This window comes from Petromyzon marinus, chromosome 68, assembly GCF_048934315.1.
Source record: "Petromyzon marinus isolate PM22_M1 ecotype Great Lakes invasive population chromosome 68, UKy_Petmar_22M1.pri1.0, whole genome shotgun sequence".
Taxonomy (NCBI): Eukaryota; Metazoa; Chordata; class Hyperoartia; order Petromyzontiformes; family Petromyzontidae; genus Petromyzon; species Petromyzon marinus.
Window position 1 is genome coordinate 3,372,050 of NC_133734.1, and position 72,089 is coordinate 3,444,138.

The following is a 72,089-nucleotide window of genomic DNA, read 5'->3' on the forward strand; positions in this document are numbered from 1 at the left end:
GTTACTACGTAGTTAGTGTAGTTAACCTGGTGGTGACCACCAGGTTAACTACACTAGTTATTACACTAGTTACTACACTAGTTACTACACTAGATACTACATTAGTTAGTGTAGTTAACCTGGTGGTGACCACCAGGTTAACTACACTAGTTACTACATTAGTTAGTGTAGTTAACCTGGTGGTGACCACCAGGCTAGCTACACTAGTTACTACACTAGTTACTACACTAGTTACTACACTAGTTACTACACTAGTTACTACGTAGTTAGTGTAGTTAACCTGGTGGTGACCACCAGGCTAACTACACTAGTTACTACACTAGTCAGTACACTAGTTACTACACTAGTTACTACACTAGTTAGTACACTAGTTACTACACTAGTTACTACACTAGTTAGTACACTAGTTACTACACTAGTTACTACACTAGTCACAACGTAACTGCTACCACGGACCAGGGCCAACTGCTTCGGCCCGGGTCCACGTGCTGGAGACTCGTTGATGGGAGAACGTTGACGAAGGTTTGTTCCAGGATGAACAACAACGATCCCGGCCCCTCTCGGGACCCGGCTTATAGTCTCTGTGGCGTCGGGGTTACTCGGCACTACTGCGAAGAGACCGCACAAAGTGTTCTGACCATCGATGCATGACAGCTTCCTTGTCTGTCACGAGGGTTGTGTCATCTGATGATCTTAAGGTGGGGCCCTTGTGTCTGGTGCGAGGGTTCACATACTGAGAGTTGAGCTTCGTAGAATGCTTTTGCATCCCCCACGTCCGCATACAGCTGCGTCCTTTCTGCGTGGTCTGTCCACCGGTTGTTTCTGAGGACCCTCAGCTCTGCCTTGCAAGGTTTTGTCGCGCAGCGCTGTTAGCAGCTTCTGTGACTTGGTCACTGGGACAGGCGAATAGTCTGCATGCACCTGAGGAAGGCTACTTGTGTCGTGGCCGAAACGTCGTGAGAATTTTATTTTATTACGTTTGAATTTTATTATTTTATTATTATTTCCCTTCTACGTGGGTGGGTGACTTTACCGAAAGAACCAAGAAGATGAATTCCCTGCAGTCACGAAAGCTATAAATCGAAAAAAAAAACATTGACAGGACCTGTTTATATTCTTAGTTTTTTCGGTAAAGTCACTTTACCGAAAAAACTAAGAATATGAATTACTGCAGTCACGAAAGCTTTAAATCAAAATTTAAGGACCTGTTTAGTCTGCGGGAGTGATTCAATCTCCGGATCATTCTCATCGAGCCGATCTTTGTGTCTCCCTGGTTGGGTGAAGCCAACCACCTCCACAAGCTGCGTCGTGAACGGCAAGTTTTTAGATTCTAACCACTGCTTTGTCGCTCAGGGTGCTGCCGGATGATGTCGTTGCCTCTCGTCAACGGCCAACTTTGAAGGCTTTGAAGGTTACTCCACAGTGGCTCGGCGAGCTTGTGGGAACCACCGCTGACGGTAGTTGTATCTGGAGGTTAACTGTCAGCAGGAGCAGAACACGCGTGCCGACAATGGACACTCAATTGATTTAGATGATGCTGAAGTTCCGTGCAAAACTAGCAACTACTGGCCAAGACTAATTAGAGAATCTATCGAAATTGAGAGAAATTAAAAAAAAAAACATTTTAACCGTTCGGATAGCTACAGACTTAGTGCTGCTTGGAAGCGAATCGTCAAGTAATACTTTGTTGAAATGCACGCCTATGCAGGCCATCATACTTCAATAGGGATTCATAATAAAGGTTTTTGGGTTAGATCGCGTTATTTATAAATGTGTCGTAACCCTCCACCACCCGACACGGCCAATCAGCAGACAAAAGTGTCACGTTGACAAAAGACAAAATAGTTCACTACTTTAGCCCACCGGTGTGTTGTTGAAGAGTGAATCCACAACATTTACAGGGATTACCGTTGGTTGGGGCTATTTTAGTACACACAATCGACAGGAAGTACAAGAAAAATGGGCTTACATAATTTGCATGCATAATGTACATTGATTCTCATACGAATAGGCCAAACTGGCAATGGATACCCATTGTAATTTATAGGCATTCATTAACACCGCCCCCTTCGCACGTGAGGGACTCACAAGTGACGTCATCACATCTATCCCTCTGTTTAAGGAAGGAAACAGGAGGACGTCTTCACGAGTGTGGCTGTCACCTGATGAAGCTGGTTGCAATTATTGGGGAAATGTCACGGTACTCAGATCGTAAATGTTGTGGATTTACTCTCCAACACACAGCCGGGGTGCTGTACTAGAATACTAGACTATACACTACACTATACACTACACTTTACACTACACTATACACTACACTTTACACTACACTATACACCTCACTATACACTATACACTACACTATACACTACACTATACAATACACTATGCACTACACTATACACTACTATACACTACACTTTACACTACACTATACACTACACTATACACTGCTATACACTACACTATACACTACACTATACACTACACTATACACTACACTATACACTACATTATACACTAGTATACACTACACACAACTATACACTATACACTACAATACACTACTATACACTACATTATACACTGCACTATACACTACTATACACTACACTATACACTACTATACACTACACTATACACTACACTATACACCACTATACTATACACTACTATACACTACTATACACTACACTACTATACACTACTATACACTACACACTACTATATACTACACTACTGTACACTACACTACTATACACTACACACTACTATACACTACACTATACACTACACTACACACTAGTGCTGTACTAATAACGATTTGTCACGTTCTATTTACGTGACAAACCTTACCAATTGGCTGTGTCGAGTGTTGGCGGGTTTAACGACACAACATTTGAACCTCGTGGCCGGGACCCCGGAGGGCTCCCGAATATACGGAAGACAAAATCGTAATTAATAATAATTAATAAAAAAAAATAAAAATTTTGGCGACTCCGTCGCACCGTGCACACCAACGCCGCGATCCACCTGGCCCCTGTCATTGCCATGGCCTCGTCGCAGCAGCAGCAGCAGTAGCAGCGAGGACGAATTGGCGCAGAAGAAACACAAAAAACTTTGATTCGCGCATCGCGTGGAGCTCGTCAAGAGGAACATTGTTTAAGTTTCATAGTTTCATAATTTATTTTGGGGCATAGGCCCTGTGAGCCGTTCGGCTCTTGAATCGCGTGCAAACGCAACAATGAAAAAAAACTAAAACACGAACCAGAAAAAACATCTTAAAGCGGCTTTGTGTGTGACGGTGCGTAAACAGAAAATCCATGGGAAAAAAAAAACCTCAAAATATTCCTGAAATAGCACCGTACACCACCAAAGCTGTGTGCAAAAATCCCAGTGGGATGCAAGTCATTAACAACAACAACAACAACCACAAGACAACTAAGATTAAGGCCATCAGTCTAACTCCGCACTACAATAAACAAAAACATGGCCAAACTAATAAACGTTTTAGAAATCACCAAAAAATAAATCCATAAATGCAACGTAACAGTGATCACAGGAACTGTGACTGAATTCTAGATTTGAAGCTTTCGTGACTGCAAGGATTCATACTCTTTGGTTCTATTCGATAAAGTCCCGTAGTGGGTAAAAAAATAAAATAACAAAAATCACGACGTTTCGGCCACAACACAAGCGGCCTTCATCAGGCGAAGGGACCAACGCTGTCCAGTGGACAGCGTTGGAGTGAAGCAAGCTAACGCTTAGCGTCGTGATTTTTGTTACTTTATTTTTTACCTACGTGACTTTACCGAATAGAACCAAAGAGGTATGTGACCGAATTTTTTAACAATAAACTACGTAAATGACAACATGTAACACCAAGCCCTAGAGCCACAGCTACCTGCATGAGTCACTCCACAAACAACAGGAGCATCAGTCGGAGTATCACAACTGTTTTTCAATGCACCTTTAAGATCGCCCTATCGTTCGCCCTTCATAGGGACGTGAAAATGACGTCGCAACGCAGTTTATGCGAGAGCCGGGGGGGGGGCTTATGTACCACCATAAGGTTCATTTATATCGTCATCATCATCATCCATTGTCAAGGGGTGCCTCTGCGGATGTGTATGCTTTAACTTAGCTATTTCAATGCTAAATTCTATGCTAATTCCATTGTCAAGGGGTGCCTCTGCGGATGTGTATGCTTTAACTTTTAACATAACTATTTCTGTGACCAGTCACAAGCTAATCATTCAGCCATTTCAATGCTAAATTATATGCTAATTCCTTTGTCAAGGCGCTTTGTTCCTCTCACACAGCTTAAAAGCCGTGATCTGAACGTGGCTCTTTCACTCCAGCGCTGTCCTACCAGACAGTCTCGTCCCTTCACCTGATGAAGGCCGCTTGTGTTGTGGCCGAAACGTCGTGAGAATATTATTGTGTTATTATTTTATCAATTTATTATTTTATTCTCATTCTACGTGACTTTACCGAAAGAACCAAAGAAGATGAATCATTGCAGTCACGAAAGCTTTAAATCGAAAGTTAAATTTTGATTTAAAGCTTTCGTGACTGCAAGTAATTCATATTCTTAGCTCTTTCGGTAAAGTCACCACGTTGAAGGGAAACAATAAAATATATATAAAACAATAATAAAATTCTCACGACGTTTCGACCATAACACAAACTGTCGTCATCAGGTGTGTCGGTCTGCATTAATTTATTTATTTTAAAACGGTGTATTTCTTTATTTTTATTTTTAAATTGATGCAAACCAACACACCTGATGACGACCGTTTGTCTTACGGTCGAAACGTCGTGAGAATTTTTATTGTTTTATAGATACTTTATTATTTCATTGTTTCCCTTCAACGTGGTGACTTTACCGAAAGAGCTAAGAATAAAAAAATCCAACGTAGCTAAAAACGAAACCCTTTAAGGTGAGGTCGGCACGCAGTCACGTGGCGTGCCGACATCACGGGCCGAGTCGCTGTTGTTGACACCGATATTAGGAAGTCAATGGGAGCTAAGATGCGCTTTTACATCATCATCATCATAAATCTCGATTTAAAGCTTTCGTGACTGCAAGGATTCATCTTCTTTGGTTCTTTCGGTAAAGTCACCACCACCACGTAGTATGAGAATAAAATAATAAATTGATAAAATAAAATAATAACACAATAATATTCTCACGACGTTTCGGCCACAACACAAGCGGCCTTCATCAGGTGAAGGGACGAGACTGTCCAGCGCTGTCCTCCAGACAGCCTCGTCCCTTCACCTGATGAAGGCCGCTTGTGTTGTGGCCGAAACGTCGTGAGAGTATTATTGTGTTATTTTATCGATTTATTATTTCATTCTCATTCTACGCGGTGACTTTACCGAAAGAACCAAAGATCATCATCATCATAATTATTATTATTTATAATCTCGACTTACAAACTCATTTCTTCATGGAACTGGTGCTTGTTGATGTTGTTTGTAGTTTGTAGATTGTTGTCATTCCCCTGCCACCTGCGATTAGCCGCAGTTCGCTAGGTACGGTGGTGCGAATGAGGTTCAATAAACACGTGTACATACGGGACAGACCCTGCGGGTGCCATGGGTTAACTGCTGTTGTGCCAGGCTAGGTGCAGGTCACGGGACAGACCCTGCAGGTGCCATGGGTTGACCTGCTGCTGTGCCAGGCTAGGTGCAGGAGGAGGTCACGGGACAGACCCTGCAGGTGCCATGGGTTGACCTGCTGCTGTGCCAGGCTAGGTGCAGGGGGAGGATGTCACGTGACAGACCCTGTGGGTACCATGGGTTGTGTTGCTGTGCCAGGCTAGGTGCAGGAGGAGGTCACGGGACAGACCCTGCAGGTGCCCATGGGTTGTACTTCTGCTGTGCCAGGCTAGGTGCAGGGGGAGGATGTCACGTGACAGACCCTGTGGGTACCATGGGTTGTATTGCTGTGCCAGGCTAGGTGCAGGAGGAAGTCACAGAACAGACCCTGCAGGTGCCATGGGTTGGCTGACTGAGATGAGCGGTAGATGCACCACCACCACAACCACCTGTGCCCCCCTACTGTGCCAACTCGCTGCGCTTTATCCGCCCGGTGCTCCGCTCGTTGTTGTGAGCGTCGCCCCTCCGCCCTCCGTTGTTGTTGCTGCAGTGGCGACTGCCTCCGACTGCCCAGTAGCCTCACTGTGCACCTAGCCTGGCACTGCCCAGTAGCAGCAGCGTCATTCACGAGACTCCAAAAAAGACAAAGATCCCCCGTGTAGCCTGTAACAGACTGCAGGGGCAAGTGGCTTTTAGCGAGCAGCGTCCTATGAATTCATAATAAAGGTGTTTGGGTTAGATCGCGTTATTTACAAATGTGTCGTAACCCTCCACCACCCGACACGGCCAAACAGTAAAAAAATGGGTCACGTTTACAAAGGACAAAATAGTTCACCACTTTAGCCCACCGGTGTGTTGTTGAAGAGCGAATCAACATCATTTAAAATTTGAGTACTTTGACGTTTCGCTGGTAATTACATCCAGCATCAATCGGGCAATTCGCCAGAATGGTAAAGCCCTCGCTATGAAGTCCACCGGTACTCTGGCACACACAGAGCGGGTGGGTGGCCAGCACCACGCCCGCCCGGCCGCCTTTGTCTTCCCAAAGTGGCGACGTTTACTACGCCAGACGCACACCATGGAACCAGGTAAACACTTACCCCCTCCCTTCCACCCTGGCGCGTTGAGGCTCCAAATGACTCGGGGTACAAACTGAAAGAGGAAGTGGAAGAACGCTCGCTCGCTATCTCTCTGTGTCTCTGTCTCTCTCTGTGTCTCTGTTTGTCTCTCTGTCTCTCTGTGTGTCTCTCTGTGTCTCTGTTTCTCTGTGTCTCTGTCTCTCTGTGTCTCTGTCTCTGTTTGTCTCTCTGTGTCTCTGTCTCTCTGTTTGTCTCTCTGTGTCTCTGTCTCTGTTTGTCTCTCTGTGTCTCTGTCTCTCTGTGTCTCTGTCTCTCTGTTTGTCTCTCTGTGTCTCTGTCTCTCGCTATATTCCGAGGCAGAGACAGAGGCAGGTGAAGGGTTAGAGGTGAGAGAGAGACAGCGGGATGGAGACACCTGGAGCTTAAACTCCAGCCGAGGAAGAGGAACTTCGCTCGTAGCTTTGTGCTCTCATTTGTGGTGAGTCCCCGTGTGGGAATCTGTGGTGAGTTTGTGTGTGTCTGTGTGGACCTCTGTGAGTCTATAGGTCTCTCTTGTGTGTGGGGATTTGTGATAATAATCTGTGGTGAGTTTGTGTGTGTCTGTGGTGAGGTTGTGTGTGTCTGTGTGGACCTCTGTGAGTCTATAGGTCTCTCTCGTGTGTGCGGGGATTTGTGATAATAATCTGTGGTGAGTTTGTGTGTGTCTGGTGAGTTTTCGTGTGTCTGTGTGGATCTCTGTGAGTCTATGGGTCTCTCTCTGGTGTGTGTGGGGATTTGTGATAATAATCTGTGGTGAGTTTGTGTGTGTCTGTGGTGAGTTTGTGTGTGTCTGTGTGGACCTCTGTGAGTCTATGGGTCTCTCTTGTGTGTGGGGATTTGTGATAATAATCTGTGGTGAGTTTGTGTGTGTCTGTGGTGAGTTTGTGTGTGTCTGTGTGGACCTCTGTGAGTCTATAGGTCTCTCTCGTGTGTGCGGGGATTTGTGATAATAATCTGTGGTGAGTTTGTGTGTGTCTGTGGTGAGTTTGTGTGTGTCTGTGGTGAGTTTTCGTGTGTCTGTGTGGATCTCTGTGAGTCTATGGGTCTCTGGTGTGTGTGGGGATTTGTGATAATAATCTGTGGTGAGTTTGTGTGTGTCTGTGGTGAGTTTGTGTGTGTCTGTGTGGACCTCTGTGAGTCTATAGGTCTCTCTCGTGTGTGCGGGGATTTGTGATAATAATCTGTGGTGAGTTTGTGTGTGTCTGTGGTGAGTTTGTGTGTGTCTGTGTGGACCTCTGTGAGTCTATGGGTCTCTCTCTGTGTGTGTGGGGATTTGTGATAATAATCTGTGGTGAGTTTGTGGGTGTCTGTGGTGAGTTTGTGTGTGTCTGTGTGGACCTCTGTGAGTCTATAGGTCTCTCTCGTGTGTGCGGGGATTTGTGATAATAATCTGTGGTGAGTTTGTGTGTGTCTGTGGTGAGTTTGTGTGTGTCTGTGTGGACCTCTGTGAGTCTATGGGTCTCTCTGTGTGTGTGTGGGGATTTGTGATAATAATCTGTGGTGAGTTTGTGGGTGTCTGTGGTGAGTTTGTGTGTGTCTGTGTGGACCTCTGTGAGTCTATGGGTCTCTCTCTGGTGTGTGGGTATTTGTAGTTAGTCTGTGTGGGAATCTGTGATGGGAATCTGGTGAGCTTGTGCGGGTCTGTGGGTGTCTTGAGTCTCTAAACGGGCGCGGCACAGGCTAAAGTAGAGATGGAGTGACGTGGTACAGGAGGATGTGGAGCTGAGTGGACTTGCCGATGACTGGTACCAGCGGTGTCAAGATCGGCCTCTGTGGAGGAGGCTCGTGAAGGACGCTACTGGGCAGTTTGAGGCAGTCGCCCTCCAGCAACAACGAAGGGCGGAGGAGCGACGCTCACAACAATGAGCGGTCTGCCGGGTGGCTAAAGCACAGCAAGTTGGCACAGTAGGGGGCACAGGTGGTGCATCAGCCAATCATCTCAGTCAGTCGACCCGTGGCACCTGGGTCTGCCCCGTGACCTCCTGCCAGCGGGCGTTCGACACTTCACGTGGCCTCAGGGTGCACATAGCCTGGCACAAGCGTCGTGGTGACGTCACCGCCACTTAGTGGCGAATGGCGGTTGTTGTTGTTGTTGTGTGTCTGGATCTTTGTGCGAGTCTGTGGGTCTCTGTGCAAGTCTGTGGGACTCACAGTCTATGTGTCTCTGTGTATGTCTGTCGGTATCTGTGTTTGTCTATTGGTATCTGTCTGAGTCTGTGGGTCTCTATGCGATTCTGTCGGTCTATATGTGTGTCTGTGGATCTGTGTGTGTGTTTGGGTCTTTGTGTGAGTCTGTGGGTCTCTGTGTTTATGGGTTTCTGTGTGTGTGCGCGCGTCTGTCTATGGGTCTCTGTGCGAGTCTGTGCGTCTCTGTATGAGTCTGTAGGTCTCTGTGTGAGTCTGTGCGTCTCTGTATGAGTCTGTGGGTCTCTGTGTGAGTCTGTGCGTCTCTGTATGAGTCTGTGGGTCTCTGTGTGAGCCTGTAGGTCTCTGTGTGAGGATGTGGGTCTCTGTGTGAGTCTGCGGGTCTCTGTGGGTCTCTCTATGCATCTGTAGGTCTCTGTGTGAGTCTGTGGGTCTCTGTATAGTCAGTGGGTCTCTGTGTGAGCCCGTAGGTCTCTGTGTGAGGATGTGGGTCTCTGTGTGAGTATTGTTATAGTGCAGTGTGTAGTCGTGTAGTGTACAGTGTAGTGTAGTGTATAGTAGTGTAGTGTATAGTAGTGTAGTGTATAGTAGTGTAGTATTGTAGTGTATAGTAGTGTAGTGTATAGTAGTGTAGTGTATAGTAGTGTAGTATTGTAGTGTATAGTAGTGTAGTGTATAGTAGTGTAGTGTATAGTAGTGTAGTGTATAGTAGTGTATAGTAGTGTAGTATTATAGTGTATAGTAGTGTAGTGTATAGTAGTAGTCTTTAGTGTGCAGTGTATAATAGTGTATAGAGTATTGTTATAGTGCAGTGTGTAGTCGTGTAGTGCACAGTGTAGTGTATAGTAATGTATAGTAGTGTAGTATTGTAGTGTATAGTAGTGTATACTAGTGTATAGTAGTGTAGTGTATAGTAGTGTAGTATTGTAGTGTATAGTAGTGTAGTGTGTAGTGTATAGTAGTGTAATGTATAGTAGTGTATAGTATAGTATTGTAGTGTATAGTAGTGTAGAATTGTAGTGTATAGTAGTGTGTAGTGTATAGTAGTGTAATGTATAGTAGTGTATAGTATAGTAGTGTAGTGTATAGTGTATAGTATTGTAGTGTATAGTAGTGTAGAATTGTAGTGTATAGTAGTGTAGTGTATAGTAGTGTAGTGTATAGTAATGTATTGTAGTGTAGTATTGTAGTGTATAGTAGTGTAGTATTGTAGTGTATAGTAGTGTAGTGTATAGTAGTGTAGTGTATAGTAATGTATTGTAGTGTAGTATTGTAGTGTATAGTAGTGTAGTAGTGTAGTGTATAGTAGTGTAGTGTATAGTAGTGTAGTGTATAGTGTAGTATTGTAGTGTATAGTAGTGTAGTATTGTAGTGTATAGTAGTGTAGTATTGTAGTGTATAGTAGTGTAGTGTATAGTGTAGTGTAGTATTGTAGTGTATAGTGTAGTATTGTAGTGTAGTATTGCAGTGTATAGTAGTGGTGTATAGTAGTGTAGTATTGTAGTGTATAGTTGTGTAGTATTGTAGTGTATAGTAGTGTAGTATTGTAGTAATAGTAGTGTAGTATTGTAGTGTATAGTAGTGTATAGTTGTGTAGTATTGTAGTGTATAGTAGTGTAGTATTGTAGTGTATAGTTGTGTAGTATTGTAGTGTATAGTAGTGTAGTATTGTAGTGTATAGTAGTGTAGTGTATAGTAGTGTAGTATTGTAGTGTATAGTTGTGTAGTATTGTAGTGTATTCATAATAAAGGTTTTTGGGTTAGATCGCGTTTATTTATAAATGTGTCGTAACCCTCCACCACCATCAGGAGTTAAACGGATGAAATTGATATCTTCACTGGCGTTCCTCAAAAGGTGCAGAGATTCAAAGGTAATACCAAACGCAGTTAAAATAACACATCACATAAAGTCTTCTAAAGCTAACCAAATACTACACAAAGCTAGCGAATTATTATTAATAGAGAGAATACAGCACAATAGGAGTGAATTATCTTACATTTCGGAATCGCTAAAGCAGTTACACTTAGATATAAGCAATAGTGTATCTATGCATTATTGGAATATAATCGATAACATAACACAACAATCGGCTGACAATGTGTTTAAACTAGCACAAACTAACCAAATTAATAAATTTTCTAGACTACATAATAAACAAATCCCTACTGAAAACCAAAAATGTAAAAACAAAACTGTACTGAACTTGACCAACACTGTATTAACCGGTGACATGGTCTCTATCCTTTCTAAAGGCCTTAACTTTGCCGTTACCCCACGCACAATTCCAGTGGATGAGATAATTGCTGAGGTAGAATCAGCAGTTAGGCTCCTTCCACATAATGAGGCAGAGATGACTAGACATGAGGTTGCTAAAATAATTGAGAATAGCAAAGTTCCAAAAGTAAATATTAGCTCTAACGAGGCAAAAGCCTTAAGAGAGCTGCGTGTAAATAAGGATATCCAAATCCTAGCAGCTGATAAAGGCCGCACTACTGTAGTGATGTCACGAGCCGATTATGATAATAAAATGAGAAATTTACTAGAGGAAAGTACCTACATTAAAATTAAACGAGATCCAACTAATACTTTAGAACGTAAGACCACTGCAATAATTGCAAATTCATTAATCCCTAAAAATGAGCAATACCTAATTAAGCCAAGGGCCTCAAAACCACCTAGACTCTATGGGCTACCAAAGATTCATAAAATCGGCATCCCATTACGACCCATAGTCAGTACAATTGGCTCTGCCACATATCAATTGGCAAAATATATAACCAAACAAATACAGCCCTACATCGGTAAGACATCTTCATTCATAAAAAATTCAGAACATCTTGTGAATGTGATTAAAGATATTAAACTTACTCCTGATGATATTCTGGTAAGTTTTGATGTTATTTCTCTATTCACTAAGGTTCCAGTGGACGAATCGCTTAAATTACTTGATACACTAGTAAAGAATACCGGTTTACAAAAAGATATTCTGAAACTTGCTGGCCATTGTTTAAATAACACTTACTTCTTATGGAGAGGGGATTTCTTTAAACAAAAGGAAGGAGCAGCAATGGGTTCTCCTTTATCCCCTGCTATAGCAAATTTGTACATAGAAAACTTTGAAATAAGAGCACTTGCCTCGAGCACATTAAAACCATCCTTTTGGTTTAGGTATGTGGATGACACTTTGGTTGTCTGGCCACATGGTAAAGATACACTTAATGATTTTCTAAATCATCTCAATGCACAAAACCCGGCCATCCAGTTCACCATGGAAATGGAGGTGAATAACACACTCCCATTCCTAGATATTTTGCTTGGACATGGCCTAAACGGTAAAATAACACACAGCGTTTACAGAAAGCAAACGCACACTGATGCCTATCTGAATGCAGAATCACATCATCATCCAGCTCAAAAATCCTCTCTTATCAAGACGCTCGTACATCGGGCGAAAACAGTGTCAGATGGTGAGAGTCTAGTGAGAGAGATTAAACACGTTAAAGACGCACTACGACAGAATGGCTATAATAATGCTCAAATTAACAGAGCACTGAATGTCAAATCACGATCGCAAAGCAATACTACTGAAAGCGACCAGATTGTTAAAACAATAAAAATTCCATATATCTCAGGAGTAACTGACAAATTAGCCCGTGTTCTGCAAAAGCAAAACATTACAGTAAGATTTGGTACAGTACACAAAATTCAAAAACTAGTATCTTGCACTAAAGATGCATTACCTGAACTATCAACAGAAGGTGTATATCGGATTAATTGTTCATGTGGCAGCTGCTACATTGGGCAGACGGGACGTAACATCAGCGTAAGACTAATAGAACATCAGAGAAATATTAAATTATCTCAAACACAACTGTCGGCAGTGGCAGAACATGCTTGTCAACAAGGACACTCAATTGATTTTGACAATGTTGCAGTGGTGTGTAAAACGAATTATTACTGGCAAAGACTAATTAGAGAATCCATTGAAATTGAGAGGAACAAAAATAACTTTAATCGCTCTGACAGCTACCGGCTTAGTGCGGCCTGGAAGCGTATTATTAAATAATACACATTACATTTAAAGAATTACTAATCTACAACTCATTACTAATCATAACCAATGACTGATTACTAATCGATTATATAATTACAATACCCCCCCCTCCGCCTCTAATCACTGCACCTGATATGAGTTAAGTGATGACGTCACCCTGCTGCTCTATATAAAGACCGGGAGCAAGCGAGGGCTTTACCATTCTGGCGAATTGCTTGATGATGCTGGATGTATTTACCAGCGAAACGTCGTACTCAAACTGTAAATGTGGATTAACTCTTCAACACACCGGTGGGCTGAAGTAGTGAATTATTTGTCTTTTGTCAACGTGACACTTTTTTTTTGCTGATTGGCCATGTCGGGTGGTGGAGGGTTACGACACATTTATAAATAAACGCGATCTAACCCAAAAACCTTTATTATGAATAATATTGGTCGCGAAAGCCTACGTGTTAAACATTGTAGTGTATAGTAGTGTAGTATTGTAGTGTATAGTAGTGTAGTATTGTAGTGTTTTGTTGTGTAGTATTGTAGTGTATAGTAGTGTAGTATTATAGTGTATAGTAGTGTAGTGTATAGTAGGGGCAAGTGCTGTTAGTAGTGAGCAGAAGCACCTAACACAAAGATCCTCCGTGTAGCATCTATGAAGGACCAAACTGTAGATGACGGGATTTGTCGCCAGCACCACGCCCGACCACCTTTGTCTCCCCAGTGGCGATGTTTGCACACCGCACCAGGTACTCATGTGAGGTTGAGTCGACCTAGGGGAGGCCCACGATTGGTTCAAATAATCGTCACCGGTGTTATCCGTGAGCGGAAATCGAACCCGGGTCGCCAGGTTCAAAGCGCAGCGCACTAACTGCGATACTACCGCTCCCCACAACAACCGCCATTTGCCACTAAGTAGCGGTGACGTCACCACGACGGTTGTGCCAGGCTATGTGCACCCTGAGGCCACGTGAAGTGTCGAACGCCCTCATTACAGGAGGTCACGGGGCAGACCCAGGTGCCACGGGTCGACTGACTGAGATGATTGGCTGATGCACCACCTGTGCCCCCTACTGTGCCAACCTGCTGTGCTTTAGCCACCCGGCAGACCGCTCATTGTTGTGAGCGTCGCTCCTCCGCCCTTCGTTGTTGCTGGAGGGCGACTGCCTCCAACTGCCCAGTAGCGTCCTTCACGAGCCTCCTCCACAGAGGCCGATCTTGACACCGCTGGTACCAGTCATCGGCAAGTCCACTCAGCTCCACATCCTCCTGTACCACGTCACTCCATCTCTACTTTAGCCTGTGCCGCGCCCGATTAGCCCCCTCTATCTGGCCGAACAAAAGCTGTTTGGGTATATGGTGACTGGGCATGCAGGCTACATGTTCCAGCCAACGCAGCCTTGCCCGCCGGAGGAGCTCACCGATGGGACCTTGCCCAGATCTTTCAAGGATTTGTGAGCTCCTCACACAATCCAGCCTGGTTAAACCCAGGATGGATTGTAAGCAGGCTAGCCTAAATGTTTCTAATCGTCGAAGATGCGCCATTAGGGGGGTCCACGTTTCGCAAGCATAGAGATGGGAGGGAATAACCGTGGCCGAGAAGACCTGAAGCTTTGTGTGGAGCGACAGACCAGGTAGCTTCCACACAGCGTTACGCAACCGATGAAAATATATTGCCGCTCGACTGATTCGGAGTGAGACCTCTGCTGTCAAACTGGAGCCAGTCATAAGCACACTGCCCAGGTATGGGAAACTCTCCACTCTCTCCACAACTGCCCCATCACCGATTGGGAGTTGTTGGGGTGGAGTGTCCAATGGTACAAAATACCCAGGCAGGTGCTTAGTTATGGTGGGGCTGATGGTAGGCCCCATCTCTTAGTGGCACGCTCCAGTCTCAGCAGCAGCATCTCCAACTCCTCCTCTGAGTGAGCAGCAATTACCAGATCATCAGCATACATAGCGTGGTTGAGCAATAGGGAGTCATCCCTTGACTGCACCCATGCATCGATCAACCTCGCATTATATCCATACCCAATGGAAATTCCTCCGGTACAGCTATTGATGGCTTCATGAACTACGTGGTCAAAATAGATGTTAAATAATGTGGGAGCCAGAGGACATCCCTGTCGCACCACAAGGTGTACAGGGAATGGCTCTGAATCCCGGCCACGTAGTTTCAACCAGGCCCGCTCACCATCATGAAGATCCTTAATGATCGTGAGCAGATGGTCAGGAACTCTGAAAGCACAAACAACAACCCAGAGCTCAGGCCTACTGATGGTATCATAGGCCTTTACCAGGTCGATAAAGCAGAGATGTAGGTCTTTTTGGAATTCTGTACACCTCTGCTGTTGCAGACGGACAGAAAATATAGCATCTGTGCAGGACCGCCCTTTCCTGAAACCGCAATGGGGCTCCGCAAGCCTCTCCTCAGCGTGCCTGGCAAGGCGATGTTGAATAATCCCTGCCAGGACCTTTTCCGGCACACTGAGGAATAAGATGCCCCTGTAGTTGTTACAGTCTGTGCGGTCCCCCTTCTTAAAGAGGGGGACCACCAGGGCATCCTTCCAATCCTGCGGAACCCATCCAGTCGGCCAGACTGTTGTTATGATGTCATATAGGGCAGTCTGTGCACAAACGCCACCCTCCCTCAGCATTTCGCTTGGGAGATCATCTCTGCCTGGTGCCTTTCCTGGTCTCAGACTCTGGATTGCCTTCAGAACTTCCTCAACAGATGGCACCTCAGCCAGACAATCACAGGGGGTGACTTCTTCCAATATTTGAGACACCGCAGACTCAGCAGGGTCATCCCCACTTTGTGCCACGATGTTTTCCTGAGTGAGGGATGTCCCCTCCCTCAGGACCTCACAGAAATGCTCAGCAAATTTGCAAACCTGTTCCTGGGGGTCGGCATTGGATCACCATTCTTTGCTCAAATGATGGTAATAGGTTGGGCGCTGCAGGTAACTTTTTTGATGGAGTTAAAGAGTGATTGGTGATCACACACAACAACAACAACAACACAGACACACAGACAAACACAGAGACACACACAGACACTCACAAACACAAAGACAAAGATCCCCCGTATAGCCTTAACAGACTGTAGGGGCAAGTGCTGTTAGCGAGCACCTATAAAGGCCGGCACGGCACATGAGGGGGTGGTTGGCCAACACTACGCCCGGCCAACTTTGTTTCCCTAGCAGCGATGTTGACACATCGCACCAGGTACTCATTTGAGGCTGAGTCGACCTAGGGGAGACCCAGGACCGGTTCAGATAATCGTCACTGGTGTTGGCCGTGAGCGGAAATCGAACCCGGGTCGCCAGGTTCATAGCGCAGTGTAGCGCTGACCGCTACACTGCTGCTCCCCACACAAACACACACACAGACACACACACCGACACACACATACACAGACACACACACAGACACACACACATACACACACACACAGACACACATACACAGACACACACACAGACACACAACACAGACACACATACACAGACACACACACACAGACACACACACACATACACACATACACACACAGAGACACACACACACAGACACACACACAGACACGCATACACAGACACACACAGACACACACACATACACACACACACACACACAGACACACACACATACACACACACACAGACACACACAGACACACACACACACACGGGGTGACCCTCACGGAACCGTGCGAAATGAAAACACAGCAACAACTCAAGGGGCCCCTTTTGCCATCTCGTGGTGTGCGCGGTGCGTTGCTCAGGACAAACGAACTGAAGATGCCCATCGGATCATCATCATCATCATGATAAGAAGAAGCGGAAGTTGGTGGTTGGTGGCGGTGGTGGTCTCCGAACGGGGGAAGATGCTCGCGGCCGTGCTGGCGCTGTGCTGCTGTGCCAGATTGGTGGCTGCGGTAAGAGAAGGGGGGGAGGGAGGGGTTGATGATCATGATAATGATGATGGTCACTGCTATCAGTAGGTGACCATCATCATCATTGAGGGCGCCACGGTGGCGAGAGAAATGTTAATCTCCTCTCCTGGTGTACAGGAGGTCGTGGCTTCGATCCCGTGACCCTGACGATGCTTGCTGTTGCTGCTGTATATTTGAAGTCTGCGTCTCTCTCTCACCGTGGTAGTCACTGCGTGGATTTTAGCCACATCTGGTAAGATAAAAGTAATTTTATTTTTCATAGATTTTAGTTTAGAACTCCTTGGCGGTTCCACAATCCAGTGGATATCTAAACTATAAACGAAACTATTTTTTTGTTTACCAGGTGGAAGGCCCCACTGAGCCATGTAGCTCTTTATCAGAAGCGGTACCCGGCCATCACATTTAATGATAGCAGCTCAACCAAGTGGCTGATATCATCATCGTGTTGAAACGTATCACAGCAGTCAAACACTCTAGCGCATAGAGATACACAGAGGCCCATAGAGATACATACAGACCCATATAGATACATAGAGACCCATATAGATACATAGAGCCATATAGATACACAGAGACCCATAGAGATACATACAGACCCATATAGATACATAGAGACCCATATAGCTATATAGAGCCATATAGATACACAGAGACCCATATAGATACACAGAGACCCATATAGATACATAGAGACCCATATAGATACATACAGAACCATATAGATACACAGAGACCCATAGAGATACATACAGACCCATATAGATACATAGAGACCCATATAGATACACAGAGACCCATAGAGATACATACAGACCCATATAGATACATAGAGACCCATATAGATACATCCAGACACATATAGATACCCATAGAGATACATACATACCCATATGGATACATAAATACCCGTATAGATACACAGAGACCCATATAGATGTTGTAGAGGAGTAAAATGGGGACGTGACGTCATGTGTACCATCCAGTGCGATGACGTCATGGAACGTGACGTCTTGTGCGCTGGGCGGCTCGATTACGTCATGTCTCCTCTAGTATTTAAGGGGGACCCCGTGATGAAAGCGGGGTCACTGTGGGAACGGGTCGAGTGAGAAGGGTGGAAAGGGAACCAGGGGTAGAGAGGGATCGAGTGGAGAGTCTGGAGTGAAGTCGGTGGTAGCCGCAGGAGGTGCTGCTCTTCCCGGTCGGTGGGGTTGGCAAATTCCTGCATCCGACTCGAGAGAGAGAGACCGGAGCTAGCCGAGCTGGACCAGGACTTAGTGTAGGACCCCTAGCCTCTGGGAGTCGTCACACCCTTCGTGTATTGTAATAATTTCAATAAGCCCTTGGCGAAAGCCCTTACCTTCCAAGCCGTATCCGAGTCCTCGTCGGGAACTCCTCAACATAGATACACAGAGATCCATAGAGATACATAGAGACCCATATAGATACATAGAGACCCATATAGATACACAGAGACCCATATAGATACATAGAGACCCATATAGATACACAGAGACCCATATAGATACATAGAGACCCATATAGATACACAGAGACCCATACAGACACAGAGACCCATACAGACACAGAGACCCATATAGATACGCAGAGACCCATATAGATACATAGAGACCCATATAGACACATAGAGACCCATATAGATACACAGAGATCCATGTAGATACACAGAGATCCATATAGATACATCGAGACCCATATAGATACATCGAGACCCATATCGTTACAGAGAGCCATAGAGATACATAGAGACCCGTATAGATACACAGAGACCCATATAGATACATAGAGACCCATAGAGATACATATAGACCCATAGAGATACATAGAGACCCATAGAGATACACAGAGACCCATAGAGATACATAGAGACCCATAGAGATACATAGAGACCCATATAGATACACAGAGACCCATATAGATACACAGAGACCCATATAGATACACAGAGACCCATATAGATACATAGAGACCCATATAGATGCATAGAGACCCAGAGACCCACAGAGACCCACAGAAACCCACAGGGACCCACAGAGGTCCAGAGACTCATCGTTGCCCTCAGTCCCTCGGGGTTTGAGGATGACGTCCATCAGGGTTTGTTGGTGGCGCGGGAGTCAAATTCTGGATCCGCAGATCTTTGGGCATTGAGGACACCGCGGTGGCGGTCCCAGCTGCAAGTGGAAATCCGCGGTGCCAGGTCGGCTTCCTCTTCCTTTCTTCTTCGGCGGCGATCCGCTTCGCCACTGAGACTTTTGGTCTCCGAGTGGAGCCCGCGGCCTGGTGGTGGATGCAGCGGCGCCACCCTTAGGAGAGGTTCGGCAGCCCGCTGCTCCTGCCAGTCTCTGGGGCTGATTTTTCCGCGCTCCAGGGAGGACGCTGAGGGCATCCTTGAAACCGCTGCCTTTGTCCTCCCCTCATCCGCTGACCATCGGAGAGCCTTCGGAGAAAAGGATCTGGCCGGGTGAAGGCGCTTCTCAGGCGTGCGGATGCAGTGAGTGGCCGGTCCGTCGGAGTTGTTTTGTTGTTGTTGTTGCTTCAATGCCGGTGGTGTCGGCTTTGGAGGAGGACACTCGCCTCGGTGCAGCGATCCTGCCACTCGATCCCCTGGAATTGGCGAAGGCAGCGCTGATGGAGGCGCTCGAGCGTAGTGACGTGGCCCCCGGTAGCGTGTCCACGTTTCGCCGCAGCCTAAAGGAGCGTCGGGACGACGACGGCCCTCGGTAAACGAGGAGCTTTTTTCTCGTCCTTCGGAGATCTCCGTCATTGAAGACGGCTCCTGGCGCAGTTTGTAGAAGGTGGCGCTGCCGCACCGGACTCTGCGTTGGATCTCCTCGTCGACGAGAGATGGCTACCGACGTGAGAGAATTACTCCACGTATTGAAATGCCTCTCCATCGATAGTTGGGGAGGGGGGGGGGTTGTTTGGCTCGTTGTTGGATGGCGGTTCATGGAGGACCTTGGTTTTGGTGATGTTCCAGGTCAAGCCAAGTCTCCTGTATGCAGAGTTGAACACATGGAGGGTCGTCTGGATGTTCCACGCAGAGTGAGCCACCACGCAGAAGTCGTCCGCCAACTGCAGGTCAAGGATATCCTTTGTGGGCCAGCTTCTTCTTTGCCCGAAAACGTCCGAGGTTGAAGAACTTCCCTTCCAGACGGTTTACCGGATGCTGACACCAGATGGAAGGCCGCCGTCGACAAGGAGGGTGACCATCGCCGTACGTAGCTGGTGAATGAGCTGGGGGCGATCACGCAATGCTGTCTGACGCCCGTTCGGATTTGAAAGGCATCCGCATCAGATCCCCCACTCGGTACAGTGGCAGTCGAAGACGGCGGAGGATACTCCAAAGGGCTTCCCGGTTGAGGGAGTCAAGTGCGTTCGTTAGGTCGATGAATGCCGAGAACAGTTCTTGACGCCGCTCGTGACACTTATTTTTAATCTGTCGGGCCGCGAAAACCAAATCTGCAGTGCCCTGGGATGTTCAGAATCCGCTCCGTGCCTCCGACAGGACCTTCTCAGCAAACAGGACTCAGGCGATTGACCAGCATGCGGGCCAGGCTCTGTCCTGCAATGGACAACAGGGAGATCCCCCCCTGTAGTTTCCACATCGAGACTTGTCACCCCTTCTTGAAGATTGTTACGACGGCCGCCGGGGAGGTCTTCTTCGTGCCAGATCCGGATGGATCAGCTTGTGGAGCCTTGAAGTGAGCAGTTGGCTGCCAACTTTGAAGACTTCAGCTGGGATGCCGTCCGGACTGCATGCTCTGTTGGACTTCGTCTGCTTGATGGCCACGCCCCAGCTCACCAGCGGTTGGTGGCTCGCTGAGGTGGTGCTCTGTGGGATGTTGCGGTAAAGGCTCGGAGGGTTTCCCTGTTCGAAACTGCTCTTTGCAGCATTTGATGGATTGCATGTGTCTGTGTGTGTGTCTGTATCTGTATGTGAGCGGTAGTGTAGCGGTTAGCGCTGCGCTATGAACCTGGCGACCCGGGTTCGATTCCCACTCACGGCCAGCACCAGTGACGATTATCTGAACCCGTCGCGGGCCTCCCCTACGTCGACTCAGCCTCAAATGAGTACCTGGTATAGTGTAATAAGCATAGCCACTTGGGAGACAAAGGCGGTCGGGCGTGGTGCTGGCCACCCACCCCTCGTGTGCCACAATGCCGGTAGCCTTCATAGGTGCTGCTGCTCGCTAACAGCACTTGCCCCAACAGTCTGTTACAGACTACATGGGGGATCTTCTTCTTTGTTTTTGCTTTAATGACGACAATGATGGAGTGTGACGACCTCATAACAACAAAGTTACATACTCACGTAAAGGTCTAATACAATGCACCCCTTTCCTGCCACCCACAGACACCAACAGAGTCTCCGTGTCTTCATGGATTCCACCACGTGGAAAAAACTGACATTTGCTGTGAGCTGTGCAAGCCAGGTAAGGGCAGAGCCAAAAACGAAATAGTGCAGTCACGGCATTAAAGTAAGCAGCGCTGTCGTAGACCAAAAACAGTTGCCGTTTTTGAGGCGTGCATTTGTGGACAACGGTGGCTAGGGAGATGTTGACCACCTCGCCTAGTGTGCAGGAAGTAGTGGGTTCGATTCCATGCCCCTGGCAATGCGCTGCTGCTGTGTATTTGAAGCCAGCGTCTCTCTCTCATCATGACCACGGTGGCTAGGAGATGTTAACTACCTCGCCTTGTATACAGGAGGTTGTGGCTTCGATTCCCTGACCCTGACGATGCGTTGCTGCTGTGTATTTGGAATTTGCGTCTCTCTCGATGCAGTCAGTTGCGTCGAGTTCCAGACACGATTCGCCGATAACCAAATTCGTGAATAACGAGGTGGATGACGATGATGATGATGTTTGTTTGTTTTGCACCTCTCGTCTCTTGCAGGGCAATACTTGATAAATGAATGCACGGAAAACAAAGGCCCCTCGACCTGTGGGGACTGTCCTAACGGATTCTACACGGCCGTAGCAAACTACCTATCAGGATGTTTGAAATGCAAGCCCTGTGAAAAAAGTAACAACCACTTCCCTTGTGTCTTTATCAATTAGGATTGGCGTTCCTCTAAATGTCTGATTTAATTATACGGAAGCGTATACTAGTGTAGTGTGTTGTAGTGTGTAGTAGTGTAGTGTCTATCAGTGTGTCGTAGTTTATAGTAGTGTAATGTGTAGTAGTGTGTTGTAGTGGGTAGTAGTGTAGTGTATAGTGGTGTAGTGTATAGTAGTGTAGTGTGTAGTAGTGTAGTGTGTAGTAGTGTATAGTAGTGTAGTGTGTAGTAATGTATAGTAGTGTATAGCAGTGTAGTGTATAGTAGTGTAGTGGTGTTGTGTATAGTAGTGTAGTGTATAGTAGTGTAGTGTATAGTGGTTTAGTGTATGGTGTAGTTTATAGTGTAGTGTATAGTGCAGTGTATAGTTTAGTGAATAGTGTAGTGTATGGTGCAGTGTAGTGTCGTGTATAGTAGTGGATGGTGTACTATGTCACAGTAACATCGCCACCTCCACGCCCACATGGAGGCCGCTCTCCAATCTTACATTAACATGCAAATTTCTCACATTAACATAACTAGCCCCGCCCAATTCTAGATTTGAAGCTTTCGTGACTGCAAGGATCCATACTCTTTGGTTCTATTCGGTAAAGTCACATAGGTAAAAAAATAAAACAACAAAAATCACGACGTTTCGGCCACAACACAAGCGGCCTTCATCAGGTGAAGGGACCAGACTGTCTCGAAGACTGCGCTGGAGTGAAACAGAGCCAAGCTCAGACCACGGCCTTTAAGCTGTGTGAGAGGGATTAAGGTGCCTTGACAAAGGAATTAGCATAAAAAATTAGCATTTAATTGGCGGACTTAGCATGATGAAAGGTGTAGAGAGGGTGAACATGCGGGTGCACATGCACCTGCATGTGCTGTGAAAGTTTGGGGTACCACTACTTGAAAAAATATACTGTACCATTGAAAATTAGTTTAATGTTTGGTTCGATTTAGAACATCTTTCCAATGGTTGCTTAATTTGAAACCATCTTCTCGGTTGAAATTGTGTCTGTGTTTGTAGATCTGAATTGCCTCGTGAACAAATCTCTGATAAAAACCCGTGGGTTTGCAAAGAACCTTGGTATCGGAGAAAATTATATCATGATCACCCACAGCGTTGTAACAGTGATCAGCTACGGCAGAAAAATTGGCGGACTTAGCATGCATGTGCACCCGCATGTTCACCCTCTCTACACCTTTCATCATGCTAAGTCCGCCAATTAAATGCAAATTTTTTTATGCTAATTCCTTTGTCAAGGCACCTTAATCCCTCTCACACAGCTTAAAGGCCGTGGTCTGAGCTTGGCTCTGTTTCACTCCAGCGCAATCTTCGAGACAGTCTGGTCCCTTCACCTGATGAAGGCCGCTTGTGTTGTGGCCGAAACGTCGTGATTTTTGTTGTTTCATTTTTTTACCTACGTGACTTTACCGAATAGAACCAAAGATTATAGCCCCGCCCACTTCGTTTATGACCCTTGGGCTACACCCATTTTGAACCTTTTCAAACAGTCTGCCTCAGCAGCTGTCCCCCTCTCTTTTCTTCCTGATGATGAACGCTTGTGTTGTGATCGAAACGTCGTGATATACTATTTGTATTTTATTTTTCTACCTATGTGACTTTACCGAAATAACCAAAGAGTATGGATTCCTGCAGTTACGAAAGCTTCAAATCAAGATTGTTAAAACCCCATAATACAGGTTTATTTTGGGTTAGATCATGTAATTATATAATTGTCGTTAAACCTGCCACTACCAGACACAGCCAATTAGTAAGGTTTTTTTACATAAACAGAACGTGCCAATTCGTTACTAGTACAGCAATAGTGTATGGCGGGGTGTATAGTAGTGTATACTATAGTGTATAGTAGTGTAGTGTATAGTAGTGTCATTAGTGTAGTGTATAGTAGTGTAGTGTATAGTAGTGTAGTGTATAGTAGTGTTATTAGTGTAGTCTATAGTAGTGTAGTGTATAGCAGTGTAGTGTATAGTAGTGTTATTAGTGTAGTGTATAGTGTATAGTATAGTAGTGTAGTGTATAGTGTGTGTAGTGTATGGTGTGTGTAGTGTATAGTAGTGTAGTGTATAGTAGTGTAGTGTATAGTGTGTGTAGTGTATAGTAGTGTAGTGTATAGTGTAGTGGGCTAGAACAGTATACCGTTGTGGTTTAGAGCCAAGCCACAACATTTACAATCTCAGTACCATGACATATAACGAGTAATTACAACCAGCTTCATCACGCAAGAGCCAGATTTGTGGAGAAGTCCTCCTGTTTCGTTCTTTAAATAGAAGTGTAGATGTGATGAACTGCGTGTGGTATTACCTGCGAGTTGTTATCTCCTTCGCCTGGTATGCAGGAGGTCGTAGGTTTGATCCCGTGGCCCTGATGACGCCTGCTGCAGTATATTTTCCGTCTGCGTCTCTCTCACTGTGGTGGTCACCACATGGATTTTTTTGTTTTTTCCCACCGTGTCTTCCTGCACAGATGAGGAAAGTGTCCAGCCTTGCACCGGGAGCTCCAACACGCTGTGCCGATGTAAAGAAGGCTTCCACAAAGAAGACGAGTTCTGCACACGAGTTCCAAGCAATGCAACGCAAACTCCGACCGGTGCACCCAGCGGTAAAACGAACGCAGGCTGAGGTCCCCATGCTCAAGGTGGTTTAGTTAGATGTTGACTACATCGCCTGGTGTGCATGAGGTCGTGGGTTTGATCCCCAACCCTGATGCCTGTTGCCACGGTGTTAGTGTGATACTAGCGCTTCTGATGTTCACAGTTGGCTAAGAACGTTGCAAAATAAGTTCAACACACATACATACACAGGTACCCAAAGACACCAATAGACCCACAGATATCCACACAGACACCCATAGAGACCCACATATTACCACAGTCGGCTACGTACGGTGCGAACGAAGTCCACCGCACGTACAAGCGTACACCCACTCACCCACCCACTCACCAACACCTCCGATTAGCACGGTCGGCTATGTGTGGTGCGGAAGCGGTTTCGGCGTTAATTTAATTTACCATGAGAGGCTTGGATAGCTGCAGTAGCAGCAGCAGCAGCAGAAGCAGCCCTTGTGTTGTTATGAAGACGTCGTTACTCACCGCACACACAGAGAGAAACGCAGCGACATGAACCAGCTGTAGCACTTGACGATACAAAAGTAATATTTACATTTTTAGTTTTTTCACTTCTGGTTTCCATTTCGGATGACGTACACACACACACACGCGCGTGCGTCACGATGTACACCACGTCATGTCACATGCATAATCAGAAATGGAACAGGAAGGCAAATTGATAATGTACGTCATCGTAAACTAAACGGAATTGGGAGACAAACTTACGACGTACATTCACGTATGTGCGTCATCAGACGTATCGGAACGGGAAGACAAACCGATGGACGTACACACACCACGTCACATACGGGAGTTGTTATTGTTGCTGCATTGAGATTCACCGATTGGCCGACCCGATGACACGGCTTTGACACGTTTAACTTTTGCAGCGGCTCCTAGATGATACGTACAGACAAAGATCACCTGTGTAGCCTATAACACACTGTAGGGGCAAGTGCTGTTAGTAGCAAGTAACAGCAGCACCTATGAAGGCCAACACTAGCAAACGAGGGGATGGGTGGCCAGCCGTCTTTGTCTGTTTACGATGTTTACTACACACCGCACTAGGTACTCATTTGAGGCTGAGTCGACCTGGGGGAGGCCCAGGCCCGGTTCAGAAAATCGCTATCACTAAGTGTTGGTGGCCGTGCGCATATACACGCACAGATACACACACATACACACAGACACAGACACGCACACAGACACAGACACGCACACAGACAGACACATGGTACACAGATACAAACACAGACAACAACAACAATTTCCATTCGCCACGAATTGGCCGTGACATCACCGCGGTGCTTGTGTAGCGCCATGAAGTGGTAACTTATCTGCAGTAGCAGACATACGTCAGCAGGGGGTGGTATGTGGGCCGCTAGGGTTCCCCAGACCCCATGAGGGTGGCTGGGGGAATATTCCAGGATCCCCGAGAACATTCTGGAAGGGAGGCGTGGCCAGGGGCGGAGAGACCATGGAGGGTTATAAAAGCCGGACCCTTGAACGGGTTCGGCAATCGTCCTCAAGCCGAAGACAGAAGACCGGGCTTAGAGTAGGACCCGCTGTCCTTCTAAGGGCCGGGACTGAGTTGGCCAGTGGCTGGGACCCGAGTACCTTGGCTGGAGCAGTTCAAATAATCGTCACTGGTTGTTGGCCATGAGCGGGAATCGAACTCGGACCACCGGGTTTGCAGCGAAGCGCGCTAACCGCTAGACTGCCGCTCCCCACACACACACACACATAGACACCAATACAAACACCAATACCCGCCATTCGCCACTAAGTGACGGTGACATCACCTCGGTGCCTGTGTCAGACCAGGTGCACTTTGAGGCCATGTGAAGTGTCGAAGCCTCGCTGGCAGAAGGTCTCGGGACAGACCCAGCAGGTGCCATGGGTTGGCTGACTGAGATAACCAGTAGATGCACCACCAGCTGTACCCCACACTGCGCCAAAGTTGCCGTATTTTAATCCGCCCAGGACTCCGCTCGTTGTTGTGAGTGTCCCTCCTCTGCCCTCCGTTTATGCTGGAGGGCGACTGCCTCCAACTGCCCAGTCACATCCTTCACGAGCCTTCTTCATAGAGGCCAATCTTGACACCGCTGGAACCAGTCATGGAAAAAGTCTACTCAGCTCCACATCCTCCCGTACCGCATCAGTCCATCTCTTCTCCAACCCATGTCGTGCAGTTTAGCCCTCTCTATGCGGCCAAACAGAAGCTGCTTGGGCATGCCGTTGCTGGGCATGCAGGCTACATGATCCAGCCAATGCAGCCTTGCCTACCCGAGGAGCCCACTTGTGGAAATGTGTCCACATCTTTCAAGGATTTGTGAGCTCCTCACACAATCCAGCCTGGTTAAACCGAGGATGTTTCGTAGGCATGCCAGCCTGAATATTTCTAACCAGTGCAGATGTTTCATTAGAGGGGTCCACGTTTCACAAGCATAGAAAAGGGAGGGCATGACTGTTGCCGAGGAGACCTGAAGCTTCATGCGGAGCGAGAGTCCAGGTAGCTTCCACACAGCATTGTGCAGCCGATGAACAGATAATGCCGCCCGACTGATTCGGAGTGAGACCTCTGCTGTGTAAACAGGAGCTGGTCATAAGCACACTGCCCAGGTATGGGAAATTCTCCACTCTTTGCACAACTGCTCCATCACACAAAATACCCATGCTTAGTTTTGGTGGGGCTGATGGTAAGGCCCCACCTCTTAGTCGCACACTTCAGGTTCAACAACAGCGCCTCCAACTCCTGTTCTGAGTGAGCAGAAAATCACCAACATACATAGACACATACACAGCCATACTCACAGACACATACAGGGAAACACACAGAGATACAGAGAAACGGCGACACACCCAGACACACACAACCCTGCGTGCGTTTCTTTTCAAACAGGAGGAGGCAAGACGGCGGCCATTGTGGTGGCCGTGGTTTTGCTGCTTCTCATTATCGCTGCTGGCGCTGCTGCGCTCATTCACAAGAAGAAGCGGCGGAAATTTCCACGCGGTAAGGCAGCGAGCATCTTCACTTCTCCCGCCTTGCACCTGTAAACTAGAATCTTTATTTATTCACATATTGTAGGAGGAGATAATCCCAAGAGCCGTGGAGCTCCTCATTGACCTCATGTCCAGTTTGTGCACGGCGTCAGAAAGTTGAGAATCAGAATATTTTTTTATATACTGAAGCTCTTAATTCACTCATGGTCCAGTAAGGGGGCGTGAGGTCATAAAGTTCAGAACCTAGTTATTTATTTATATTGATACAACTGGAGGAAATCTGATGATCTATGAAGCTCTTCTGTTTCCCACAGATGGCGCCAGAAAGTTTTTCACCAGACCAGGTAAAAGCGTGACAGAATGTGACCACCGCTGGACTTGTCTGCTCCTATAAATGTCTACACGACGGTGGATGAGCCCACTTGGTTGATCTGCTCTCTTTTACGATGGCCAGGTCATCATTAGAACTCCTTTGCCAGTACGAAAATATAATAATAGGGTTTTTCCCCTTTTTTCTGGCAACAAAACTGAAACCTTTTTACAATGATTCCTATCTGCATTAACCACAATACCTGCAGTCAAAATGCAAACAAAAAACAACATACACTATGATAATATATGACACCTTTTGGCGTCATCTGGTCGATCACCAATTGGGTCGAGGCTCAAAAGAAAGCCGTCCCTTGGTGTGGACCAATAAGTTTCAAGGACAATTCCAATATATTATCATAGTATGTTTTTTGTTTGCATTTTGACTGCAGGTTTCAGTTTTGTTGCCAGAAAAAAGGGGAAAAACCACTATTATTATTATTATATGATGGCCAGGTCGCTTCTAAAAAAATAGCTCAGAAGCGTCTCTGTCTCACGTGGTAGTCACGTGGCTGTTTCTCTCCACGTTTAGAATCAACGGCACGCATTTAAGAGTATTGGGCTGCTGCTATACGTATCTAGGCAATGATGATGATGATGGTAATCAGCTACTTTGTTAAGCCGATATCATTCGTGATGGCCAGGTTGCTTCTAAAAAGAGCTACATGGCTCAGTGGGGCCTTACCCGGTAAAATAAAAAAGTTTCCTTTTCGTAAAAATGAAGTATCCCAAACATCCTCGGTGGTGTGAACGGGTAGTATCCGGGCTGCACACCCTTTTTAAACATTTTGCCTGCATTCATTACATTTATTATCTTGTCTTGTTCAACCTCCAGACGGCGAGCCTGGTAACTCTGATCAGCCCGGATCGACTGCATCGCCTCTACTTATGAAGAATAAACAAAACCCTGAGGCTGGACCTTCCAAAGGTCAAAATGAACAGAAAATCCCTATTATAAACATTTCATCGTTTGGAAATGATAGCAACCCCCCCCCCCCCCCCCCCCAATCGATACAAATTAAGATTTTAAATTTTATTATGTTGAAGTTATAAAAATGTAACACTTACCCAGCTGCATGTCCTCAGGCCCCCAGCCGTCTCACCAAGCAACAACAACAGATGCCATTCGCCACTACGGGGCACCACGGTGGCTAGGAGATGTTAACTCCCTTGGATGGTGGACAGGAGGTCGTGGGTTCGATCCTGACCCTGTGAGATGTTAACTACCTCGCCTGGTGTACAGGAGGTCGTGGGTTCGATCCAGACCCTGACGCCTGCTGCATATTTGGAAGTTTGCGTCGTCTCTTTCTCTCTCCCCAGGTCCTTGGGTTTTTCCCATCCACATTTAGAATCAACATCACCACCCATTGAGATTATATGGACGATTTTGCTGATATAAATGTCCAAATGATATCGGATATTGTGTTGAGCTGCTATCATCTGTGATAGGCCAGGTCGCTTGTAAAAAAAATTGTTAATGTCCTCAGTGGGGCTTTGCCTGGTAGGATTGGTGCATGGTTTAGTGTTGTGTATTTGTCTTTGTCTTTGTTTACCTTTCTTGTACTTTGTACTCCAATCGTGTATTTTGGACTGTTTGTTGTTCTAACATTCTGATACCGTGACCTTCTTACTGGACCGTCTGTGATCAAAGAGCTTCATAGCTCATCAGATGCCTCCTGCGGAATGCAATTCAACATTCTGATTCTCGTGTTTATTTTACACTTAAACTTTGCAGATTCAATCGAAGTAAAATTCATCAAAGACAACCGCGCCGAGATCGTCCGCCTTGTCTGCGACGATCCGGGCAGCTTGCTGGACGAGGTGGAAGCGCTGGGATACGCAGATGTGCACAGCACAGCCATTGCTCAGACAAATAAGGTAACTTGCAATTCAACACGATGCCTGTTGTGCAGTGTGTAGTGTATAGTGGTGTAGTGTATAGTGTAGTGTATAGTAGTGTAGTGTATAGTAGGGTAGTGTATAGTGGTGTATAGTGGTGTAGTGTATAGTGGTGTAGTGTATAGTAGTGTAGTGTATAATGGTGTATAGTAGTGTAGTGTATAGTGGTGTAGTGTATGGTATTGTAGTGTATAATGGTGTATAGTAGTGTAGTGTATAGTGGTGTAGTGTATGGTATTGTAGTGTATAGTAGTGTATGGTGTAGTGTATAGTGGTGTAGTGTATTGTTGTGTATAGTCGTTAGTGTATTGTGCTATAGTGTATCGTAGTGTAGCATATAGTAATGTAGTTCGTAGCAGTGTAGAGGAGTAGTGGGATGACGTCATGTCATCTGTAGAGGAGCGGGGTGACGTGATGTGATGACGTCATGTCATCGAGGCGGCGGGCTACTTAAGGGGGACCCTGGGACGAGGGTGGGGTCGCCGTGGGGAGAGCGAGGTGGTCGCCATAGGGGAGTGAGATTGAGGGGAACCAGAGCCTGCGTGGAAGTCATCCCAGCCGCCGCCGAAGAAGGGCTAGAGATGTAGAGGTCTCACCTCGTCGCCCGGCGGTGATGGGTGAGCCCCCGCCCGGGGCAGACGAGGTGATAGGCATAAGGGAAGCCGTACCGGGGCGTAGATAGCTGAGAGATGTCTGCGTGGAGGACAGAGTTCTGACGTCCGCCGTGACGGGTGTAAGCGTCGAGTGTAGAGAATGTAAATAGAGTGTGCTAGAGTGTGACAAAAACGTCAAGCAGCCCTATGTAAGAATCTTCGTCTCCGTCTGGCTCTGCATATCTTCTGGGTGTCAAGAGTTACTACAGAACAGTAGTGTAGAGTATAGTTGTGTATAGTGTTGTGTATAGTAGTTAGTGTATAGTGCTATAATGTATCGTAGTGTGGTATATATTGGAAAAGTGTATAGTAGCATAGTATACAGTAGTAAAGTTCATATTAGTGTATTGTATAGTGTAGTGTATAGTAGTGTAGTGTATAGTGATGTAGTGTATAGTGGTGTAGTGTATAGTAGTGTATTGTCTAGTGTATAGTAGTGTTTAGTGGTATAGTGTATGGTAGTGTAGTGTATAGTAGTGTAGTGTATAGTGATGTAGTGTATAGTGGTGTAGTGTATAGTAGTGTAGTGTATTGGCTAGTGTATAGTAGTGTATAGTGGTATAGTGTATGGTAGTGTAGTGTATTGTCTAGTGTATAGTAGTGTATAGTGTATGGTAGTGTAGTGTATAGTAGTGTAGTGTATTGTCTAGTGTATAGTAGTGTATAGTGGTATAGTGTATGGTAGTGTAGTGTATAGTGTAGTGTATAGTAGTGTATAATGTGGAGGGAAAATAATCGGAGGACCCAGAGAAAATCCACGCAGTGACCACCATGGAAAGTGAGAGGCAGATAGAGAGAGACAGACTCTAAATATACAGCAGCAGGCATCGTCAAGGTCACGGGATCGAAAAACCCCTGACTTCCTGCGTACTATGCGAGGGACATCACATCTCCTAGCCACCACGGCACCACGGAGACAAAGATAGACACACACAGAAACAACAAGCGGTAATGTCACCCTGGTGCTTGTGCCAGAATAAGTGCACTTTAAGGCCACGTGAAGCGTCAAATGCCCGCTGGCAGGAGTTCATGAGACAGAACCAGGTGCCATGGTTTGACTGCCTGAGATGGCTGGCAAATGAACCACCTGTACCCCCTATTGTGCTAACTTCCCGAATTTTAGCAACCCGGTGCTCCGCTCGTTGTTGTGAGTGTCACTGCCTCCAACTGCTCAATAGCATCCTCAGCCATAGAGGCCGAACTTGATACCGCTGGTACCAGCCTTCAGCAAGTCTACTCAGTTCCACATCCTCCCGTACCGCATCAGTCCATCTCTTCTCGAGCCCGTGTCATTTCCGTTGAGCCCCCTCTATATGGCCAAACAGAAGCTCCTTGTGCATGCGGTGGCTGGGCATGCTGGCTACATGACGCAGCCAACGCAGCCTTGCCTGCCAAAGAAGCTCAGTGATGGGAATGTGTTCACATCTTTCAATGATTCGTGAGCTCCTCACACAATCCAGCTTGCACGTCGGCAGGCTAGCCTGAATGTTTCTAACCGGCGCAGATGTTCCATTAGAGGAGTCCACGTGTCACAAGTATAAAGAAGGGAGGGCGTGACCATGGCCAAGAAGACCCAAAGCTTCGTGTAGAGCAGGGGTCGGGAACCTTTTTGACTAAGAGAGCCATGAAAGCAAAAAATTTGGAAATTTATTTCAGTGAGAGCCATATAATATATTTTAAAAGTGAATTCAACTAAATGTCAGTATAATAAGCCTCTGAATTTATTCTTTTAAATAATGTTGTTATAACACTCACCATTAATGCGACTTCTGGTGCTGCATGGATTTGCTGATGTCTTTGTAGTCGGGTTGGTACTTTGTAGTCGGGTTGGTACTTGGTGAGGTTAAGCTTCATGCAAGCGTTGAGGCTTTCATCCGTTAAACGTGATCGTAGGTTGGACTTGATGTTTTTAAGATGTGAGAATGACTGCTCACATGCATACGTAGATCCAAACATGGTCAATACAGCAATACTCACACGCTGCAGTGTGTGGTATGTGACAGGAAGCGCGTTCCAAGTTTTGAGAATCAGCTGGTCTTCGGGTTGGAGTTTTTTCATTTCTGTCCACATGTGCTTGCTCGCCAACTCCGCTTTCTGTCGTGTGATTCTTTCCAAATCTTCATTCAGTGACTTGAACTTATTCACCCACATGTCTGAGGCCTTCAGGTCAGCCACTTCTGCTTCAAAATCTCTGACGGAGACACCAGGGATGTAATTCAGGTCGGCTGTGTTCAGTGAACACTCGTTTGGATGGGTGATGAACTTAAAAAGACGAGTGTGCTCACGAAATTCTCCAAAGCGTGCTTTGAAGGACTGTAGGAGACTGGATGTGCAGCCAGCTAGCTGGTGGAGATCAAGGTTTTGAATGGGCTCACTTGCTGTGCATGCATCTTTAAATTGGCTCAGTTTTTCAAAATGTAGTAAACGACCTGTTTCAAGATCCGTGATGAAAAGCTCCAGCTTGTTTTCAAAAGCAAATACAGCTTGTTGAAGGGATAACACTGTATTTCCAATGCCTTGCATTTTCACGTTGAGCTGGTTCAGATGTTCAGTCAGATCTACGAGATAGTAAAACTTGAGGAGCCACTCGGTGTCGGCTAGCTCAGGATGCCCGATGCCTTTCATTTCAAGGAAAGTCCGGATTTCGTTCAGGCAAGCCGCAAAACGGCTAAGCACCTTCCCTCTTGACAACCAACGCACATTGCTGTGCAAAAGCAGACCAGGATAGTTATTTACAACTTCATCCAGCAGTGTTTTAAACTGGCGATCATTTAAGGCTCGGGCAACAATAAAGTTGATCACACGAATGACCAGCGACATCACTTCGCCAAACTGCCTGTCACACATCTGAGCACAAAGTGCCTCCTGGTGTATAATGCAATGGAAACTTAGGATGGGTCTATTTTCATGTTCACGGAGAAGCGCCACAAATCCTTTGTTTTTCCCCACCATACACGGAGCACCATCAGTACACACTGAGAGAAGTTTATCCATAGGTAGACTTTTTTCTTGAGCAAACTCCATGAAAGACTTGAATAAATCCTCACCTCTTGTGGACCCTTTTAATGGCAGAACAGCAAGACTTTCTTCGCGCAGTGTGTCACCAACAGCATATCTTGCAATCACGCTGAACTGCGACAAATGGCTCACGTCTGTTGACTCATCCAAAGCCAGAGAAAAGAACGGCGCTGCATTTATGTCCTTCACTTGCGTTTCCTCCACTTTGTTTGCCATCACGATGGTACGATCATGAACAGTTCTTGCCGACAGAGGCATGTCTTGTATCCGTTTGATTATCTTGTCTTTGTTCGGAAGATCATCAAAAAGTTCATTGGCTACATCCAGCATGAACGTTTTAGCATACTCGCCATCTGTGAATGGTTTTCCGTTCCTCACTATTGCTAAAGAACCAGCAAAGCTAGCCGAATTATAGTCACCTTGCCGGGTCCATACGCGGAGTTGCTGCTGGCTAGCTTGCACCCTGCTCAGAAGCTCTTGGCACGCTTTCTTTCTGCTGTCTCCCGCAGGGTATTTTGATGCAAAGGTAGCGTGGCGCGTGTCGAAGTGCCGCTTTACATTCGACCGTTTCAACGATGTAATTTTGTCATTGCAAATTAGACACACCGCAGAACCCGCTCTCTCCACAAAGGCGAATTCTTCGGTCCATTCGTCCTGAAATGTACGATACTCGTCGTCTTTTTTTCTTTTCGCCATCTTCTTCGTCGAAGGGTTAGCTTTGAGCTAATGACCGAGCAGACGCAGTCTCAGACTGATTCAAAAGGGGGTGTTTACCTGTTTTACCCAGCAACGGCAAACGTAGGCCAGTATCATCCAATTAAAATAATGGACAATTGCTCCTGCAGCCCTGAACAGGACATGCGCAGTGAAAAATCGATGGATGGATTAAAACAAGTGAGAATATTTTGTTTTATCTGCGAGCCATATGCAATCATCAAAAGAGCCACATCTGGCTCGCGAGCCATAGGTTCCCGACCCCTGGTGTAGAGTGACAAACCAGGTAGTATTACGCAGCCGATGAAAAGATAATGCCACCCGACTGATTCGGAGTGAGACCTCTGCTGTCAAACCAGAGCTGGTCATGAGCACCCTGCCCAGGCATGGGAAACTCTCCACTCTTTCCAAAACTGTTTCATAACCAATGGGGAGTTGAGGGGGTAGAGTGTCTGATGCTACAAAATACCCAGGCAAGTGCTTAGTTTTGGTGGGGCTGATGGTAAGGCCCCACCTCTTAGTGGGACGCTCCAGGTTCAGCAGCAGGGGTTCCAACTCCTCCTCTGAGTGAGCAGCAGTCACCAAATCATCGGCATACATAACGTGGTTGAGCAATAGGGAGCCATCCCTTGACTGCACCCAAGCATTGATCAGCTGCCCATTCTATCTTTACCAGATGCAATTTCCTCCAGTACAGCCATGGAGTCGACTGGTTTTACGTAAGTAGTGAGTTGGGCTAAGGGGGTGGCATCCTTATGCTGGAAGGGATTTTTGTAGGAGTTCTGATTTTTCGCCCCCAATTCAGACCATGCCCTACGCATTCGCGAATATTTTCTTCCACATTAATTGGCCGGTGGATGGGTGGGGGGGTTTCTTCAGTCCACGATAGATATTGTCCCAGAGCTCGCCGCTCTGATCAATCCGCGATTTATCTCGAGCCGTTGCCTATCTTGGCGACCGTGTTCGAGTGATCTCCCACCACAGAAACATACCGTGGTCGTCGAGAATACAAGCCTTTTTTGTTATTGCATTCACGACGTAGTTAGTTGTGCAACGTGAGAATGTGCAGCAGCCCTCCTTGTGTTCCCACTGCTGGACGATGGCCTCCTGTGGCCGTGTGGATCATGGGGGGGGGGGGGGGACTAGGTCAGTGGTTCTTCTTCTTCTTCTTAACCTAGGATGCAGCTCGCACCCCCTTGGGGTTCTGGAGATGCCCTTTCTGGGGGGTGGCGAGGAGACATGGCCAGGTTTTTTTAGAAGGTAAGTCAATGCAATTGTTTAAACGATTGAGAACCAAAGGGGGTGAAAGGCTGCAGTAAAGGTTAGGATCCACTGGACTGGACCGCGCTTTACGTGGCTGGTTAACGTGGCCTCTTTGTTTCCAGGCGGGCGGCAAAGAAACAAAAATGTAAAACTTCTCTCCTGCTACTCCACCGCCGCCACAATGGGCAAAGCAGTCCCCACGACCACAAACAGCTGACTGTGAATTGTTCGGCGGTGGCCACGCTCGGCGTGCGTGTAAACATTCGTGCATTGTGCCGTGATTGTTATTGCCGCTAAGAAGAAAAGGTGCAATATAAAGTGGTTATGCATTTTGTTAAAACGTTGGCACGAGGTTTGCTTATTTTCACAAACGTACCTACAATGTGACAACCACCACCATCCATGATGAACGATGTATTTCGTAATAAACGACAATCGCATTCAATTTAGGCTCTCTCACATGGTGTCTGGATGAACTGACATGTTTGCTGGACTTTCATTCTGGGCACCTTTGAACTACTTCACGGTACAAAATGAAGACGAGAATGTCACGCTAGACTACAGTCGATGGTGAACGGTAGCAATGCTTGCGTTTAAATGAAAAGATGTCAGCCGCAAGAGACGAGGCTTTGAAAAAACGCTTGGCACGCTCTCCCTTTGCTTCTGTCTCACTTTCAGGTTGGCATCATGACGTCCCCGTGTACGCTGCACATCATTGGCGGCCAAGGTGGAAACACGTTCTCGTTTGACGGGCAGGAGAATGCGGCGACGCTGCAGAAGCTCTCCGTGAGCGTTGGGGGCTGGCAGGTGAGGGGCGTGGAGGTGTGGCTGACGGACGGGCGCAGGGAGACATTCGGCACCATGGACTCCTCCGCTCAGGAGTTCGAATTCGAGTCGGGCGAGTTCATCACGAGCCTCTCGCTCTGGAGCAACGGGGATGGCACTCGCCTGGGCGCCATCAAGTTCAGAACGAGCCGCAGCCGCGAGTTCTTTGCCAAGATGACGGACTGGGGGCTCAAGACCGAGTACAAGATCGACGTGGGCTCTGGCATCTGCTTGGGCGTTCAGGGCCGAGCGGGGTCCGACATTGACTCCATGGGCTTCCTCTTCATCAATGCCATAAAGTCGTCGGTGATCCAGGACATGAAGTACCCGACCATGCACCAGGTCCTGCCCAACGTGCAGATGGAGGAGATTAATAAAATGGAGTACAAGAACGACACCAGCGTCGTGCAGTCGTACACCTTCGAGAGCTCCAAGAAGATCAACAAAACGTCATCCTGGTCCACCACCAACAAGATCGAGTCCACCTTCAGCCTGACGGTGAACGCCGGTATTCCCAAGATCGTGGAGGCAGGGGGCGGGTTCAGCTTCGCCGAGGGCAGTGAGAGCACACACAAGGTGGAGGAGTCCAAGGAGGAAACTGAAACGCTCACGTTCCCAGTCTCTGTTCCGCCCCACAAGACCATCAACGTGGTCGCCAACATCGGGCACGCCAAAGTCGACCTTCCGTACACGGCCCTGCTGCGTATCACCTGCGTGAACGGCGCATCCCTTGATGCTCCCCTGAGCGGTGTCTACAAGGGGCTTACCTACACCAAGATGACGACCGTCGCTACTGAGAGCTAGAGCGGCGTTTTCCAGCATCTTTGTTTTGGTGATGTTTATGAAGTGTTTTAAAGGAATATTTTTTGGCTGCGGAAAATCTTATTACCTATATAAGTATGTTTTTGTCTGTCTGTGTGTCTGTCTGTCCGTCTGTCTGTCTATCTGCACGGGTACCTTGTCACCTTTTTAACTGACAAACTGTGGGGTTTACGTATTGATAAAGTGCACGGATACCACGCTGCAAGGCCGTAGCCATGGAGTCAACATTGGGGGGGTACCAAATCTACCAGGGGGTCTGGGGGTCCCCCCCCCCAGAAAAAATCTAAATTTTTTAACGAATTTCCTGCCTAAAATATGTAAAAATTCACTTACACATGGGATGGATTTTTTATTTATTTTTCACAATAATGTCTAATAGTGTATTGTATTACATTGCTCTGTTTTTTCTTTTTTACCTTTTCTTGATTCATTTTATGTAATGGCAGAGATTAAGGATGAATAAAGTATAACAATAACCACAATCATATAAACATAAATCTATGCCATTGTTATATGAAGACAAGTCCGGATATTGTGGCCAAGGTTTAGCAAATTGTTGCTTTTATGGACAAAATGGCATTGATGTTATTTCCGACACAATTTATTTGACGATTGTATTGCCCACCAACTTCAAAATTTAGTTTTGCATTTGGGAACTGGTCAAATCAAAGTGACCTTTCAGCCAGGTGGTCAGCTCTGCATCGCCCTCTGCCCTGTACTTTAGAAGCTGGCTGAAATTTTCACTCTCCTTATCAACGCCTCGAAAAGCCAGACCTTGCCCATGCCAAGTACTTCACACCCCCGACAATCTTCATAAGATTTCTCCTCGCTTGTTGCTGCTGTCTTTCAAGCTCACGTGAAAGTTGCACATTAACAGGTTTCGGCTCCTGAATCCGAGTCATCGCAGCTAATTTGTGACACTGGCTGTCTTCATGCGCACTAAATTTCTCCAGTGCCTTCCTCCAATTTTGAAAGCCATCCTTGACAAAAGCTCTGCTTTTGACGCAAGCTTAGACTTTTGTGTTGCAAAGTATTTTGCACAATAGAAACAGAGGACCCCTTTAAGGAAGGGCTGTAATGAAGCCAAGCATGATCTTTAAACCATTTCTCCTAGTGGAGTGTCCTATGTGATAGGGTTTGACTAGGTATGGCAAGGTCCAAGCTCCTCCCCTCCCTCTCCTCCACCTTCATCTTTGCTTGCCTGTCTGCTCTCTCTCTCTCTGTCATTGTCTCAAACTCACTCTCCCTACTTGAGTGTGTAATGTAGCTCTCAGAGACACCGTCTTGCCTTCTGTATATTTATTATGAATAAAGTCCACTGACAACTCAACGAGTAACCGCGAGTGACTCTGTACACTTTGGTAGTTAGACAACTCTACTCAGAGACAACACAGCACTCGTCTCAAGGCAACTCGCAGATGATGGAGACGACCCGTTCCAAGATGACAACGACGACGACGATGACGATTCCCCACGCCAACAACCACCAGCTCCAGCTTGTGCCAGGCTCTTAATCCTCGCCCCGTCCGGCCACGCCTCTATTCTCGAATCCTCCTCACTGCACCTGCTCTTGTCAATCACCGCCCTAATTACACTTCCCCCCTGCCATTGGATCCCGTGCTCCCCCTCACGTGACCCTGTCAACGTTTGTCTCATCAGTCATCATTAGCACGCCCATGAGTAACTGTGGTCCCGAGGAACCATACTGTCCCGCTGTTGCTCCGTTCTGTCTTTACAATTGTATTATCTGAAATACACATGAAAAACCATACTTAGAGTAATATCTCAGCTTAAATTAACATTAGGATTAGACTGTTGTGATGTCATTATTCGGTCTTAACCATCAATATTTGCTCTTTTTCTTACTCACCTCCATGTCACCTGCTCTCCATGCCCTGTCGGCATCCTCATGCTCTCTCTCTCTCGCCCTCGCTCTCAATACTCTGAATGCACCAGAGTGAACATGAAATCAATATTATCAGTAAACAAGTGATGTTTCTTGCCATGATGTTCAGGAATTAATTAATAACCATTTCTGATCTGAATGGTAATTCTTATTATATCGAGAAACATTGACGCATCTCTTGTACCGCTGTATACTTCTATCATCTGACTGGTACTCATTCTTTCACTGCTCTCAACTTACTTTTTCTCTTTTCTGAGGCTGCCCAAAAAACTGTCGAATGTCACTGCCACCTTTGCTCTTGCTCATGATGACAGTCACTGTGAATTAATGCTGACTGTAATAAAACTGCTTGCGCTTTAATCAAAGAAACACTAATAATGCTATTCATCAAAAGTAAGTACAGCTATACACTATACTATACGAATATGCAATAAATGAAAGCTACTACTGTCTACAAATATGACACGTGCAGCGCAACATAAATTATTAACACTTTACTCAGACTTCACGTGGGGTTTCTGACAAATATGTTATAAAGACGTTAACCTTAGTTGAATACGCCCGTGAGCGCCATTGTTGGTCGCTGGGTGAATGTGTGGCTAATTAACTTTCCAAGTAACTTTCCAAATGGTTGATTAATTAGCAATCGCAAAGCAGCCCGTTTTCACAAAAAAAGCTTGTTTTCACTCTACAGTGATATAGCCTACGTAACACTCATTACATTCTAGTTTTCCAATTTTTAGTAAATTTTTAAGTAATGAAATGGAGAGACAGGACGAGAGGCCGACCGAAATTCGGTTTCGGTGCCGAAAGTTGGCAAATGGCCACTTTCGGCATAGTTTCTGTTTCGGCCGAAAGTCAATTTGTAACTTTCGGTCTTGTTTCGGTTTCGGCCGAAACTGATATTGACTTTCCGTCGTCAACCGAAGATTTATTTTTAGAATATAACGCCTAGTGCTACGTCTATCAGCCGGTCAGTCGGCGCTAGACAATCCTATGCAATAGGCTGCACACACACACACGTACACACATACACACACAGGTACACACATACACACACGTCAGCAGCAGCAGCTTGCGAGCGAGGTTACAGCCGCAACCAATGGTCTGGCCCGTCCATAAATGACGTCACGCACCTGGGGGGGGCAGTGACTGCGTAGCGCTACGCTGCGCTACGAACCCGGCGGCCCGAGTTCGATTCCCGCTCACGGCCGGTGACGATTATTTGAACCGGTCCTGGGCCTCCCCTGGGTCGACTCAGCCTCAAACGAGTACTTGGTGTGGTACGTCAACATCGCCAAAGGCAGCCGGCCGTGGTGAATCCAAGTCCCGGGCCAAGCCGGGTAGTAAAGCTAGTATTTCATAAATCTTGTGTTCGGTAACTTCGGCTATATACCTTTCTGTTTCGGTCTCGGTCGAAAGTGGAGTTAAACTTTCGATTTCGGTTTCGGCCGAAAGTAAATTTTTAACCTTCGGTTTCTGGTTTCGCTTTCGGCCGACACCAGAAATTCAGTTTCGGTCGGCCTCTAGACAGGACAGTGTGTGACATTGATTGTACCTACCCACAGCAGTCGAGCAACGGCTTCTGCTGGGTTACGGCAACACCACTTGGACAAACCACACGCAGAACTGCAGTACACCGTAATACTAGAGCTGATAGCTATAATAATGGCAATTTGTTAAGTTTAGTCATGATCATGATTACATTTGCTCATGATTATTTCGGGCGGCGGTGCGTAGCATTAGATATTATAATTGCTGCCTTGCCACGCTGTATGCCCCAGGACGAAAAAGCGATATTCGTATTTCACATCTGTCAACTTTAAAGTAGTTAAATTCACAACTTAGTCCTTTTATAAGAACAAGGTGGCGCCAGAGCACGCATCTGCGCATGTGCAAGAACGCCGACTCGTGGTGGTGATGGTTGCCCCTAGCAACGCACACACGTGATCGGTAGGGGGAGGGGTAAATTCTCATTCGCGTGAAAATGCTAAAAACAATACACAACGCTGCGGTAAATTCTTCACAGTGTGTGATGTCCTCTTCTCCCCAATGTGTGCACTTACTACTATAGGGTCGGTAGATACTACTATTATAGCCCTTAGATACTATATTCTTGGTTCTTTCGGTAAAGTCACGTAGGAATAAATTAAATAATAATAGAATACGACGTTTCGATTTCAACACAAGCAATCGTCATCAGGTACGAATGAATGAGAAAAACAAATCTAGTATAGTAAGAAGTATAATGCAATACAACACGGAGAGACGGCTAACATAACAGTCACCACTCTACCTGGTTGATTACGTTCTTCAAAAGATTGCTAAATTTGAGACGGAGACAAAACACTGACACGGAGAGACACACACATAGACGCACAAGCAGAGAGAGACAATACAGACACACAACATAGACACAGACACAGATAGACACACAAGCAAAGAGAGACAACAACAACAACCGCCATTCACCACTAAGTGACGGTGACGTCACCACGACGCTTGTGCCAGGCTAGAAAGAGACACACACACACAGAGACACACACAGAGACACACACATAGACTGTAACGCCACAGCGGCGAAGCCACTCCGTCGAGACCGGGGCCGTCGCCATGCTGCTACAGCCGAGGAGCCACCCGGCTCCCGTCACAGCGTTCCCCCCACCACCCCCCACATCAACACACACATGCCCTCACGTAGGGCCTCGTGGGGGGTTGGGGTCGCCTGCCCCTGAGTTTTTACCCGAGAGACGCCCTCGCGGGGGTGCTCCACGGTTTCTCAGGGCCCGGGAATTGGCAGAACCCCTCCCAGGCCGAATGACACTGCGGCGCCGTGGAGTGACTTAACATTGTATGGCCACGGCGAACTCGCTGAGAACCGCATTGAGGGAATGCCCAAGGCGCCCGCGGACCAGCAGGCAGCTGGGGAGCGGGACGGCGCAGGCTGATGCCCATGACGCGGCACCGGCTGCCCTTTGGGATGGGTACGCGACACGCGCAGGGACCTCGCCGTGGCGCAACGGGGGGTGGGGCGGTGCAGGAGGACGAGGACATCGAGCACTCGGACGCCCAATGGAGGGGGGGGGGCGGGGCGTCAGAGGCGAGGCTGCCGATTGGATAAGGGGCAAGCGGGGCGGCGGCACGTAGGCTCTGAAGCTGGGGATATAAAAAGGGGTGGAATTGGGAAGCAGGGGGATCTTTTCGCTGGGGATCAGCTGGAGAGAGGGATCGGAGGAGTCGTCATCTCGCTGTTACTCGCACGTCCGTGAGACGGGTCAGAGAGCAGCCAGATTCAGTTCCCAGCCAACGCCACGTACAGCATCATCTTTCCGCGACCTCTAACACTGCGAGGTCGGACCGTAAGTACGAGGAGGAGGAGGAGGAGGAGAGGTAAGGCAAGGGGAGAAATTCCGAGAGAGAGAGGGAGAATAGCGAGCGGACAGGCCAATTGAGCATCAGACCGTAGAGAGATAGGTTAGCCCTGTCCTGCTGGCCCGCACTGACACGCGTAGTTGAGTTTGTTTATTCGTCAGTAGAGTATAAACCGTGTCGTGTTGCCTCTGTGGGTGCGAAGAGGAGGGTGTGGTGTCGTGAGTCGGATCGCCGGGGCGCATTGTGTTGACATCCAACCGTTCGGTGGAGTGCCCTGTGTTTGCGCGCTGGAGTATATTTTGACCACGCGTGCGCGTTCGCCGCGCACGTTAACTGTGGGCCCGTGCGTTGTGGTGCCCCGCGTGCTCTGTACGCGTGGACACTCTCGCCGTCGCGCAGCTCGTGGTTGGCGTGGACGAGAGGGGCACCGCGGCGTGTCTGCGAGTTGGTCAGTGCAGCCAGTTAAATCGTGCCCAGAGGAGCAGCAGCGAAGGAGGGAGAGCAGGAGGACGGTGGGTCATGGGAGAACGGGGAGAAGGGGGGGGCAGCCTCCCTAACAAGACACACAGAGAGACACACAAGCTGAGAGAGACTCACACAGAGACACACAGAGAGAGACACACAACTTAGACACACAAGCAGAGAGAGACTCACACAGATACACACAGAGAGACACACAAGCTGAGAGAGACTCACACAGAGCCACACAGAGAGAGACACACAACATAGACGCACAGAGAGACACACACAAGCAGAGAGAGACTCACACAGATACAAACAGAGAGACACACAAGCTGAGAGAGACTCACACAGAGACACACAGAGAGAGACACACAACTTAGACACACAAGCAGAGAGAAACTCACACAGATACACACAGAGAGACACATAAGCAGAGAGAGACTCACACAGATACACACAGAGAGACACACAACTTAGACACAGAAAGAGAGACATAAGCAGAGAGAGAGACTCACACAGATACACACAGAGAGACACACAAGTTGAGAGAGACTCACACAGAGCCACACAGAGAGAGACACACACACCATAGACGCACAGAGAGACACACACAAGCAGAGAGAGACTCACACAGATACACACAGATAGACACACAAGCTGAGAGAGACTCACACAGAGACACACAGAGAGAGACACACAACTTAGACACACAAGCAGAGAGAGACTCACACAGATACACACAGAGGGACACACAAGCTGAGAGAGACTCACACAGAGCCACACAGAGAGAGACACAACATAGACACACAGAAAGAGAAACATAAGCAGAGAGAGACTCACACAGATACACACAGAGAGACACACAACTTAGACACAGAAAGAGAGACATAAGCAGAGAGAGACTCACACAGATACACACAGAGAGACACACAAGTTGAGAGAGACTCACACAGAGCCACACAGAGAGAGACACACAACATAGACGCACAGAGAGACACACACAAGCAGAGAGAGACTCACACAGATACAAACAGAGAGACACACAAGCTGAGAGAGACTCACACAGAGACACACAGAGAGAGACACACAACTTAGACACACAAGCAGAGAGAGACTCACACAGATACACACAGAGGGACACACAAGCTGAGAGAGACTCACACAGAGCCACACAGAGAGAGACACACAACATAGACGCACAGAGAGACACAAGCTGAGAGAGACTCACACAGAGCCACACAGATAGACACACAAGCTGAGAGAGACTCACACAGAGACACACAGAGAGAGACACACAACTTAGACACACAAGCTGAGAGAGACTCACACAGAGCCACACAGAGAGAGACATAACATAGACACACAGAAAGAGAGACATAAGCAGAGAGAGACTCACACAGATACACACAGAGAGAGACACACAAGCTGAGAGAGACTCACACAGAGCCACACAGAGAGAGACACACACACCATAGACGCACAGAGAGACACACACACAAGCAGAGAGAGACTCACACAGATACAAACAGAGAGAGTCACACACACCATAGACGCACAGAGAGACACACACACAAGCAGAGAGAGACTCACACAGATACAAACAGAGAGAGTCACACACATAGGCACACAGAAACAACGCCTGTGTGTCGAGGCCTTCAATAGAGAGAGGGAGGGTGGGGCAGAGAACAATGAGAGAGTTGTGTGGAACAAACAAGCACGGCCTGCCCATAGCGTACAGAGGAAGCTAGGCACTGGAGTTCTAAACAAACAAGCGCAGAGAATCTTTGCAAGAACGTGATCAACCAGGCTACGCGTTAACTGTGTGTTAACCGACTCTCTGTGTTGCATTGCATTAGACTTCCTAATTTTATGAAATTCGCTTTCTCCGTGCTGCCCGGCGTGCAGACCACCTGCCAGCGCGCAGCACAGCACGTGCTCTTTGGCTCTTTCGGTAAAGCCACGGAGGCATAAAATAAAATGAATGAAATCACGACGTTTTCGATTGCGACACAAGCAAAGCAAATGCATCGCTGTGGTTTTCCCACCTGATGATGATTGCTTGTGTTGCAATCGAAACGTCGTGATTTTAATTGATCTTATTTGCTACCTACGTGACTTTTACCGAAAGAACCAAATGGATCCCTGCAGTCACGAAAGCTCGAGATTTCGCGGGCCGAGTGCGGCGGTGGGACCGAGCCTGACGGGTGGACAGCTCTGATTGGACGGCGAGCCGCGTGCTCGCAGGCTCACAGCAGCAGCCGATCAACGCTCCCCGGTTGGACTCGAGGAATTTTCGCATACAGGGAAGGCAGAAGACGAACACCGACTCCCGCACGCGCTCCCGTCACGTGACCGGACAGCTCACAGTTGGTGACGTCCAGCTCGTGCAACGGTCGCCCCGGGGAAGGAACTCGCATCGCACCGTGCGTCACAACCGGTGGACCGTGCGTCATGATTGCCACCCTGGCGCACAAATCCACGGCATGCACATCGGTATCGGGATGAATATTATGGTTGAGATATTAGCTGTTTTTATTTTTTATTTTAGTCGGATAATCTTGCTAATTCAATCGTTGATCTTCTTCAAACCATTTTATAAGCATTTAATTTATGAACCCATATGCCGGCATGAATACTATCATATTTATATACTAGCTGTTGTTTTCCTTTTAATCGCATAAACTTGCAAATCCGATCTGTGATGTCTTCTAAGCATTCGATGAGGAAAATTTTTTGAACACGTATGCTGACATTCATACTGTTGTTGTGGGTTAGCCTGTCCGTATTTTTTGATCACGTGATCGTGAGATCCGATTTTTGATGCTTCTGTAGTGGAGTAGAAAGGTGCGTATTGCATGGAAACAAAGACAGTGCGGTTTATGTTGGGTCAGCCTGTAACGAAGGCAAATACAGTGCAGGTTAGGTTAGGCCAATTAAGCTGGGAGAGCCAAGGACGGCTGTGATTGGTTGGTGCTGTTGCCAGGGCCGGAGGGGCGTCTGGAAGTCTGGCGAGGAACAGGTGTATGATCACACGGAGTGCCGTTGGGACGCGGGTTAATTAATTGGGGGTGTAATGAGAGCGGGTATAAGAGCGGGAGTCGGAGTCAACAGAGGGGGTTGAAAGGTGGAGAGCTTGGAGATGGGTTGAAGTTGGAGAGCTTGGGGGAGTTGGAGTTTGGAGAGCTTGGAGTCAACAGGGGGAATTGAAGTGTGGAGAGTTTGAGAGACAGAGTTGGAAGACAGAGTTTGAGAGAGAGTTTGCGAGACAGAGTTTGGAAGACAGAGTGGAAGGGAGACGGAGTTGGAGACGGAGCTTGGAGAGAGCGTAGCGATAGCGAAGCTGAACAAAGACGAAGTAGTTAGCGGTGGAGAGAGCGTAGCGATAGCGGAGCTGAAGACGAGAATAGCCCGCAGTGTAGTGAGCATAGTGACGGTGATAGCGGTGAACAAAGACGAAGAAGTTAGCAGTGGAGAGAACATAGCGACGGTGATAGCGGAGAGCGGAGACGAAGAAGTTAATTCTAGATTTGAAGCTTTCGTGACTGCAAGGATCCATACTCTTTGGTTCTATTCGGTAAAGTCACGTAGGTAAAAAATAAAACTACAAAAATCACGACGTTTCGGCCACAACACAAGTGGCCTTCATCAGGTGAAGGGAGCAGACTGTCTAGAGGACAGCGCTGGAGCGAACAAAGCCAAGCTCAGACCGCGACCTTTAAGCTGTGTGAGAAGAAACAGAGCGCCTTGACAAAGGAATTAGCATAGAATTTAGCATTTAATTGGTGGACTTAGCATGATGAACGCTGTAGAGGGGGTGAACATGTGCAGACCGGCGAGGGGGGGAGGGGGAGTTTACATATTGATGGTGTGAAAAGGGAATTTAAGCAGCTGCTTAAATTCTTAAAATATATGTGTAGTTAATTACACCTAATTACATACGTTAACATATTTGACATAATTGTAAATTTTTATTAATTCGTAATTTTAGCACATTTCTATTTTTACATTAAATGTTTTGATAACAATATATACAACATAACCCACAACCTCCTGTATACCATACGAGGTAGTTAACATCTTCTAGCCACTGTGGTGATGGGAGAGAGAGAGACACGCAAACTCCACATATACAACAGGCGTCAGGGTCGGGATCTCGAACCCACGAACTCCTGCGTACCAGGCGAGGTAGTTAACATCCCCTAGCCGCAATGGTGATGAGAGAGAGAGAGAGAGACGAAAACTCCACATATACAGCAGCAGGCATCGGCAGGGTCGGGATCTCGAACACATGACCTCCTGTATGCCAGGCGAAGGAGTTAACATCTCCTAGCAACCATAGCGCATTGATCTTGACTCGTCTTGACTCATTGACTTAAAACATAAATACATCTAAAAATGATATAACCAAGAATACACGGTGCTCCTTCACGCCTTATAAATAAGCGGTGCACCACACTCGCTTAGTGAGACAGCAATAATTGGAGGCACTTCTTTTATTTAACGAACACCATCGGGATAATACACACCCTACGTGGGTGCAGACTCCTAAAATCGCTCGCCTATTCACAACTCTACGTGGGCACACAGTATTAATGTTGCTAGACTTATACACAACACTAACCGTCTATCTAACACTCACGGCGCTGAACCGAGACAGCCAACGACTATCTAGCAGCGCAATATCGAGTAAAGACAACAGCGACGATGGTGACGAGATGGTAACGACGGCGATCTTGAGCAGCACGACGGGGATCCCACTTCCAGCAGCAGCCACGAGCTCCCCCACAGGGGCCCCTCTTTTACTCTCAGCGTGGCCTCGCTCCGCCCCAGAATCTTCTAGCGGGTTCCGGAGGCTTCCCGATGGCCCCCTCCGTGACCTGTCCCACAGAAGTCCCCCGCTCGTGCCCATCGTGGTTGCTGACGTGGGAACTGCCATACACCATAGTTACCCTTTTACACCAGCAGCCGGCGCTATGCCACTACACGTGTATGGTTGAGTGAGTGAGAGGGTAGATGCGTCGGTTGGTGGGTGACTGAGTCAGTGGGTGGGTGATTGGATGAATGAGTGAGTGGGTAGGTGAATGAGTGGGTGGCTGGGTGGGTGTTTAACTGAATAGGCCCTAGGCACAGTGCCTCATGTTGCCTGTTGGATAATACGGCCCTGGTCGGTGAGTGGGTGGATAAGTGAGTGGTTGGGTGGGTGAGTGAGTGGGTGGATGAGTGTCTGAGTGGGTGGGAAAGTGAGTGGTTGGATGAGTGGGTGGATGGATGAGTGAGTGGGGGAATGAGTGAGTGGGGGAATGAGTGAGTGGGGGAATGAGTGAGTGGGGGAATGAGTGAGTGGGGGAATGAGTGAGTGGGGGAATGAGTGAGTGAGGGAATGAGTGAGTGTGGGAATGAGTGAGTGTGGGAATGAGTGAGTGGGGGAATGAGTGAGTGGGGGAATGAGTGAGTGGGGGAATGAGTGAGTGGGGGAATGAGTGAGTGGGGGAATGAGTGAGTGGGGGAATGAGTGAGTGTGGGAATGAGTGAGTGTGGGAATGAGTGAGTGGGGGAATGAGTGAGTGGGGGAATGAGTAGTAATACGGCCCTGCTCTCATCCACCGACCCGCCTCACGTAGCCTGCATTCACAAATCCCGAGACGGAGCCCCCTGCCGAGTCGAACCTGGAGTTGCATAAAGGGAGGGAGAGACGCGCGGCGCACGTAGAGTTCACTCGTGCCAGGAACGTAGCCCCATCCCCCCCCCCCCCATTGGCAACGAGGTCTTTCCACATTCCCGGATAGAGAGAGGGTTTGCTGTACACTATTTAAAAGTGTCTCTGCCGGGTATCTCTCGTATCGCTGCAACAGTTGACCGAGAGACACCGGCATCAGCCCACAAGCCACAATTCTGCTCAATCCCCCCCTCGCCACCCACAAAACCCCAATGGCTTATTGAACCAGCACTGAGTATCATACATACACACTTAAACAAAAACTACCTTAAAATATATAATTTCACCCTACGATTCCTATCCAAAACCGCTGTTAATCGCACGTAAATTTATCAATATTTACTTGAACAGTAGTGACAGCTAAAATAACCGATATCTAATTATATCGATGGGGCAAATAATACCGTGATAATTGTGAATAGACTAAACAAAATACCACGCGTCTCCCATCTGAAACGACCACTGCAGTGATCTCGAGCAAAAACGCGGAACCAACTCGGCTCGCACCGAACGCCCAACCCCATTTTGTACATTTTAACCATTGACACTCGGAAGTTTACTTCCATTGAGCTGAACAAACCACGCGATAGCGGCCTCTATCTTTTTGTTCCACCATTCGTGACGTTTCTGAAAAACAAGTTAATACATCAGTGAGTTTTGCCTGGTAGCGTGGGGATGGTTTCGTGTTTGTATTTGTCTGTGTTTGTGTGATGCGTTTACACGTCTTATACTTTGCACTGCTATCCTGTTTGTGTTGTACTGTTTGTTATTGTAATGTTCTTACGCCGTACCCTTACTCGACATCCGTGACAGAGAGCTTCATAGCTCATCGGATTCCTCCAGGATAAACAAATATTCTTATTCTCATGCCGTCTTGTGCACGGCGTGGGTTTTCACCAGGTGCTCCAGTTTCCTGGGAGCCCAAGTGTATGCAAGCTTTTAATTCGCTGGAAACATCCAACAACAACAACCCAAATGGATAACAAAATTAATGCATTTACTAGCCAGGCTTCAAAGAGAAGCTTCGATTAGACTTTTTACAAGTGGAAAATCGATTCTGAAAAACCCCAAGTTTGTGTTAACACCTGTACGCACAAACACCTAGGGTTTCCGTACCTTTCAGTGCCTCAAGGGGAACTGCGAATAACCAAGGGACTTGGAAAAGCAAATGGTTCAATGTAGAAGTCTTTTTTTAATTGGTGAATTTTACACAGCCAAAAAACTTTACTTTAGAAAACTTATTCTTAGTTCTTTCGGTAAAGTCACGTTGAAGGGAAACAATAAAATAATAAAATATATATAAAACAATACAAATCCTCACGACGTTTCGACCATAACACAAACGGTCGTCTTCAGGTGTGTCGGTTTGCATAAATTTATTTATTTTTAAACGGTGTACATAGATGGACTAGTCCGTCTAAATAAACTGCCAAATCGCTGCGAGTGGCGCTAACGTTTTTTTTTTATAAATAAATAAATACACCGTTTAAAAATAAATAAATTTATGCAAACCGACACACCTGAAGACGACCGTTTGTGTTATGGTCGAAACGTCGTGAGAATTGTTATTGTTTTATATATATTTTATTATTTTGTTGTTTCCCTTCAACGTGACTTTACCGAAAGAACTAAGCATATGAATTACTGCAGTCACGAAAGCTTTAAATCAAAATTTAGAAAACTTCATAAACATGACCAAAAAAAGATGCTGCAAAGTGTCACACTAGCTCTCAGTAGCGACGGTGGTCATCTTGGTGTAGGTGAGCCCGTTGTAGACGCCGCTCAGGGAAGCATCAAGGGATGCACCGTTCACGCAGGTGATGCGCAGCAGGGCCGTGTACGGAAGGTCGACTTTGGCGTGCCCGATGTTGGCGACCACGTTGATGGTCTTGTGGGGCGGAACAGAGACTGGGAACGTGAGCGTTTCAGTTTCCTCCTTGGACTCCTCCACCGTGTGTGTGCTCTCAATGCCCTTGGCGAAGCTGAACCCGCCCCCCGCCTCCACGATCTTGGGAATACCGGCGTTCACCGTCAGGCTGAAGGTGGACTCGATCTTGTTGGTGGTGGACCACGATGACGTTTTGGTGATCTTCTTGGAGCTCTCGAAGGTGTACGACTGCACGACGCTGGTGTCGTTCGTGTACTCCATTTTATTAATCTCCTCCATCTGCACGTTGGGCAGGACCTGGTGCATGGTCGGGTACTTCATGTCCTGGATCACCGACGACTTTATGGCATTGATGAAGAGGAAGCCCATGGAGTCAATGTCGGACCCCGCTCGGCCCTGAACGCCCAAGCAGATGCCAGAGCCCACGTCGATCTTGTACTCGGTTTTGAGCCCACAGTCCGTCATCTTGGCAAAGAACTCGCGGCTGCGGCTCGTTCTGAACTTGATGGCGCCCAGGCGAGTGCCATCCCCGTTGCTCCAGAGAGAGAGGCTCTTGATGAACTCGCCCGACTCGAATTCGAACTCCTGAGCGGAGGAGTCCATGGCTCCGAATGTCTTCCTGCGCCCGTCCGTCAGCCACACCTCCACGCCCCTCACCTGCCAGCCCCCAACGCTCACGGAGAGCTTCTGCAGCGTGGCCGCATTCTCCTGCCCGTCAAACGAGAACTTGTTTCCACCTTGGCCGCCAATGATGTGCAGCGTACACGGGGACGTCATGATACCAACCTGAGAGGGAGACAGAAGCAAAGGGAGAGCGTGCCAAGCGTTTTTTCAAAGCCTCGTCTCTTGCGGCTGCCATCTTTTCAGTTAAACGCAAGCATTGCTACCGTTCACCATCGACTGTAGTCTAGCGTGACATTCTCGTCTTCATGTTGTACCGTGAAGTAGTTCAAAGGTGCCCAGAATGAAAGTCCAGCAAACATGTCAGTTCATCCAGACACCATGTGAGAGTGCCTAAATTGAATGCGATTGTCGTTTATTACGAAATACATCGTTCATCATGGATGGTGGTGGTTGTCACATTGTAGGTACGTTTGTGAAAATAAGCAAACCTCGTGCCAACGTTTTAACAAAATGCATAACCACTTTATATTGCGCCTTTTCTTCTTAGCGGCAATAACAATCACGGCACAATGCACGAATGTTTACACGCACGCCGAGCGTGGCCACCGCCGAACAATTCACAGTCAGCTGTTTGTGGTCGTGGGGACTGCTTTGCCCATTGTGGCGGCGGTGGAGTAGCAGGAGAGAAGTTTTACATTTTTGTTTCTTTGCTGCCCGCCTGGAAACAAAGAGGCCACGTCAAGCAGCCACCTAAAGCGCGGTCTAGAGGCCTCCTTTGCCAGTAGCAAAATATAATAATAGGTTTTTTGAAAAACTGAAAGGAGGCCTCATGATGTAAATGCTTAACCCGAGCCCTCATTACTCTGATAGTGCGTTGTATTTGATTTGTGCACCTTTGGGCGTCATCTGGTCGAACATGATATGAGACCAGGCTCTAAGGAAAGCTGTCTCAGGTGTGGACCAATCAATTTCAAGGACAAGACATACATTATCAGAGTGTTTTTTTTTTTGCATTCTCACTGCAGGTATTGTGGTTAATGCAAACATGATTCCTCGTAAAAAGGTTTCAGTTTTGTTGCCAGAAAAAAGGTAAAAACCCTATTATTATACCCCAGGAACCGGTTTGCAGATTTGCTGAGTATTTCTGTGAGGTCCTGGGGGAGAGGAAATCCCTCAGCCTGGAAAACATCATGAGACAAAGTGGGGATGACCCTGCTGAGGCTGCGGTGCCTCAAATATTGGAAGTCACCCCCTGTGAGTGGCTGACTGAGGTGCCATCTGTTGAGGAAGTACTGAAGGCGATCCAGAGTCTGAGACCAGGAAAGGCACCGGGCAGAGATGATCTCCCAAGCGAAATGCTGAGGGAGGGTGGCGTATGTGCGCAGACTGCCCTACATGACATCATAACAACAGTCTGGGCAACTGGACGGGTCCGCAGGATTGGAAGGATGCCCTGGTGGTCCCCCTCTTCAAGAAGGGGGACCGCACAGACTGTAACAACTACAAGGGCATCTCACTCCTCAGTGTGCCGGGAAAGGTGCTGGCACGCATGATTCAACTTCGCCTAGCTAGGCACACTGAGGAGAGGCTTGTGGAGCCCCAATGTGGTTTCAGGAAAGGGCGGTCCTGCACAGATGCCATATTTTCTGTTCGTCTGCTACAGCAGAGGTGTATGGAATTCCAACAAGACCTACATCTCTGCTTTATTGACCTGGTCAAGGCCTATGATACCATCAGTAGGCCTGGGCTCTGGGTTGTTCTTCGTGCTTTCAGAGTACCTGACCATCTGCTCATGCTCAATAGGGACCTTCATGATGGTGAGCGGGCCCGGGTAAAACTAGGTGGCCGGGAGTCAGAGCCATTCCCTGTACAGGGATGTCCTCTGGCTCCCACATTATTTAACATCGATTTTGACTACGTAGTTCGTGAAGCCTTCCATTTGGTACAGAAATAATTGGAGGCTGATCGATGCTCGGGAGCGGTCAAGGGATGGCTCCCTATTGCTCAAGCACGTTTTGTATGCTGATGATCTGGTAATTGCTGCTCACTCGAAGACGGAGTTGGAGGCACTGCTGCTGAACCTGGAGCTTGCCACCAAGCCCATCAGCCCCACCAAAACTCAGCACCTGCCTGGGTATTTTGTACCATCGGACACTCCACCCCCACAACTCCCAATTGGTGATAGGGCAGTTGTGGAGAGAGTGGAGAGTTTCCCAAACCTTGGCAGTGTGCTCATGACCGACTCCAGTTTAACAGCAGAGGTCTCACTCCCAATCAACGTTATCTTATCATCGGTTACGTAACGCTGTGTGGAAGCTACCTGGTCTATCACTTCGCACTAAGCTTCAGGTCTTCTCGGCCACGGTCATTCCCTCCCTTCTCTACGCTTGTGAAACGTGGACCCCCGTAATGAAACATCTTCACCAGTTAGAAACATTTAGGCTGGCCTGCCTACGATCCATGTTGGGTTTAACCAGGCTGGATTATGTGAGCAGCTCACAAATCCTTGAAAGATGTGGACAAAGTCCCATCGGTGAGCTCCTCCGGCAGGCAAGACTGCATTGGCTGGGTCATGTAGGCCGCATGCCCAGCCACCGCATGCCTAAAGAGCTTTTGTTCGGCCGGATCAAGCGGGCTAAATGGGCATGGCACGGGCTAGAGCAGAGATGGAGTGATGTGGTACAGGAGGACGTGGAGCTGAGTTGACTTGCCGATGACTGGTACCAGCGGTGTCAAGATCGGCTTCTGTGGAGGAGGCTCGTGAAGGACGCTACTGGGCAGTTGGAGGCAGTCGCCCTCCAACAACAACGGAGGGCGGAGGAGAGACGCTCACAACAACGAATGGAGCACCGGGTGGCTAAAGCACAGCAGGTTGGCACAGTAGGGGGCACAGGTGGTGCATCAGCCAGTCATCTCAGTCAGTCGACCCGTGGTACCTAGGTCTGCCCCGTGACCTCCTGCCAGCGGGCGTTTGAAACTTCACCTGGCCTCAATGTGCACATAGCCTGGCATAAGCGTCATGGTGACATCACCGCCACTTAGTGGCGAATATCGATTGTTGTTGTCTGTCTTTCTCTCCGTGGTGCTGTGGTGGCTAGCAGATGTGACCTCCCTCGCATAGTATGCAGGATATCGATCCCGTGACCTTGACGATGCATGCTGCTGTATATTTGGAGTCGGTCTCTCTCTATCTGCCTCTCACTCCCCTTGGTGGTCACTGCGTCGATTTTTCTCCGGGTCCTCCGATTTTTTTCCACTCCAAATTATACACTACACTATACACTCTCTATACATATAAAAGTCAAAAATTGTGTGTAGGTTTGTGGGTTTGTTTGTGGTTGCATGCTTGGCTCTTCGTGGTGGGGTTTATGTAAAAAAAAATAGGCAGGTACCATGCCGTAAGCCCCGCGGTGAACAAGCGCTATTCCTTTTTCACATCCGTCAACTTTAAATTAGTTTAATTAGCGATTTAGTGCGATTTGTGTGCGCTTTCCTTTTATTGATTTATTTATTAAGAGGCATGCACGACAATCCAAACTCACGTGCCTTAGGTGGGGGAGACCGCCCATGCCAAGTCGCACGCCTTCGGTGGGACTGAGGGGCACATTTTATTTCGCGTAAAAATTGCTATAAAAATACACTAAACGCTCAGGTAAATTCTCCACTGTGTGATGTCCCTCCCGCCCCGATGCGTGCAGTCATTACTACTATACAGTCGCTAGATGCTACTGTAGAGCGGCCGGGGAGATCGTGGCTGGGGGGGGGGGTCAGGGGTAGCAGCCCAGCCCCAGCCTGCCAAGGTGCCACCTCGGCCAGCTGGACAATCTAGGCGAGGCCGTAGGCTCTGCACGGGACTAGGCCTCACCACGCCACTCTGTCAGGTGAGTACTTTGTGCTATACAGTCGATAAATACTGCTATAGAGTCAGCATGTACTACTGTAGTAATAGCAAGTACCACCACAGTTGGTATGCACTGCTGTAATCATAGCAGGTACCACCACAGTATGCACTGCTGTTACACTTTTAAGATAAGTTTTGATATATTTTAAGACCCGGGCAACACTTCCCGCTAGTACTATAATACACTACACCACTATACACTGCACTACCAAAAACTATGCTACTATACACTACACTTATACAATACACCATTCACTACACTACTATACACTACACTATACACTACTATACACCACTATACACTACACTACTATACACTGCACAATGGATGTCGTGTTGAATCGTGAGTTACCTGCTTTTCCTGAGGAATAGTCTGGTTGACTTTGATGCATTTCATGCGGATTGAATCTGCAAAGTTTAAGTGAAAAATAATCACGAGAATCAGAATATTGTATTGCATACTGCAGGAGCAATCCGATGAGCTATAAAGCTCATTGATCACAGATGGTCAAGGTAGGGGATCACGGGGTCAGAACGTTACAACAACAAACTGTCCAAAAAACACGATAGGCTTTCAAAGTATAAGAAAGGTGAACAAATCACTCAAACAAAGACAAATACACAACACTAAACCATGCACCCATCCTACCAGGCAAGGCCCCACTGAGGTATTAACAATTATCTTTTGACAAGCGACCTGGCCTATCACAAATGATAGCAGCTGAACACAATGCACGATATCCAAATAATCCAAAAAATCTCAATGCATGGCGATGTTGATTCTAAATGTGGAGGGGAAAAACCGAAGGACCTGGACAAAATCCATGTAGTGACCACCACGGGGAGAGAGAAAAAGAGACAACGCAGACTCCAAATATACAGCAGCAGGTGTCAGGGTCGGGATCGAACCCATGACCTCCTGCATACCAGGCGAGGTAGTTAACATCTCGTAGCCACCGTGGTGATGATGATGAGAGAGAGACACGCAGACTCCAAATATACAGCAGCAGGCGTCAGGGTCGGGATCGAACCCACGACCTCCTGTACACCAGGCGAGATAGTTAACATCTCCTAGCCACCGTGGCACCCCGTAGTGGCGAATGGTGGTGGGGGCCTGAGGACATGCAGCTGGGTGTCACATTTTTATAACTTCAACATAATTTATTTTAAAATCTTAATTTGTATCTATTGGGGGGGGGGGGGGGGGGGGGGTTGCCAGCAATTAAAAATGATTAAATGTTAAGAATAGGGATTTGCTGTTCGTCTTGACCTGTGGTGGATGGACCAGACACTGGTATTTGCTGTTCATCTTGACGAGATGCAGTCAAGTCGGGCTCATCAGAGTTACCAGGCTCCCCGTCTGGAGGTTGAACGAGAAAAGAAAACAAAATCAAATGAATGCAGGCACAATGTTTAAAGAGGGGTGTGCAGCCCTGATATTGCCTGTTCACACCACCGATGATTTAATTGTTTTTTTATTGTTTTATATTTTTATTTTATTTTATTGTTTCCCTTCAACGTGCCTTTACCGAAAGAGCTAAGAATATGAACCACCGAGTATGTTTGGCATACTTCATTTTTACTGAAACGAAACTTTTTTTTATTTTACCGGGTAAGACCCCACCGAGCTATGTAGCTATTTTTAAGAAGCGACCTGGCTATCACAGATGATAGTGGCATAACAAAGTGGCTGATTACCATCAGCATCGTGTAGATATGTAGAGCAGCAGCCGAATACTCTTAAACGCGTGACGTTGATTCTAAATGTGGAGGGCAAAACCGGAGGACCAGGAGAATAATCCACGCGACCACGGAGAGAGAGACACGCAGGCTCCACATATACAGCAGGCATCAGGGTAGGAATCGAATCCACGACCTCCTGCATACCAGGCGAGGGAGATAACATCTCGCAGGGTCGGGATCGAACCCACGACCTCCTGTCCACCAGGCGAGGGAGTTAACATCTCCTAGCCACCGTGGTGCCCCGTAGTGGCAAATGGCGGGTGTTGTTGTTGTTTGGTGATAAGGGTGGGGGCCTGAGGACATGCAGCTGGGTGAGTGTTACATTTGTATAACTTCTTTATTATGTTCTTGGTTCTTTCGGTAAAATCACGTAAAAGGGAAACAATCAAACAGTAAAATTCTCACGACGTTTTGACTGCAACACAAGCAATCATCATCAGGTGTGAAAACCACAGCAAGAAAATTTGAAAAAAAGTGGCGGTTAATTTTAACGTTAGCACCACGGGGAGCGATTTGACAGTTTGTTCAGATGGACGAGTCCATCTATGTTCGGAAAAGAGGAGGGGGAGACGAAAATAATGGATGCAGTCTGAAAGCCACCGTAAGCGTGAACAATCAATTAAAACCTGAAATGGTTTATCAAATCCTTCCAATGGTTGCTAAGCCAGAATCCATCTTCTCGGTTGAAATTGTCTCTGTGTTTGTATATGTGGATAGCCACATATACACATATACAAACACAGAGAAAATTTCATGACCGCCACTTTTTTTCAAATTTTCTTGCGATGGTTTTCACACTTGATGATGATTGCTTGTGTTGCAGTCGAAACGTCGTGATAATTTTATTGTTTTATATTTTTATTATTTTATTGTTTCCCTTTTACGTGACTTACCGAAAGAACCAAGAATATGAATCCCTGCAGTCACGAAAGCTTTAAATCAAAATTCTTTATCATGATTTATCTTAATATCGTTATTTGTATATATTGGCTTTTTTCGCAGCATTCAAAATGATGAAATGTTAAGAATAGGTCCGTCCTATGTGCCTTGTCTGGCAATGATAAAAGAGCAGGTGGCTTTAAGATGTTCAAACACCAAATAGACACACACAGCTATTGCAAGGCGTCATCCAGTTCTGCATTAAACCGCACATCTTACTTACGTGGCAAAACATGCCAACAAACATCCGCTGTTAACAAATGATGTTATGCATTGTCTTGAAACTGATTGGCCTACTACAGCAGACAGCCTTCTTCTGTATGGTCTTGTCCCAGTACCACCTCTACCAGTGTGTTAGTGGACCAATGCCGAACGGTGAATAGTACAGAGACAATTCCAAGGATCAGAGCACTTACAGCTCGGGTTGAGCTGTTATTTATCTACAACTCTGATACTCGCATTGTCTTTGTACCATTCGCCTTTTGGCGTTCTCTGGTCTACTACCACACTGCAAGGGGTGTAGTAGGCCAATCATTTTCTAAGACAATGCCATACGTTTGTTTTCGATTTAAAGCTTTCGTGACTGCAAGGATTCATCTTCTTTGGTTCTTTCGGTAAAGTCACCACGTAGAATGAGAATAAAATAATAAATTGATAAAATAAAATAACACAATAATATTATTGTGTTATATTATTGTGTTATTTGATCAATTTATTATTTTATTCTCATTCTACGTGACTTTACCGAAAGAACCAAAGAAAATGCCATACGTTGTTTTCTTTTTTCAGAGCATGTTTGCACATTTTTGCCACAAGTATGATGTGTGTGTGTGGGTTAAGCCAGTCCTTGATGATACCTTGCAAAAAGCATCAAAAGTCTGCATTACAGCTTAACACTAACGCCTGTTATTGCGATTGGCAGACAAGGTTGTGCATTTAAAACATACCTTTTCTTATATTTTCATCCACCATTATTTGAATTTATTAAATATCGAACTAAGCTTGTGCCAGAGGCCCTAGGACGACAGGTATCTACGAGGTGTTTTGGCTAAACCCCATTTGGTGGAGCCAGGAGATTGAATCCTTACCCTTGGGGTTCCTCCAGAAACGGCAAAAACCCACTGCAAGTGGCCACGTGGAATGTTTAAATGCTCACTGCGGAGGAGAACCTGCCACTCCTCTGTAGGGAGCTGGACCACTACCGCCTGGATCTCAGCGGTATTCAGAAGGTCCGGTGGCCGGCTCTAGCTCCAGTCACTATGAGGGGTGGACAGTTCTAGATTTGAAGCTTTCGTGACTGCAAGGATCCATACTCTTTGGTTCTATTCGGTAAAGTCACGTTCTTTACTCGAGGCAGGAGTGCCAAACAACAGGAAGTGGCTCTTCTTCTGAACAAAAGAATGAAGGGCGGGAGGGTAGGAGCGTGGCAGTGAGGTGAGGGATGCTATAAGTAGTCCTAGGCTACTGTGGGCTCGCCTCACCATCAACCAGAGGCGAGGAGTGTGGTGGTAATTGCTTATGCCCCCACTGAAGATGAATATCAGCCAAGGGATGCAGGCAAGGCTGATGAGTCAGATGGCTTTTATGACCTCCTGTCACAGGTGCTAGCTAAAGTGGCTCCTCGGGAAAGAGTTATCCTGTTGAGTGACTTGAATACCCGAGTTGGTCATGATGCTGGCACCTGGGCTGGAGTGATCGGAAAGCATGGGCCAGATCAGCTCAATAATAACGGTAGGAACTGCTAGACTCCCGTGCAATCCATGGGCTTGTACTTAGCAATACGTTGTTTAGGCATCAGCGCATCCACACAACAACATGGATGCACGCCGGGTCCAAGCGAGACCATTTGCTGCCCTATAGTGACAGAACAGTGGATGCGGGCCCATGTTCTTGACATGAGGACATATAGTGGAGTTGATCTATCCACTGACCATCAGCTTGTCATCTGTAAGATGTGCCTGCCATTATTTCACTCCGGTGGTGGCTGTACATCTAGGACCCCATTCAAACAGGCAGTGGCCTAGTCTCAGCTAGCTGGGGTTGGCATCGTCCCACCCTCCTCCTGATGCTGAGGGGAAATGGGCAAGGTTTAGGACAGTAGCTCATGCAGCTGCAATGGCTGCTGTGGGTACACGGTCCAAGCATCCCCAAAGACCCTGGCTGACAGAGGAGGTGTTCCAGCTAGCTGAGAAAAAGTGACAGACCCACACTCATCGTCTACAGTATCCCATGTCGGAGAATGAGAATACTTATCACTCGGCGGTTTGGAGAGCCGTGAGGTGCTGCAAAAATGAGTGGTGGTCATGGGTTGTTGAAGAGATGGAGTCTGCCTCAGTAGCACGTGATTACAAATTACTCTTTAACTCCATCAAAAAAGTAACTTTCAGTGCCATACCTATAAAATCCTTAGTTGAAAGGAAGGTGATCTGACACCCAACCTTCAGGAACAGGTTTGCACATTTGCTGAATATTTCTATGATTTCGTGGAGGAGATAAAATCCCTCAGCCTGGAACACATCATGGAGCAAAGTGTGGATTACCCTTCTGAGGCTGCAGTGCTTCAAATATGGGAAAAAGTAGTCACCCCCTGTGAGTGGCTGGCTGAAGTTCAATCTGTTGAGGAAGTACAGAAGGCAATCCAGAGTCTGAGACCAGGAACAATGCCGAGCAGAGATGACCTCCCAAGCAAACAAACCGCTGAGGGAGGGTGGCGTTTGAGTGCAGACTGCCCTACATGGCACCATAACAACAGTCCGGACCACTGGACGGGTTGTGCAGTATTGTAAGGATGCCCTGGTGCCCCCCCCTCTTTAAGAAGGGGGACCGCACAGACTAACAACTACAGGGGTATCTTCCTAATCAGTGTGCTGGGAAACGTCCTAGCAAACATTGTTTAAGATCACCTTGCCAGGCACACTGAGGAGAGGCTCGCGGAGCCCCAATGCGGTTTCAGGAAAGGGCGGTCCTGCACAGATGCCATATTTTCTCTCCGTTTGCTACAGCAGAAGTGCATGGAATTCCAACATGACCTACATCTCTGTTTTATTGACCTGGTCAAGGTCTATGATACCATCAGTAGGTCTGGGCTCTGGGTTGTTCTTCGTGCATTTTGAGTCCCTAACTCTCTCCTCACAGTCATTAAGGACCTTCATGATGGTGAGCGGGCCCAGGTAAAGCTACGTGGCCGGCAGTCAGAGCCATCCCTGTTCACCTTGGGGTGCGACAGGGATGTCCTCTGGCTCCCACATCATTTAACATATTTTTGACCACGTACTTCGTGAAGCCTTTGATGGCTGTACCAGAGGAATTTCCATCTGGTACAGATACAATGGGAGGCTGATCGCTGCCCGGGTGCAGTCAAGGGATGGCTCCCTATTGGTCAACCACGTTATGTATGCCGATGATCTGGTAATTGCTGCTCACTCAGAGGAGTTGGAGGCGCTGCTGCTGAACCTGAAGCTTGCCACTAAGGGGCCTTACAATCAGCCCCACCAAAACTAAGCACCTGCCTGGGTAATTTGTGCCATCAAACATTCCACCCCCTCAACTCCCCATTGGCAGAGTAGTTATGGAGAGAGTGCAGCAGTTTCTGTACCTGGACAGTGTGCTTATGACAGCAGAGGTCTGACTCTCATTCAGTCGATCAGCAGTGTCTTTTCATTCTCCACGTAACTCTGTGTGGAAGCTATCTGGTCTATTGCTCCACATAAAGCTTCGGGTCTTCTCGGCCAAGGTCATGCCCTCCCTTCTAAATGCTTGCGAAACGTGGTCCTTCTAATAGAACATCTTCGCCGGTTAGAAACATTTAGGCTGGCCTGCCTACGAATCATCCTGGGTCTAACCAGGCTGGATTGTGTGAGCTCACAAGTCCCATCGGTGAGCTCCTCCGGCAGGCAAGGTTGCGTCGGCTGGGTCATGTAGCCCGCATGCCCAACCACCGCATGCCTAAACAGCTTTTGTTCGGCCGGATCGAGGGGGCTAAACGGCGCGGCATGAGCTAAAGAAGACATGTAGTGATGTGGTACAGGAGGATGTAGAGCTGAGTGGACTTGCCGCTGACCGGTACCAGCGATGTCAAGATCAGCCTCTGTGGAGGAGGCTCGTGAAGGACGCTACTGGGCAGTTGGAGGCAGTCGCCCTCCAACAACAACGGAGAGCAGAGGAGCGATGCTCACAACAATGAGCGGAGCGCAGAGTGGCTAAAACACAAGTTGACACAGTGAGGGACACAGGTGGTGCATCGCCCAGTAATCTGTCAGGCAACCCATGGCATCTGTTTAGTCTGTCAAGTGACCTCCTGCCAGCGGGCGTTCGACACTTTACATTGGCTTAAAGTGCACATAACCTGGCACAAGCGCCATGGTGATGTCACCGCCACTTAGTGGCGAATGGCAGTTGTTGTTATCGTTCGTTGGTGGTCATCCAATTCAAAATCACCGTTCAGGACCAGGGCGTTTATAGACTTAAAGGCTACCACTTCAAAGTGTTGAAGGCTTGCCGATGGCAGGAGGTCACGGGACAGGCCCTGCAGGTGCCATGGGTTGACCGACTGAAATGACTCCGGGCAGATACACCACCACCACCACCACCACCTGACGTGCCCCCTGCTCTGCCAACTCGCTGCCTTTTAACCGCGTGGCGCTCCGCTCGTTGTCGTGAGCAGCATCGTTCCTCTGCCCTCCGTTGTTGCTGCTGGAGGGCGACTGTCCTCCCAACTTGCTCCCCCCCCCACCCAAAGTAAGTGTCCTCAATTGTGCACCTAGCCTGGCACGGCCCCAGCAGCAGCAGCATCCTGCATGAGCCTCCACTTCCACCAGTGTCGGGATTGAACTCATGCTTCTTGTACAACAGACGAGGTGGTTAAAATCCAGCCTTCAGCCAATCAGCGACGTCCGATTACGTGTGAGGCGTTTAAAGACTTTAGACTTGGCTTGGCTTAACATTTTACGTTTTCTGTTTTGGCCAGTGGAAGAAAAGTATAAATGTTGCGTCGTTAAACCCGCCACCACCACCTGACACAGTCAATTAGTAAGGTTTGTGTCGCGTGAACAAAACGTGGCCAATTAGTTAATAGTTCTGCACTAACTGGTTGTGTGTTGGCGAGCAACCCCACGACAACATTTACAATTGGTGTAACCGGGACGTTTTGCCAGTGGTTACAACGACCAGCCTCATTAGGCGACAGCCAGAGTTGTGAATAATTCCTCCTGCTGTTACGGTCTTAAATAGACAGTGGGGATAAATGTGACGTCGTCGCCTGTGCGCCAATCAGGTGCAAAGACCAGAGGGGGGGTGGTGTGTTAATTTATTCGTGTAAATTACAATGGATATCCATCACCGGTTGGATGATTAAAACAAAACAACGTAAACCTCTATTATAGATATTGGTCGTGAAAGCTTACCTGTTAATTTCTTTCTCTCCTCTTCCCTCTTTTCCTCCTTTCTCTTCTTCTTCTTCTTGTAAATGAACTCAGCAGCAGCAGCAATGCCAATCAGAATCAGCAGAACCAGCACCGCACTCACCGGAAAGACTACTCTCTTCCATCCTGTTTGGAAAAAAAGATGCACGCAGGTTTGTGTGTGTGTACATGTGTGTGTGAGTGTGTGTCAGGTCGACTCAGCCTCAAATGAGTACCTGGTGCGGTGGATAAAAACATCGCCACTGGGGAGACAAAGGCGGTCGGGCGTGGTGCTGGCCACCCACCCCCTCGTGTACCGTTCCGGCCTTCATAGGTGCTGCTCGCTAACAGCACTTGCCCCTACAGTCTGCTAAGGCTATACGGGGGATCTTTGTCTTGTGTGCCAGTGTGCCGCTAATGATGTGTGTTTGATGTAGGCAATGTGTGTGTGTGTATGGGCCGTGGTGGTGGGAGGCGTGCACTTAGCTAGATTAGTGTGTGGGAGGGGTTCGTAACCCCTTCACCTGGCAATTTTTCGACCAAGCACCACGGTGGAAACACCAAGACAAGGAGGGGGGAGAAACAGCCACGATGAGCTGCTCTGTCCTGTGTTGCGTTACAACTATGCTATAAACTAGACTACTATACATTACAATGGTATACCTTCCAATCTAAACTACATTGTATAATATCGTATACACAGCCCAATGTAAGCTCTAACATTATGCATTATATTGATATGCCTCCAAATAAACCTTTTTCTAAATTACACGACTATACACCGTAATATACGCTGCCATGGACAAACCCCACCCTTGAGTTATACAATGCGTTACTATACACTACCCTATACTTTAGACTATAAAATATTAGACTTGTAATATTACACTATGTATTATTCTACCAACCCTACTGTATACCACACTGATGTATGTTCACTATACAATTACGATACTATACATTTCCTTATGAATTAGGTTAAACATTACACTGTTATACTATTTATAATAATACAACATGCTATAAACCATACCATTGACCATCGTGTGAAAGGTATTAAGAGTCAATGTCAGCGAATGGACTGCAGTCTGAAGATCATCGTAAAATACAATCAATCAAGAACCGACATGGTTTATAACGTCTTTCCAATGGTTACTTAGCCAGAATCCATCTTCTCGGTTGAAATTGTCTCTGTGCTTGTATATGTGGATGGCCTCATGAACAAATCTCTCATGGTAGCCGGATGGCTTGTAGAGAACCTCTGTCTTGGAGAAGTCAATGTCATGTGAGCCCACTGAATTATAACAGTGATCTGCCACGGCTGAGGAGTTCGTCCTACCGTGTTTCAAGTCTGCTTTATATTCACGGATGCGGTCCGAGATGTCGTTTGGTTTCTCCAATGTAGCTGCTACCACAGAGGCAACTTAGTTTGTAGATGCCCGGGTACTGTATGTCTGAAACCACATCTTTTACAGACGGATCCAGATCATGGATTTTATGTACTGTGTTGAATCTGGATCTTGACCTTATAGAAGAGGTACGTGGATGACACTTTTGTCATCTGGCCACATGGCCGGCCTGCTCTAGACCAATCTTCAAATGAAAATAGAACCGAAGCTGTACCGAAATCTTTTTAAATAAATACCTTGAAGTTTTTTACCGTGTCGGAGACACTCATTAAATGATGATGAAGGTTTATAACATGATAGTTTATATGATGATCTTGGTTTATATGATGATGTTTTACATGATCATGATGATGGTTTATTGGATGATGATTTACGTGATGATGATGATGGTTTATATGACGACGATGATGATAGTTTATATTGCTCCATGACGAGATCATCGAAATGCACCTGTCAAAGGTGTAACAGAATCCACCCTGCAGAAATGCTCGCTGCCACGCTTATGATAGCCGGGTTTGCATCTGCACCGTCTGTCTGTGGTTGTGCTGCATTCCTGCTCCTCTTCCTCATCTGTGGATAAGAGAAATATCAAGTAGTGTATAGTGTAGTATAGTGTAGTGTACAGCGTAATGTAAAGTAGTGTAAAGAATAGTAGTGTATAGTGGGGTAGTGTATAATAGTGTTGTATATAGTAGTGTAGTATACAGTATTGTATAGTGTAGAGTATAGTAGTGTAGTGTAAAGTGAAGTGTATAGTAGTGTAGTGTATAGTGGAGGGTATAGTTGTGTATAGTAGTGTAGTGTGTAGTGAAGTGTCTAGAAGTGCAGTGCATAGTAGTGTAGTATATAGTAGTGTAGGGTATAATGCAGTGAAAAGTAGTGTAAAGTGGAGGGTATAGTAGTCCAGTGTATAGCAGTGTATAGTAGTGCAGTGTACAGTGGAGGTTATAGTAGTTTATTGTGGTGTAGTGGTGTAGAGTATTGGAGTGTAGTGTATAGTGAAGTGTAGAGTGTAGTGTATAGGGTAGTGTATAGTGAAGTGTAGAGTGTAGTGTATAGGGTAGTGTATACTGTAGAGTAGTATAGTGTATAGTAGTGTACTGTATAGTAGTGTACAGTGAAATGAATAGTGTAGTGTATAGCTTAGTGTACAGTATAGAGTAGTGTACGATGTGGTGTATAGCGTCGTGTATAGTGTATAGCATGGTGTATAGTGTAGTGTTTAGTAGTGTACAGTAGCATAGCGTATAATGTGGTGTTTAGTAGTGTTGTGTATAGCAGTGTATAGCAGAGTAGTGTATTGTGTATTTTTAGTAGTGTAGTGTTTAGTAGTGTATAGTGTAATGTTTAGTAGTGTAGTGTATAGTGTAGTGTTTTGTAGTGTAGTGCATAGTGTAATGTTTAGTAGTGTAGTTTATAGCAGTGTAGTGTATAATGTAGTGTTTAGTAGTGTAGCGTACAATAGTGGTTTACAATGTAGTGTTTAGTAGTGTAGTGTATAGTGTAGTGTTTAGTAGTGTAGTGTATAGTATAATGTTTAGTAGTGTCGTGTATAGTAGTGTATAGTGTTTAGTAGTGTATCGTAGTGTAGTATGCAGTAGTGTATAGTAGTGTGTAGAAGTGCATAGTAGTGGATTGTGTAGTGTATAGTAGTGTGTAGTGTATACAAGTCTATAGTAAGTGTATAGCGTAGTGTATAGTAGTGTATAGTAGTGTATAGTGAAGTGTATAGCATTGTGTATTGGGTGTAAGTCAACAGATGCTTAAGCACACAAGACAATTGGGATGAGTTCCTCACCGGGCTGACAAGGTGTGCACATAAAGCATTTTCCTGAGCTGTTTGGTAACTCGGTATAAGTGCCACCGTCGCAGACTTGACAGCCGGAGTGTCCCTGTTCAGCTGTGCAGTCCGATATTAAATACTTCCCTGTTGGGAGCAAAGCACAAACACGGGCACGCACGGACAAACGCTCATAAATGATCGTTTTCGTTAGAATTTTCCAACAAAATGTACTGAGCTAAACTCGATTTGTTTTTCATCCTACCAGGTGCAAGGCCCCACTGAGCTATGTAGATCTTTGTCAGAAGCGGCACCTGGCAATCGCAAATGATAGCAACTCAACCAAGTGGATAATATCATCATCGCGTGGAAATTCATAGCAGCAAAATAATCGAAACTCTAACCACGTGATGTTTATTCTAAACTTGGAGGGAAAATAAGTAATATTTTAAAAATACTTTTTTTTTTTAAACACGCTTTAATGAAATGTACCGTACGAGTAATGGCAGAACTCCACGACTCTAGGAAGTGGCCCCAAAGAGGCCCTGGTGATTTACAGCCAACGTGAGTTGAGCGTGGATAATTAAACCCAAGCCGAAACATAAGATATGAAAAAAGATTGCTTAAAAATATATTTTTTTCATTTTTAATGATAGAATATAGTAATTGTCATCAGTATGACATACGTTTACCAAGTTTGCAGTCGATACGACATTGGGAAGTGGGTTAAAACTTCAAATCTAGAGTTAAAATTGAGTTACAATATTTTGGGATGTGACAACAGAGTTGAGGATACAACAGACAGAGTGAGTTAAATAAAAGCGTGTAATAAAAAAAACGGAGGACCCGGAGAACAATCCATGGCGGAGAGAGACGCAGGGTCCAGGATCGAACATACTACCTCCTGTATACCAGGCGAGGTACTTAACATCTCGCAGGGTCCAGGATCGAACCTACTACTTCCTGGATACCAGGCGAGGTAGTTAACATCTCCTAGCTACTCTGGCGCCCCAAATTGTACCGTGATTGTGCACTTCCCATAATGTGTTGGTAGTTTGTTATCCTTCACCCGCACCTCCAATTATTGTAGTTGGCTCCGTACGCTGACAAAAAAAATTCAACATACACTATACACTACTAAACATTACACCATATACTACATACTATACACTACATACTATACACCAAACAACGATACACTATACTATATACTACACACTACTACATTATACACTGCACTATACAATACACTACAGACTATATAAACACACACTACTCCACTACACTATACACTGCACTACTATACACTACACAACACACAGTATACATTATACTACTACAAACTATACACTTTCAATAACACTACCTCATTATACACTACACCACTGCTATGCTGCATTGACATTTCTTTAGAACTGATGTATGTGTTGGTGGTTTGTTGACCTTCCCCTGCCACCTCCGATGCGTGCGATTAGCTCGGTGCTGTGGTGCGAGAGAAGTTCAACACACGCGTACACTCACTCACACAACACAAAGGCCTCTTAACAAGAGCTGCACTGCCAATAGAATGGTTTTCCTCGGCTTGTTTGAAGAAAACAACACCGCCGCTATATCTGTGAACTTTAAAATATATCGATCGTAAAAAATGTTTTGTTTTACTAGGAGAGGTCAATTTCTATTCTTTGTGGGGTCACGTAGATATAAAAATAAAATAAAGTGAATTAAAAATATATATTAAAAAAATAACAAATAAAAAACACTTTCATGATTTTTTTTTAATATTTATTCACTTTATTGTTTTCGTTATGGTGTTTCTGTCTACGTGACTTTACCGAAAGAACCAAAGAATTTGAATTCCTGCCGTCACGAAAGTTTCAAGTAAACATTTAGGGCCAATTTCCTTCACCTGCTTCGCACTGCTGACAGCAAACGGCACCGCTTGCTGACCGGTAGAATCCACGCGGACACTCGCCGGCTTTGGTTGTCTGTGAAGGAGAGAAGGGCTCTTGACAACTCAACCAAAAAACTTAGTTTTATTCCACCAGGTAAGGCGCCTCTGAGCTGCTGTACTGCTCTTTTTTTGGACGTTTGGCAACTGCGTGTATCCTCGCAGAGTATCATTGAAAATAATTAATATTTAAAAATACTTTTTTTTTTAAAACACGCTTTCATTAAATGTACCCTACTCGTAATGGCAGAACTCCACGACTCCATGAAGTGGCCGCAAACGCTCGCAACAACGTAAGGAACCCGTGGTGATTTACAGCCAACGTCAGTTTACCGTGGACAATTAGACCCAAGCCAAAACATAACATCTAAAAATGAATGTAAAAAAAATTACTTTGTTTTAATGTTTTAATGATAGAATATAGTATTGTCATCAGTAAGACATAAGTATACAAAAGTTTGCAGTCGATTTCCACATTGGGAAGTCGATACCACATTGGGAAGTGAGTTACAATTAAAGTTACAAGATTTGAGGATACAACAACAATAACAACATGCAGAGCGAGTTAATAAAAAGCGTGTCAAAAAAATAGATTCTCCGAGTGTGAAGTAATGTCCCTACAAGATGAATGGCTCAACTAACAATTTGGGCTATAGACGGGGGGGGGGGGGGGGCAAGTTATACAAGAGATGCCGGTGAGAAGCATGACCTCGATGGATACGTCTTTAGTCTAAATAGCCGGCGATGTGTCGGGCAATCGAATTAGAGGCCCGCATGGTTCTTCTCACCACTACGAATTATCTACGCGCACCGGGAAACACCTCCTCCCCTCCCCCCACCCCTCACCTCACCTGCATCATCGCCACAGTTTCTGTAGCAGCCGATGACACCGCAACCGCCAACACCACCGCCAGCAGCACCGCCAGCACCACCACCATGGTCAGAGAGGGCTCGCGGGTTTCTGTTTGCCGAATTCTCTTGTGCTGGACGGAGTTCGCCCCTTTTGCGAGGGCTGGCGGCTTCCTTCTATTTTGTTTACTTCCCTCCGTAGACTCTTGTCTTAGTTGTGAGCGAGCGAGCGAGCGTGATTCGCCCTCCTGTTGTCGTGCATTGGAGCCGCATCCGATTATTTTTTTGCTGGCTGGTGGTGCGAAATAAGTTCGGCATGAGTGACGTATACGTGCTTTTACACTACGCACTATACACCGCTATACACTACACTATTGTACAATTCAAAATACACCGTGAGATTATATACTACACTATACACTATGCTATTATACACAACACTATGCACCATGATATTGACCGCTGCATTATGTACTACGCTATTAGACACCATCACTAGACACTACAATATACAATATACCCCACACACTATTCAATTTACGACTATACACTACACCACCACCATTATAATATACACAATAGACTATGCGATTACATTAAACTATACACTACACTAAACATTACACGATACACTACGCTAGTATACAATACACTAAACACTACACAGCTTCTTTGGTTCTTTCGGTAAAGTCATGTAGAATGAGAATAAAATAATAAATTGATAAAATAAAATAACACAATAATATTCTCACGACGTTTCGACCACAACACAAGACAAATACTTTGAAGGCCGCTTGTGTTGTGGCCGTAACGTCGTGAGAATATTATTGTGTTATTTTATTTTATCAATTTATTATTTTATTCTCATTCTACGTGACTTTACCGAAAGAACCAAAGAAGATGGGTCATTGCAGTCACGAAAGCTTTAAATCGAAATTTACACTACACAGCTATACACTCTAGACTACACTACTATACACGACACACTATAGCCTAATAAAACCTGTATTAGGAACACACTATAAAACTACACCACTATGCAATACACTACACCACAATACACTACACTATACACTACACACTATAACACTACACTCTACACTACACTACTATATATAACACACTATAACCTAAAAAACATTTATTAAGAACACAGTATAACACTACACCACTATACACTACACTATACACTACACCACTATACACTACACACTGCACTATACACTACATTATACACTACACTACATCACTATACACTACACCACTATACACTACACCACTATACACTACACTATACACTGCACTATACACTACACCACTATACACTACACTACTACACACTACACCACTATACACTACAGACTGTACATTACACTACTATACACTACTATACACTACTATACACTACTGTACACTACACTATACACTACACGACTATACACTACACTATACACTACACCACTATACACTACACTATACACTACACTACTATACACTACACTACTATACACTACTGTACACTACACTATACACTACACGACTATACACTACACTATACACTACACTATACACTACACCACATTGACAACTCACGTCTATAGAACTGCTGCTGTTGCTTGTTGTGTATTTTGTCTTTCCCCAATCCGCACGCAGCCACCGCCGTTGCCTGCGTGCGGTTGCGAAAGAAGTTCAACAAACGTACGGACGTGGATTTTCATCATCATCAAGATGTGGACATTTATAGGAGCAGACAAATACTTTGAATGCATAGAGACCCACGTTTACACAGAAACCCATGTGTATTTTCACTGAGACCCATACAGACACAGATACCCATATAGAGATACAAACCCCGATAGACACAGAGACCCATATAGATACATAGAGACGCAGATACCCATACAGATGCATAGAGCCCATATAGTTACATAGGCCTATTTACATAAATAGCGACCCATATAGATACAGAGACCCATAGAGACAAAGAGACCCACATAGACACACAAATACCCATATAGAAACGAGCGACATTAACAACATCAACAACAACATCATCAACAACATCAACAACAACATCATCAACAACACCAACAGAGTTAAGAAACTCACTCAGGCGACGAACCTTCGGTGGACGCTTTTCGAATTTCTTTTATGCTTCTCTCCGCGGTTTCGTGACATCACGCGGAACAATTCTGGTTTCCTCTTTCACGGCGCTTACCTGTCCCGCCACAGGTAACGTTCGGAGGGGTGGGTGGGTGGTTGGGTGAGGGAGTGGGTCGGTGGATTAGTGAGTGAGGGGTTTGGTGGGTGGGTGAGTGGGTTATTAGGTGGATTGGTGAGTGAGTTAGTGGGTGAGTAGGTGTGTGGGTAAGTGAGTGGGTCGGTGAGTGATTGAGTTAAAGGGTGGGTTAGTGAGTGAGTGGGTCAGTGGGTGGGTGGGTGGGTGAGTTTGCAGGTGAGTGGGTAGAGGGATTAGTGATTGGTGCATAGGTACAGGAGGGGCGTGCTTTGCGAATGTTTACACGGTGGAATCGACAGGTGCAGGTGATTGTGGAAACGTGAGAGGCGAGCAAACGGGAGGAGTCAAAGAGAATACCCGAGGTTGTGGGCAAAGGGGACAAGGGTGGGTGTTTGGGTGAGTTAGTGGGTGGGCGAATGGGTACCCGACTCCCACAACTCCCAATCGGTGATGGGGCAGTTGTGGAGAGAGTCGAGAGTTTCCCATACCTAGGCAGTGTGCTCATGACCGGCTCCGGTTTAACAGCAGAGGACTCACTCCGAATCAGTCGAGCGGCAATATATTTTCACCAAAACTAGAAATCCGTGGATGTTCCGTCAACAAATATGTTTTAAGGTCACTGTGACTCAGGTCTAAATCTTTGACTTCTATGGCTCTTTCAACTTCTGTGATGGACAATATGATAACTATGCTGTTGCTTACCCACTTTGTCAAGTGGAATCCCCCACTAGAACACAAAGTTCGGAGATCTCTTGACAGAGTGACAGCACGGTCTTCAGATGACACAGACA

General features: G+C 46.6%; 2 protein-coding genes across 4 annotated transcripts; one reads left to right on the forward strand and one right to left on the reverse strand.

Annotated features, from left to right (window-relative positions):
- Nucleotides 1–6,538: 6,538 nt before the first annotated feature.
- LOC116956965 (aerolysin-like protein) lies at nucleotides 6,539–38,453 on the forward strand. 3 transcript variants are annotated; one of them, XM_032978856.2, is made up of 11 exons: nucleotides 6,539–7,164; nucleotides 10,680–10,741; nucleotides 16,701–16,853; nucleotides 21,244–21,322; nucleotides 21,783–21,911; nucleotides 24,416–24,550; nucleotides 27,460–27,570; nucleotides 27,875–27,904; nucleotides 28,765–28,857; nucleotides 29,665–29,807; nucleotides 36,155–38,453. In XM_032978856.2, exons 2-11 carry the CDS (start codon nucleotides 10,691–10,693, stop codon nucleotides 37,103–37,105), a joined length of 1,875 nt encoding a protein of 624 aa, XP_032834747.2. In that variant the 5' UTR covers nucleotides 6,539–7,164; nucleotides 10,680–10,690; the 3' UTR covers nucleotides 37,106–38,453. The 3 variants fall into 3 exon arrangements, with proteins under 3 accessions (XP_032834747.2, XP_075910880.1, XP_032834748.2); XM_076054765.1 differs by lacking the exon at nucleotides 27,875–27,904; XM_032978857.2 differs by lacking the exon at nucleotides 10,680–10,741 and having other exon boundaries at nucleotides 6,555–7,164.
- An 11,552-nt stretch (nucleotides 38,454–50,005) lies between these two features.
- On the reverse strand, nucleotides 50,006–71,416 carry LOC116956969 (aerolysin-like protein). The gene is made up of 10 exons (XM_076054766.1): nucleotides 71,182–71,416; nucleotides 70,653–70,725; nucleotides 69,062–69,351; nucleotides 68,169–68,247; nucleotides 66,281–66,409; nucleotides 64,933–65,052; nucleotides 63,077–63,220; nucleotides 56,263–56,352; nucleotides 55,345–55,400; nucleotides 50,006–51,253 (listed from the first exon to the last, which is right to left on the reverse strand). The coding sequence occupies exons 3-10, from the start codon at nucleotides 69,146–69,148 to the stop codon at nucleotides 50,303–50,305; spliced, it is 1,656 nt and encodes a 551-aa protein (XP_075910881.1). The 5' UTR covers nucleotides 69,149–69,351; nucleotides 70,653–70,725; nucleotides 71,182–71,416; the 3' UTR covers nucleotides 50,006–50,302.
- Nucleotides 71,417–72,089: the final 673 nt, after the last annotated feature.

Coding starts and splice junctions, on each gene's coding strand:
- LOC116956969 (XM_076054766.1), bottom strand. CDS start 69,148: ATGGTGGTGGTGCTGGCGGTGCTGCTGGCGGTGGTGTTGGCGGTTGCG. Junction 65,053..66,280: donor GTGCACACCTTGTCAGCCCG/GTGAGGAACTCA, acceptor TCTTATCCACAG/ATGAGGAAGAGGAGCAGGAA. Junction 55,401..56,262: donor GTCTGGTCCATCCACCACAG/GTCAAGACGAAC, acceptor TAAACTTTGCAG/ATTCAATCCGCATGAAATGC.
- LOC116956965 (XM_032978856.2), top strand. CDS start 10,691: ATGAAATTGATATCTTCACTGGCGTTCCTCAAAAGGTGCAGAGATTCA. Junction 21,323..21,782: donor CTGTGAGCTGTGCAAGCCAG/GTAAGGGCAGAG, acceptor CGTCTCTTGCAG/GGCAATACTTGATAAATGAA. Junction 28,858..29,664: donor TGAGGCTGGACCTTCCAAAG/GTCAAAATGAAC, acceptor TAAACTTTGCAG/ATTCAATCGAAGTAAAATTC.